This window comes from Schistosoma haematobium (genome assembly GCF_000699445.3).
Source record: "Schistosoma haematobium chromosome Unknown HiC_scaffold_273, whole genome shotgun sequence".
Taxonomy (NCBI): Eukaryota; Metazoa; Platyhelminthes; class Trematoda; order Strigeidida; family Schistosomatidae; genus Schistosoma; species Schistosoma haematobium.
Genome location: NW_026137069.1, coordinates 62,609 through 127,781, shown reverse-complemented (window position 1 = coordinate 127,781; position 65,173 = coordinate 62,609). Strand labels below are relative to the sequence as shown.

General features: G+C 40.0%; 1 protein-coding gene across 3 annotated transcripts; it reads right to left on the bottom strand.

The window, feature by feature from the left end:
• Window positions 1-19,084: 19,084 nt before the first annotated feature.
• MS3_00004729 (uncharacterized protein) lies at window positions 19,085-40,983 on the bottom strand (the record flags this gene model as incomplete). Of its 3 annotated transcripts, none has more annotated exons than XM_051212693.1 (7): window positions 40,880-40,983; window positions 40,678-40,846; window positions 40,568-40,643; window positions 38,340-38,929; window positions 35,281-35,559; window positions 20,747-20,927; window positions 19,085-19,168 (listed from the first exon to the last, which is right to left on the bottom strand). In XM_051212693.1, the coding sequence occupies exons 1-4, from the start codon at window positions 40,914-40,916 to the stop codon at window positions 38,804-38,806; spliced, it is 408 nt and encodes a 135-aa protein (XP_051064038.1). In that variant the 5' UTR covers window positions 40,917-40,983. The 3 variants fall into 3 exon arrangements, with proteins under 3 accessions (XP_051064038.1, XP_051064039.1, XP_051064037.1); XM_051212694.1 differs by lacking the exon at window positions 38,340-38,929 and adding an exon at window positions 22,290-22,602; XM_051212695.1 differs by lacking the exons at window positions 19,085-19,168; window positions 20,747-20,927; window positions 38,340-38,929 and adding an exon at window positions 33,418-34,548.
• Between the last annotated feature and the right edge of the window lie 24,190 nt (window positions 40,984-65,173).

The following is a 65,173-nucleotide window of genomic DNA, read 5'->3' as shown; positions in this document are numbered from 1 at the left end:
CAAAAAATAAGTGCCGAAGAAGTAAAATCAAAGTCAATAAAAACCGCCAAAAAGTAGATAGAATTATCATCTTGGTACTGAATAAGTTGCACATAATAAAGCGGTATATATAAAAATTATAAGTTTACAGTGGATGTATAAGTGGCCCAGTTCGGCAGAGGGGAGTTATCAGACGAGATCAAGATATGAAAATGTTTGGCGGTTATCTGTGTTCACTGTTTGATTCGCAATCTAATAATCTGTATGAAGAATTATGCTCATATTTCATCGCTTTCGCAACAACCTGTGTTCAATAGGATGTAGAACCACAAATACATCTTTCAAATGACCAACACTGAAATCGTTAGATTCAAGCAATAGCCTAGATCTTGAAAAAGGCTATTCTTCCAGACCATTTGATGTTTTGGTCCAGTTTCTATAATTTTTCTTTTCACAACTTCAAAGCGCTCTATTAAGTCTTTGGTTTTGGTGATCTGGAATTTATTTGGACTTTAAAAATGACGTATATATGACCACAGTTTTTTCTTTTGATTTATTTAAAATAGAAGCTTATTAGATCATAATACCGGACCGAAAATTATGTTTACTGAAAATGAACAAATCAGAAACAAAGATTAACTAACACTTCATATTTGGTGTTCACTTTCCGCTGAATTATTAATTTTCTAGCTGCACATACACAACAGTATTATTTAAGTAATACCAATACTTGCATATACCGACTTTTAACCTATTACAACTTATATGAGGTTTTTTTTCTTATCCTCAACGAATAGTTTAAACTATACACTTCAGTTATCTGGGAATATAATGATTCATCAAATGGTGTGTGTGAATTTTGGATCAAATTAAATGAGATGATTTTTTCTATAAAAACCTACGTAAAAAAGTCAAATTTCATAATCATCAGAAAATCTGTAGATACATTTGATCTCGTCAAAATCATTTTTACAAGAATCTGTTTAAAAACTTATTTGAAACCCAACATTTTCATACTTCATCAGTAGTTTGCTGTGTGTTTCCTTTCTGCCTACAACTTTGTTGTGCAGAATTTGTATTTGAAATGTAGCATTTTTATAAGGGGTTTTAACCACGACTTAGAACGCCTTGATTTGATTCGTAACTAATATCCTGTTAACGAAAATCGAAGATCACTGATTTCGCCATGATAAGCTGCTGTCAGGACGTCATGAATTTGGAAAGTCATTCGAATTTGCAATATAAAAAATATAGAACGATAATTATCCAGAGTTATGCGCTTAAAATGTATTATTCGTCTCAAAAGCTAAGTAGCACCACGGGGTAAGCAAGCTTTTAATAATAGCAACTTATACTTGTAATTCTCTACTCTGAATGTAGTTTTTTCAATTTCGTTTGAATGGAAAATGTCTCAAAGATTTAATCAGTCATCTTTCCCATAAACTGGATATGATCTTAAAGTGTAACTGCGAACAAATTTACTGACGAAAAAATCTTGGCTACATTTATCTGCCCAGTAATAGATGAAAATTGATTACATTCCTTTTGCTACTGGCAGATGTCTAAATCAATCTGACGAAACGATTGTGTGTGAGACACAAAATCACCAGCAAAGCTTTTTTCCATTTTATCAATATTAAGTTGTATTATAAGTAGTAGTATACTCAATTCCCAGGTCACAGATTATTTTAAAGTTAACAACAAACACCAGAAAGATAACAACACAGTAGTTTGTCACGTTTTTGGAACTGTTCAGCTAGTATATGATCTTTAGTTCCGAATGTTTTAATAGCATAAAGATTTCTTTCTTAAAGCTATTATCATTTGTTCTCCCAACAGAGAAAGACTTCAGAAAACTTAGAAGCACTGAAAATCTATATCCCCTCAACGAAAGCTATTTTTTTAAAATACTAAGTTGCCACTTAGCGGTTTGCATTCTTAGCTTTAGTAGACTTGGTACTCTGTGTTATATACATTTTGATAAGGTGCATATAATAAACACTTCATATGATAAATTACTGTTCTGATAAGTTATTCAGAAACACATATTTACAGACAAAAGTTCATTCACCTGAATTACTGAGTTGCTGGTGGTAATGCATTTTACATATGTTCCAGGTATTTCGTCTTGTATCGCTTTAGCTAGCTTCAGTATACCCATACCCGTTCCTCTATCGCCTTCAAAATAAGCGAGCCGAGTAAAGTAACAAACCCATCCCGTGCCAGATAATAACGGGCAACTTTTCTGTTGAGGTACATGACAACTTTGAAATCAGTAAAACCCACGTTAACAGAAGGTACATAACAAACATGTTCTGACCTAGAGCCAATAATCAATATATTTGTCACGAGTTTATGCAAAACGTTAGGTGTCTGTGCTCGCTTCTTGTTGTTTCAGTATAGTTCCAGGTATTGGATAATGTCCAGTGTGTAGTAGTTTAGCCACTTAACTGCAATAATTCTAGTTGGTTTGGTAGTTGTTTGTGGATTTGTATATCTTGAAATTCGATTGAGTGCGTTTTTCTCTGAGCTCTATGAACTCTGGATACTAGCAGCCATCACATTACCAGGTAGGAGGTTGATTGATCGCAATGCGAAAAGGGAAAGTGATGGTAAATGTGCTAATAGATTACGACAGTCCTAATTATAAATAAATAATTTGCTTAATATGTATTATGTGAGGAGATAGAATAGAAAGAATAAGAGGGGAACTGAGATAGTAATGACAGGTATAGAAACAACTTGTTGATATGAATCATAAACAGCAGTAGGTGAGCTGTGATACATGCATCAGCTGATCCGAGAGAGAAATCGCAATCTATGAGTGAGTACGTGTTTATCAAGTCTCCACCTAAGCCTATCCACTGAGGGTGCTGTGGTCACTTCAGCTAGGAGAGCATTCCAAATGGTTGCAACCCTTAATGAGAAAAGTGAGAGCATAATTAAGTGTTCGTTCTTTGACGTTCGGTCTTTTGAGTGGTATCTTGAGCAGAGTGGTGGTGATTTTCTATTAATGTGCTGGTGTTGGGGTAACTCGGAGTATTTAATATTTTGTATACCGATATCAATTTACTTCTTATTCTCCTACAGCTGGGTGAGGAAATTCTCAAATGCTTGAGTCTGTCTTCATAAGATTTATGCTTCCACACTATTACTCACTTGGTTGCTCAAACCTATACTTGGTGTAAGAGATTTACATCTATTTTGAAGGGAAAGAACGCAGTGGTATTGTGAACTTCAAGGTGGGGCATATCGTATGTTTTAGACAGTATTGAGAACAACTGTGTGGTGAATGTGCGTAGTTATCTATGCATTTCGTGGAGAGTTGCATTTGGCTTGGCCTCATCGATCTTGGCTTCAAGCTCCAGATCACTCTCTGAATAAGCAATTCGGAACGGACTCGATGAGTAGTGTAAGTGCGTTATGTCAAATGAGTAAAACCGTTTATGAAATGACGGTTTAACAGGTTAAGCTTTAACATATCATCTACTACACACTCCTCTGTTATTACAAGGTCCGTCAGAAGCCCAAGTGATTCGTTTTCCCTCTTACTGGGCCTCTATAGTATTCTAATTGTCGTATGAATTAGGAATTCCAGGATTAACGCAATTGAATTAAGAAGACACAGGCACAACGAATGTACTGTATTTAGAATTCGAAATCAAACATTCAACCAGTACAAAGGTATCATTGGTTCATTCAAACACCACATCCGCCACAGCTTAAATTGGAGTCTAGGTGTTTGTAATCAATCGTACGTCTTCTTCTCAAATTCATCCTGAGTCTGTCTGACATTGTATTGGATAAGGATTCTGTATTATCTAGAATATGCTCATTAGCATTAGAATTAACAATCGAAATTGGAACTGACTCACCTGGTTCCTGAAATTGTATTTGATCCACATGTCGACTGTGTGTACTTAAGTTATCGATGTCTAGAATTCGCACCATCGATTTTCCGACATTCTTCAGAACAATACCCGTAGATGGTCGAAGATCATTTCCTCGATAGTATGTAACTTCTGCAGACTCCAGACATCTCATATTCGACCGAAGAATTCTTCCTTTCAATAGCTTCGCTGGAGTCTCCTTCGTCACCGAATGTTTGGCATTTCTATATTGCAATAGAAAGGTATCTACTCCCTTCTCCAGCTCATTAAGTGTTGAGGGGCTATAGAATCAATAGCAGTCTTTAATGTCCTAACAAAATTCTCTGCCTGACTATTAGAACACGGATGGCTGGGAGCAGTAAATAGATGTTTGCACCCTATACCGTTCAACCAGGTAGTGACTGCATCTGCAGCAAAATGTGAGCCATTATCAGTCACCAACACCAAGGGAACACCTTCTCGACTAAACACCTTTCTTAATGCTTGTATTGTGAGATCAGAATTTGGTGAAGTTGTGAAAAAAACTTCAGGCCACTTTGAAAAAGAATCAATGACTACTAGTGCGTAGTATTTACCAAGAAATGGTCCACAATAGTCAGCATGAATCCTCTGACAGGCCTCAGACGATACTGGCCATGGCACCCACTTCGAAGGATGTTTTTTCAACTGATGACATTTCTCACAATTGTTTGCCGTACGACATATATCTGCATTTATCTCTGGCCACCAGCATGTGAGCCTTGCCAAGGACTTCATTTTCTCAACACCTAAATGACCACTATGAAGATCTTCAAGAACAGATTTACGCAATGAAGGAGGAATGACAACACGATCATTTAAACACAGAATACCATCAGGAGTAGTAGATAACTCATCCCGCTTTGAAAAATAGATAGGAAATCTCCGTTTCAAATTAGCATTCCAACCTTTCCTTATAGCACTGAGTATACATCCAAAATATCTCTAATGAGATCTGAACGTCTCACTGGTAAAGGTTGCACTAACAAACAATCCGAAGTATTAATAGGTTTATCTTGTAATGACTGTCGAGAAATGTAATCAACATGTTGAATCTGTTTGGCACTTCTTTGCTGAACCGTATAGTCATATGCACTCAAAGCAATACTCCATCGCTGAACCATAGCTGCTGAGGAACGTGCTAAGGATTTTTCGGGATGATAAATAAACTTTAAAGCTTCATGATCAGTAACAATAGTGAATTTCTTTCCGAATAAATATTTATGAAGTCTTTTAACAGCCCAAAACACAGCTAATGCTTCTCGCTGAGTCTGTGAATAACCTTGTTCAGTAACAGTAAGTTTGCGTGAAACACAAATAACTGGTCTACCTTCCTGTTCCAAAACTGCACCAATTCCCACAGGTGATGCATCAGTAATAAGCACAAAATGTACATTAGGGAGTACGTTCGAAGAACAGCATCACTTTGGAGAAACTTCAGCAGACTTCGTAAGCATGACTCTTGTTCCTCACTCCATTTGAATGAATTGGATGTTAAAATATTAAATAAACAATTTGCACGACAAGAAAAATTAGGAATAAAACGGGAATAGTATTGAAGAGTACCCACTAGTGAACGTAATTCTGTAAGATTTTTCGGAGACGGTGCATTAGTCAGTGGAGCTAGTCGTTTCATATCTGGTCTAAAACCATTACCATCAACTAGGTTTCCAAGGCATTCAAAACTAGATACACAAAATGAACACTTATTTGGATTCACTGTAATATTCTTTTCAATTAAACGACGCAATAAAGCAATAAGTCTCTGGTCATGAACTACCTTATTAGAGCCATGAACAATGAGATCATCTTGATAAACTTCAACACCTTCAAGATCACTAACTACTTTATTCATAACTTCCTGAAATATGGATGGAGAACAACTTAGACCAAATGGAAGGAAATTGTATTTGAACAGACCAAAAGGAGTGTTAATTGTCGTCAAAATTGATGAAGATTCATCTAAAGGAATTTGAAGATAAGCATCTTTTAGGTCAACTTTCGAGGACACTTTAGAACCATGAAGTCGATTTAGAATATCTTCAGCTTCTACCGTCGTGCACGTTCGCTTCAACAAACGGGAGTTCAGAGTTAATCTATAGTCACCGCAAATTCTAGGGGTCTTGCCGTCTGACTTCAGTGGCGTAACGATAGGAGTACCGCATACTGAAGACTGAATTGGTTCAATTATGCCTTTCACACACAAATCGTTTAATGTCTTATGTACTGCTTCTCGAAGACCATAAGGAATTATTCGTCTTTTAAGAAAGACGGGATCACCCTGTACTTGAAGTTTTATAGGCTTAATTTTCATACCTCCACTGCACTTAGCACACATAGCTATCAAATCTTTAAGTAAAGTATCAGAATTTTCTTTAGAAACTAAGAAGGACAACTCCACCTTAAGCCTTTTCAAATTCTTTAAACCCAATATTGACAGTCCTGTTTCGCTAACTAAAAATTCACAAGGTATATATGAAGAATTATCATCTCTGATTAGCAATTCACAACATCCTCGTATGGGCAGTCTGTGTCCAGTAATCCCCAGTATTGATACTTCAGTGGGTCGTGCAACAATGTTAGGATCTAAAGTTTTCAAGTTCTTGAACGAAATAATGGACTCTATACTGCCTGTGTCCACAATGAAGTCATGAAATGAACCAAGCGATGTATATAATCGCTTCTGAATATGAGCATTACCTTTCGAAATAGTAGACAAAGATAAATGATCACTAAAAACATCCGAATTATTGAAATTTAAATTACAAGACTTAGTACAGCTCGAAGCAAAATGGACAGTAGCTTTGCATACTGACTGAATGTGTCCTACCTTACCACATTTAAAACATTTAGCATTACGAAATACACATGAATTGCGAGCATGAAACTTTCCACATGATAAACATTTACCAAACTTCATCTCACCTTTGTGATTTGCTTTGTAATTCCTCGTTGAAACACCTTTCATATTTACACGAGAACAGGAATCACTGTTAAATGAACGCAAGTTTGATTGACCCTGAGATTGTAGTTCATCACGACGACTAAGCAAAGTATTAGAAATCTTCATCGACTGGATATCAAGTTCATTGACTGCTTCGTAGTTAATACATGCAGTTCTAGCATCTTGAAAGGAACAGTTTGGCATTCTTAACAGCTCTCTTTCCAAACTCGGTATGTTAATTCCTGCAATTAATCGATCTCTCAGTTGCACATGAAGTTGATCACCGAAATTACACTTGGCAGCTTGTTTCTGTAATTCAAGGATGAATTCCCGAACCTTTTGGTCATTTTGACGAACCATCTTATGAAACTTCGCCCTTTCACAGCATTCAAAACTGGTGCATTTTACATGACTTAACAATAGCTCTTTAAGAGTTGCATAAGGGAGTGAGATAGGTTTTTCTGGATATGCCAAAGTTTTGAATAAGCTGTACGCTTCTCTCCCAATGAATGTCAGAAAATGTGCCACAATTTTCTCACCTTTAACATCTTTCTTGGTCATGCTCCAAATTTCGAACCTTTCCAAATAATCCTCAATAGCTTCAGGAGTTGAATGAATATCCAACTTTTCCATTGCAGGTTCCATCACGACGCCAATATAGTATTCTAATTGTCGTATGAATTAGGAATTCCAGGATTAACGCAATTGAATTAAGAAGACACAGGCACAACGAATGTACTGTATTTAGAATTCGAAATCAAACATTCAACCAGTACAAAGGTATCATTGGTTCATTCAAACACCACAGCCTCCATATGTTTTTGTTGTCTAGAAAGATAAGTGCCGATGGGCTGGTCTTTACGAGACGGTGGCTATTAAATATTTATATATCTAGTAATTGACACGAAGAGAAAGTTAACAATGGAGAATGAATGCTGCATTCAACATGTCGGATGGCTTGACTTAACCTCGCATATATGGCCTTTCTGCATAACTTGTCTTTACTCACACTAAATATATTACTCTATCTTTAGCCTAAATGTGTTCTTTACAAAATCCAGACGTAATGGTAATTGTTGAGATACGATGAGTCAGTGCAGACAATAATCTGACTTTCGCAAAACATCTTATAGATTAGGCAGTCGCATTATGAAAAATCTACAGTTTTAGGATTGTGTTTATTGTCATAATAGTCCTAATGAGAAAGTAGACCATGATTCTACACCTCCATTATATTTGATTGTATTGAGAGTAAAGAGTTTGACCTGTAATATGTTGTATATATTCTGTCTCCCTTTTGGAGATTTCACAAGTTGAAATCATGAGCTAATTGAAGCTAGACCACCATGGAAAACCTGGAAGCACTGGACGGCCGTTTCGTCCTAGTATGGGACTCCTCAGCAGTGCGCATCCACGAACCCGCCCCCACGGGATTATAACCCAAGACCTACTGGCGCCGCGCGCAGCACTTAACCATTAGACCACTGAGCCGGCAAGTTAGACATTAACACCGTTGGATGCCGGCTCAGTGGTCTAGTGGTTAAGTGCCCGCGCGCGAAGCCAGTAGGTCCTGGGTTCGAATCCCGCGGGGGGCAGGTTCGTGGATGCGCACTGCTGAGGAATCCCATACTAGGACGAAACGGCCGTCCAGTGCTTCCAGGTTTTCCATGGTGGTCTAGCTTCAATTGGCTCATGACTTCAACTTGTGAAATTTCTAAAAATCTCCACAAATCCCTTTATGGAGATTGGAAGGAGTGACCTGGTCCAATTTTCATGGATGAGGTGTGAATCTAATGAGTGGCTGATCGGGTCACACACTTATGTGCTGATGGCTTCCGCATATAGTTTCAGGGTTATCGGCCGTATGCTGTCACATTCTGGTGGCTTTTCTGGAAGGAAGGATTTCAATACTAATCTAGAAGTTAGTTGCTTATCTCCCAGACTCTCAACTGGCGGCAGATTTGAAAGATGTTCAGAGCTTTCGATTTTCTGGCTTAGTAGGTTTACTAGGTTGTCACTAAAGACTTAATTCATCCTTAAACTAGTGAGATTTTAGCCTTGTGGCTATTTTAGAGTGCAGATCTCTTAGTTTGCGGATATTCGGCAGAGATATTTCGAGGTGGCTTTAATTTGGGTTGCTAACATGACCTGCAAACATCTTTCAACGTGACCTATGGAGTTGCAAATATTAGAGATGCGATCAGATTGTTTCAAAAAAATCTATTTACGTTAAGCTATACGTTTGGTCTGTGGGAAGTGTTCAATGTCTCTTTTACCCCTTAGGTCCATTGTTTCGGGTAATGTATTGAGTTTTATTCCTATCTACTAGTGATCATTCAATGTTTGGCTTCACCACTCCCATGACCACGAGGCGCACCTTCATTTTCGTCAATCCACAGTTCCTCATTTGTGACCGCTCTAAAGATAACTACACAAGGGTTGTCACTTCCAGTTAGTGCGTGGTCGTGGACATACTCTACCACAAGCTGGTTAATGTGTCAACTCGATTAATTCGGCAATGTATGGTGTTGTGGCTTTGAATTGGCTTTTAATGTATATTTCTAATTCACATCCCATTTTCTGTGACCTCTAGTACCGGCAAAGTGTCTTGTCTTTCAGATTCACCTTTCTAATAATGATGACCGGTGATTACCGATTGTTAGTGAGGACTAATATCGACATTTCTAACTGAATACACATGTTCATAATTTCTCTTAGTTCACCAATTCGCCTTATTACGTTGGTGTAGAAACACTTTATTTGTTATCTCATAAAGTGATACTGGGATAAATTAAGAAGAGTTTAATTTGAGATACAGACTGTATAACGACAATGCAGCAACAAATTTACTCTGTCAAAATTAATCGTGATTTATTGATTGATACTGCGTTCGCTTGACGGACCTGGAATATTTACCTTGTGCCTTATTATTACTTCTGTGTGCATATCCATGTTCTGAACGAAAATTAAGTAAATTGATGGGTGTCACAGTGAAATTAAAGGAAATGGTAAATATTTTGACGATCTGCAAATCGATCACAATAACCTAGACTTCTGCGTTACGATGCTTAATTTGGCTAATAGCGGTATAAGTAGGTTTCGAAGTACTTACATTAAAATCAGAAGTCGCACAAATTGAGGGTAAAAAGCTAGTTGTCTATATCTCTTAGGCACATTATGTGAACGAAATTTGGTAAAAACAAATGAATATAATCAACGTGACGACAAACCCGTTTGTTGCCTTTCGCCGTTTGTTCTCAATAACAGCTTGCCAATGTTCGAAAATATTTGAAAAACATGATCAACAATGCCAGTGTTAGTGACTGGTGTGGTTGTTGTTCATTCGTATTGTATTTTCATCTCGTATGGGACGTATCACAGACCAGGTAAGTCCCGTAACTTTGAGTGATAGTCATATCCATTATTTTAACAGTGTATGCATTGATAGTACGTTGCAAAAGTTGATTAATGTCAAGTCAAATTAGCATTTTTAACGTGATGGTATATTAACAAGACTGCATTTAAGGACATTGTCGGTTCAATGCTATCACAAAAACGAATGTTACTCATCGATTATTTCTTACAAAGGACCTTCCATCTCTTCAGAATGCCGGTGACTATATTTACTTTCTGCCTTTTAATAATCACAAGGAAATCTATCGTTAACGGCGCTGCTTATTAAAAAATTGAAGTTACAGAAGTGTTTCATTACTCCTCTGTTACTGGTATTGAGTGTTGTTTAGGATACCAACTTCGTAAACTGGTACACACAGAGAAGTCGATGTCTTCGGTGAGAATAAATTACCTGGATGGTTAGAGACGACTCCTTCATAATAAATGAAAACTCTGATTACTTAAAATATACGAATGACTCTAATATGCATTGTAGAGACAGTGAATAATCCTAAATGTCATTGGATTGGTTTAGTCAGATTATGGACTATATTCTTCAATTTCACAAAATTGTGACAACCATAAGCATTTCTCATCATATCTTTCCATTTCACATGACAACACAACCCACATTAAGTCCCTGGACACACTACATAAAATTTACAATTATTACAAAGACATAGAAGAAGTCAGTGTTTAGGTTTTTGTAGATTTTAGACATATAAGCATATTCACTTGTCAACCATTGAAATCAGAAATTAAAGTTCACGGTACATTAATTACTTCACTGCTATCAACTTCGTCATGACTTAATGGAGAGGATGCTACAGAAATAATTGTCTAGTTGATAAATAAAACAATAAAGGGGTGTTTTGTCGCACCTGTGGTTTGGAGTAGATCTAGCAATATTCCGACGTAAAGGACTTATAGCTCATGTAACTAAAGAACTTATATTGTCATAGACATAAGAGACAAGTCAGAAAAATGGCGGAAAAGCACCATCTCAAAACATGAGAAAAGTGGCACTGACAACATGCAAAATGACGGCAGGAAAATTTAAGTCTGAGTGCAAAATAATGTCCTGGCATGGAATTCAACTGACTAAGTAAATACAATAATCTGGACTACTTGGAATCTGATACAGTGAATGAGTATTTATAGTTCATGATGCTTGCATTTCTAATATGGTAACCAGTAATCTTACATCAATAATGACCGTAGACTCGTGCGACGCTGTAGCTATACATAGTCAGTACTTTGGCAAATAAGTCAGAAAAAGTACAAAAATGGATTGTATTTCCCATCAATTGGTATAAACTGGCTAACGAGCATGATGAACTTTTTCATCGTACAACAGAGTTTTCGCGGTCACAATAAAGATCTTTTAATTGAGATCATGAATCGTTAGACCACCATCGAAAACCTGAAATGTTTGGACGGCCGTTGCACGTGGTGCTTCTAGGTTTCCGATGGTGTTCTAACATTGATCGGTTCATGATATAATCCAAAAACTCAACAATCTACGCAACTCCATTCTGAATATATGAATGTACTACGTCACAAAGAGTGAAGAAAATATAGTGCTCCATCCATACAGCAAAGCCATATTTACAAGGTGACTCGTAGGTTTCGAAAAACTACAACGGGGATAAACCCCGTGAAATTCCGAAAGTCCGAGGTATGAGATATACACGTTGAATAGGGAAGTTATTCGTCCTTATTCTTATTTATCACAGAATAATAGGTAATCTGATTTTCGTGCGTAAATTAATTACAAATGATATTGAGCGTGATATATCCACTCATTTTCTTTTGCTAGGACAGTACAACTCAGAGAACATAATAAGTTGGTAAGAAAGCTAAGAGCAGGATGCGTGTGTAATACAGTTATTCACACTGAGTCATCAAATTTTGGAATTTTTTATCTTATGACATAATGTTCATCTCTTCATCCGAAAAATTCAAGAGAAGACTGGTTACTGTCAGAAGTTCACTAAAAAGAACTACCATATGAAGTAGGCCTCCTGTACCCAATACTCAAATCAAATCTAGAAAAAAATTAAATGTCTTTTTAGATTTGTAGCCTATGGTATTGGACGGAGCCTCTTTTAAAAGTGACATGACCTTGGAGTTAGTCTGTCGTACCTAACTTTCTATTTTTAGTGATGATAAATCCCGACTTCGTGCTTATATTAACGAGAGGCTTAGTCGCAGTGGAGAAAAAGAAAAACTTAAAGACCTTTTACGAACACGCCTGAGTGAATGTGGCTGGAGCGAGGAACTAAAAAGCCATTGCAGAGGTTAGCTATTCGAAGCTAAGTTAAATTTGCATCATCTAGTTAAGAAACTTTTTAGTGTGGTAATGATATTTATATACTTGTGTCGCACAGCTTCGGGAAGATTTGAGAGACTGAAAAATCTTTCTCAAATAATAATTTTTAATAGCGTGGTAGTATAAGTCAAGTATTGTCTCGCCCTCGCATCCTGAGTTCACGGAATGATTTAAGACATGTAGTAGCGTCCATTAGGTTCAGTTTAGCCATCGTACCGCAATAATGTGAATTTCCAAGGTGTATTTCTCGAAGGGTGTATCTTGAGGTGGATATATTTTGTATGTAACTGAGTTCGTATTCCCTAAGCAATTAAGTTGCTGGAGCTGAGTGATTTCTTCTCTCTAGACAATCTTCTGTTTTGCTACATTAAATCTGAGATAATAAATTTGTATGATGTATACACATCTCTTCCACGTGGGAGAGATAAGTTGTAGAAGTATAATTTAAATAGTTAGGAGCTAATGGTAATCTTAATTATCAAAGAGTGGACAGTATGTGACATAAAGAGATCAAGACTTCCCAATTATTGTTTTGTCTTGTATGTTTATCTGTCGCTCCATTCCGAGAGACCGCTGATGAGCTTTGGTCACATCAGATAACACAGTCTCATACGAAAATGTAGAACCATATTTTTGTCCACTTACTGGATAGCAATCCCTCGAGAGTTACATCATGGTTTGCTGTAGTCCTGAGATCAAGAATTCCTAGATTGCTCGGGATTTTCTGAGCAATTACGTGGTTACCCATGTCATTCAGTAACTTATGAGCTGTAATTCTAACTTGCGTTGTCAAGTTTTGGATGGTTAGTCCTTTAGTTCTGTAAATCTCTATTGTTGGATGTATTTGTATAAAATCTTGTGGGAGTGATATGGAAACTTTTCTCATTTACAGATATAAACGAATATCAGTTAGTTGATTGTAGATAATAGTAAGTGTATAAAGTGCCAAAATACGCGCTGCTAAGTTTCAAAAATATCAGTTTCGCAGTTCTCCTTTTCTCAGTGAAATGTGTATACATTATCTTCTTAGTTTTTAGAAATTTACGGGGTTTGGGATACATTGAATCATAAAGTAATAATTATATTCACCTTTCATTTCTTTATTTATTACAACATTTTTCAACCAAAATTTGATAGGTAATATCAGTAGAGCCTAAATAACATACCATCCCAAGAGCTTTGAACAATCCAAAGTATCCTTTATAAGTGTTAATAAAGAGAACTAATTGAAAAAGCAAAGTATTATAATTAGTAGTTGTATGTGTTAAAAAACCACACAAAATGAAATAGAACAAATGAGATGGATAAACGAAAAATATGGGATGACACTAACCACAAGATGCGCAGAAATATAGAAAATGAGTACAATTGAACTGCTTTCCCCAATACCGTACCATCGTTTAACGTATTTAGCCACATATTACGATTATTGCTTATTACCAAAATTAGGAAGTGTGCTTCTCCTTACGCGTCTCAGGCCATCAGTCAATGAATTCATGATTCGGTACTATGTCCTGTGATGGTGGAGATTCATAAATCAGGTAAACGGCTTTAGTGAGGGCTCGGTCTCTGGTGAGTAGTTTTACTGTGCTGTTGAATACCTCATTTCTACCTAAAGTTTTTGCTAATGATACTGTCCCGGTCTCTCATAGCCTTTCTAACTAATAAAGATATAGCCAGCACGATTCATCGGAGCAGATGGTGACTAGACATGTGTAACACACGTATCAGCAGCCTCAATCTGTGAATATTTCAGCCCCCTCAACCGACATGGCATTTTTGGAGAAAACTGTTATGGTCTATGGTTTGGTTCGGATGCTGCACAGTCTTAAACACTTAATCGGTCTAAATAAGCAGGAAAGTGAAACTATGAAAGTTGTATTGCCAAATACCGAATGAACACACATGGAGTCACAAGTGACTGCAGATAACTAGATCGACGCTGCCAGGGACTAGTTGGTGGAAAATCCACACACTTATTGTATCTCTTATACACCAACATCTAAGGTACTATGGGACCTTGGGTTACCATGTGACTTTTATAGGTCAGTATATCAAAGTTCCAGAGCAAGTTAGTGGAGTTTCAAACTCAAGATTTTAAAATTCCTCAACCACATCTGTGGAATGAATGATTGTTACCGATTCGTGAGATAAGTAGTAATGTGACTTTCACAACCCCAGCGGCCTAGTCATTAAAATCTGTTTTTATTCACGTATATTCAACTTGAGTAAATACTCTCTCCCTCTTCAAATTTCAGATGTTATTCGGGATCGCGGGATTGAAAATCTAACAATAGATGATTTGGTAGCTGAAATTACCCCAGTCGGTCGACGTATGGTGCCAGACACAGTAAAGCAAGAGCTACTGGATGAAATCCGCAGTTTTTGAGTAAAGAAACAGATATACTTTAACTATTAGGCAGATCGTATCTCGCAATCTTCGAGTTTCATTCCTAGTATTAAATCTACGGTTGTATTGTTATTCTGGATTTCTATTTTTCCACTAACCTACTGTCTTTATAAGTCTATCAGTTTGTACTTTTCAGAGTAATATTAGGATTAATACTATTTCAAAAAAAGTTAACAGGGTTATTGCATATATTCTTATTTTGTATAGTAATGATTCAGCGATCACAACAGCTAACTTCTACTCTGGTTTAGGCAACCAGCTCTCAAAGGAAAGTGCGCAAATTATGGTATCTACGTACGCTATTTCCCGAGGCATATTACAGATCTAGAAGGGAAGAAACTAGTTTTGTTCTTCTACCTCGGCTCATCATAGTGTTTTGCAATCACTGTTATTCAAACAATGGTTTGGTGAACTGTACTGGTGTAAAGTATGGAAGTTGATGATCCAGTAGTTTTTCCTGGTGCGATATACTTTTCGTTGTGGAGACAGTCGCTGAAGTACTGATACTGAAGTGTCTGCTGCCATAAGTGATGAGTGTGAATAGACTTATACTTACGCACGACAAGCATGAGGAGCAGAAAAATGTAAACAACCATACAGGAATCATGTCATCCTAATGTGTGTTATTAAAGAACTAGTTTGTTGAAGGGGTTTATAAGAATACACACAAGAGTTCCAATGGAGCAACATCAGTAAACCTAGGAGTGGAGTGGTTCCTGCTAAACTAAGCAGACCATTGAGTTTCAAAGTGCTGCTATAATGAAGTTCAATATCTGTGATTACACGAAAACCCTGAGGGGTTAACCAAACTGGTAGGTTTCAGATCGTTGTAGTCAACTTGTATTGGGAAGGTTCGGGGACATGCCCCCGTTTTTTGGTGTTTTGTAAATATTCTAGTTCATAAACTTGAGATTGTTGCGTCTCGTAAATTTCCTATAAACTTGCATCTGAAAACAGATGAAACGACGAGGTCTTATTCGAGATGACTGTGCTTCGTATACAGCTGAGCAAGTTGCACCTCATGGCTCAAAAAAACTGACATACGAATACCAAAAGTTTACGGATGCTTTCTGTCTTCATAATCTATGTTCCTCCGCTTTAAGGTAATGGACAGCGAACTGCTAAGTACTTTCTTTATGAACATCGAGATCTCCGTAGACTCCCAAAAATTGATTGAGAATATGATAATTAATGTCTGACCACAAACAACTTGCGGGGATTACTTACACCTGTTACTCCTAGTGGAGTAGCACTCTTCATCTAACCCTATCCCGGAAAATCCTTTCCAGTTGCTACTCATCCTTTTCATAGTCTGCTTCCAATTCTCGGTGCAGTATTTTCTTCGACCTTCATCTTTTCCGTTTCCCTTCAGCATTCCTTATATGCGCTTGCCTCATGATACAGTCCGATGGTTTCCGAAACGTATGTCCCATTCACTTCCAACATCTTTTCCTAATTTTCTCTTTATTTGGGAGCTGGTTTGCTCTCTCCAACAGTAGGCTGTGGCTGATGGTGTCCGGACAACAAGCATTCAGTATCTTGATGATGGTTGTAGTACTTCTCCACATTTCAGCTCCTAACAGTAGGACTGTCTTGACGTTTGTATTGAAGATCAAGACTTTGATACTGTTTGGCGGTTGTTTTGAGTTCCATGCATTCTTCAGTTGTAGGGATGTTGCTTTGCCAATCCTCGAATTTATATCTTCATCAAATCCTCCTTGTTTATCGATTATGCTTCCCATGTACGTGAAAGACTTCACATCCTCCAGAGTTTCGACATCAAGTGTGATTGAGTTGGTATTCTCCGTGTTGTATTTGAGGATCTTGCTTTTGTATGTTGAAGCCTACTGATGCAGAGGCTGCTGCTACACTAGTTGTCTTCATCTGAATTTGTTCGTGCGCATGGGATAGGAGGACTAGGTCATCTGCAAAGTTCAAATCGTCTAATTGATTCTGAGCTGTCCATTGTACTCCGTGCTTCCCGTCAGATGTGGAGGTCTTCATAATCCAGTCAACCAACAGAAGAAAGAGGAAGGGGAGAGTAGACAGCCTTGTCTGACTCCGGTCTTTACTTGGAGTGCATCTATCAGCTGTCATCCACGCACGAGTTTGCACTGTAGTCCGTCATATGAACTCCGGATTATGTTGACAATCTTCTTAGGAACTCTATAGTTTCCTCCTGTCCACACTATCAAACGCCTTCTCACAGTCAATGAATTTGATGTATATTGACAAGTTCCATCCAATTGACTGTTCGACGACGATCCGTAGTGTCGTGATTTGGTCTGTGCACGACCGGTCCTTACGGAATCCAGCCTGTTGATCACGAACTTGAGCGCCTACTGCGTGTTTCATCCGGTCCAGCAACATTGTCGAAAACTTCTTGTAATGACAGTACTGTGATGCCCCTTTAGTTCTCTTATTTGCTAAAGTCTCCTTCCTTTGATATGTTGGTAAGGTGTCCTTCTTTCCAGTCCATCGGCACTTGTTCTTCCTCTCCAATCTTCTCGAACAGAACATGGAATATGTGCCTTCTCACTTTTGATTTGTGTGGTGGCCGTCTTAATTTCTTCCGTCGTTGGTGGAGTGAAATCTATAGGAAGGTTTGTATCATCTTGCTAAAAAAACGCCAACCGGATTAAACGAATTGCGAGAACTTCGCAAGTATAATAGAAACACCCAGCGATGTCGGAGTTAGGTGAAGGTTACTAGGTGGTGATGGCAAACAGACTGATGGGGTTGCAAATATCCATTGAATAAAGATATTATAAGAGCATGAAGTCATTGACAATTAGAGTGAATTAAATCAAGAGGTGAAAACCTCGTCGGTATACGCAATAAAATTGTGAGCTTTTGGTAGTGTGATTGGAGACCAGCTGAAAACATTTTATGAAATGCCACGAATCTTGACTTCCAATAATTCATATTGTAAGAAATAATCCTTGGTTGTTCTATACGCAGGATTACAATGGTATTTCTCAAGGTTTTAATTTATTAGAACTCGACCGCTATTAAGAACTGACTAACATAGATTTTATTTAGTGTAGGCAAACTGATGTGAGTCCACAGTTCAGTGCCACTCATAAATTACTTTGGACCTGACCGTTTCCGGTGCGTCGCCAGGATGTTTGGGCTCGCATATAATGTTGATCTATGTTGACTGATACACTTGGTGTTCTATATTCAGTGGGTCGACTGGAGATCAAGACCAAAAGCATCAAACTTGAGGTCCGAGGGTGAAGTCATTTTGCTGATCGCAACGAGGTGTGGGAGCAGTAGTGTTCCTCACGGATAAATAACAACCCCAGTATTTATTTGAACACATAAATATTGGTACAAGGGAGCAACAGATGCGTATGCGCCACGACAACCCCAGTACTACTGCCTCACAAAGGAACTAGGAGGGGTTAACCCTGAAAGGAACATGCCTTATCTTCCCCCCGACAGATTACCAGTGCTCACAACAAGATCTGTCAACCACAGAGCTAATATATCGTGCATCTTTGAACTTAAGCAGCTAATCCCTGGACTTTGTGGTTATACTCAGGTTTACAAGAACTTCGCCACTGATCCATTTTCTTTTCTAAACCCATCAAAACGATATGGGTGAAGTGGGGAGTGTTAAACACCTGAATACCTGAAAGCAATTGAATTATTCTCATTCACAATGAAACACTTTCCTTGCTTCAAACTACTTAATACACTTTATTTGTCATTGTTAAATGGATGCAATTCAGTAACTGCAGCATAAGGTGAAGGAAGTTCAGGTGGTAACAAATGACGAATATTCCCATTAGCTTGAACATGCTTGTGTAAATAACTTAAAAGTTCTGTGATCCCGAAGAATTTCATGTTAAGATAGGTCTGCTGCAAACTACATCTTGATAACTAATAGCTGAAACGATTATATTAGTGTAAAAATCTATAAAACTGACTTAACCTAATGAAATCACTTATTTGGAATAAGGAGTTTCCTTTTTTTTTATACTATAATGAATAAAGTTATCAAATCATGTATTTTTTTAAAATCATCCTAATTGTTATTTCACTGAAGCAAAATGAAAGTAATTGAAACGTATTAAACGAGGAATGGAGAGTCAAGGCAACCATAACCTGCTACTATTCCACCTTCATTAGATTCCAGTGGTTTTGATCGAAGAAGGTGACCAGAAAACTCATTCAGGAAGATTTCATCTTTACACCTGTTTACAAGAAAAAGCATTGGGATAGTATTTAAATTACAATTCGTAAGAGAAATCAATGAACAGTTCAATTACAGGCTTTCTACTTGAACACAACTAGTATTCGATCATAGGTGTCTTCGAAGAATTGCTCGTATATCCTGAGACTACCGAGTAAGTAATGCAGTTGTTAGGAAACGGGTACTAGGTAAGGATGCCAAATCAATTGATAACGTAGCGAAACTTCATCAGTTGAGATGTCTGGAACATATGTTACCTACGCCCAACCACCGACTGCCCCGACGTGCGATGTTTTATGGTGTATGAGTAGGTTGGAAGGAAGCTAGGGGCGGCCAGACCAAAACACGATACAAATCCGTGAAGTCACTGACAAGTGCAATGAGCCATGTTGGTAAGTGTAGACTAACTGGTTGGGATCCGCGAGACGATAGCAACTGAGACATTGAATGACATGTCTCAAAATCATTTGCAATGGCGCAGGCGCATCCACTTTTTGTGTTCTCTCGAATTCTAATCTTCGGAGTTTTTTCATGTCTCTTTTTTCTCCTTCCAAATTTATTTCACTGGATAACACCCCTTGAATAACATCATCAAACCATAATCTTTCTAATTACTGCTTATACTTTTTCTACCTCTACCACTATAGAATGTGGATCGACAATTGTATCTCTGTGCTAATGTGGTAATGCAACCTGAACTGATGTACTTACATACGAATTTCTACGTTTTTGCTGACTGAATGTAATTTCGTCCGACTAAGTAAAGTAAACCACATTAGCAGTTACATAAAGACCTCAAAATAAATATGTTCTAAAATTAATTAAAGTGGATTGACATATCTACTTTCTAACATCTAGGTTCTAATAATTTAAATTGTATTTTCACAAAGAATTTCCTTTATTATTTAGTAGAGATTCTGTTTTTTACTTACACCTTATTGCGAAAAATTTGACAGATATAAGCAGTATAGGAAATGGCAAAAATGTGCATAGACTCATGTTGCTATATTATATAAGCACAGAGATTCGTGCTGGTGGGCGGCTTATGCTCCTCCACGAGGGGTGACAGGGAAAATGAATCCCCGAAATAAAAGATATAACACAAAATTTAAAATCTAGATCTGGGTAGAGGGAGAGTGAATGCATATTTACAAATGAGCTTGATTTTAGCATTATTATTTAACCTCATGCTAAATCCAAACAAGTAGTGTATACCTACCAACATACGTCTGGGCAGTAGCCCATGATTCATGGACTGATGTCATGTCATGGTTTGGCTGCCACATAAAATCCACCAATCATAACTTCGAAAATCAAAAATAAGTTGCGGGGTAATGCAATCATTCCCTGTTTTAATCCATCAACATTCCTTCAATCTAAAAGAATATAACTCATTTGAATCTCTATAATAGTATCATAAATGACAGTATTATAGTTTTACCAATTTTTAAAATGAAGTAAACGTGAATTAACGACCACTAAGTAAATTATTCATTGACAGAGTATTTTGCATTGGTTTTCAAAATCAAAATGACAAACTAGAAATAAAAGAAAGTACACTACTAGTTGTTAAACTTACGCAAGAATTGCACCAAAAATACCTAATTCAGTAACCATTTTCTTGACATTTAATTCTCCAGAAGCTGAAGTTGAATTCAATATAGAATTTTCAAAAATATATGGTTGTATACGCTCCATAAGTACATACAGTTTTCTTTCAGAATGATTCATAATTGACTTTAATTTCTGAACAAGTTCCTCTATGTATAATTAGTAAAGAGGATAACTGATTAAGAATTAGACCAATCTAAATCATAGTCAATAAGTTATTCTTCAAATGACATATCTATTAATCATTGATGATTAGAACTATTTTTGTAACAAACAATCTATTCCTATGATTTTACAACTCGTCCTTACTAAACCATAAGTAAATCTAGCTTTTAGCAAGATTTACATATTTGTCGTAAGTAATTAGCTAGTGTGTACATCTAAATTTGAGAACGGTACTGCTAATTTAATTGTTTTCGATAGGGTGCCGATAAAGACTTACAAGAGTGATTGTAAGAAACATAGTTTGGTCCTAGTGTTCGTAAAGCACGTCAATTATCATTAACTACAAATTGAAACTGGACATATTTTTATTTATATATTCTTTAAAGAAGGGCTCATATAGTAAAACTACCAAGTGAGTATTGCTGGTTATAGACATGATATTAGATAAATATGTTAGGTTAGATTGATAACGCTGTAAACCATGGTCGACCGGAATGATTGGGACAAGTGTTATTCTATGTCCTGTCATGGACTGTTAAATGAAATACGTGCAATTTGGAAAAAGCCAAGAGTGAGTATATCGGAACGCGCTAGCGGTTCATGAAGTCGTTAACCACTGGTTAGGAAGGTGCAGATTTTGGTGTAGAAACTTTTGGATATATCCACTTCAAAACACTTCCAATTTATTACGAAATAGCCGTTCTATCTTCACGTTCATCATTTATAACATCCTTGACGGTCCTAAAATGTCAAGATTTTCAACAACCTCATCCTTTCATTATTTTTATGCTAAGATCGTGTGTATGGATGATGTTTCCTGATTCACTTCATCACTAGCTATTCGGACAAAGAGTCAGTCGTCAAAAAGTTCAAGATGCCTTACACTTAGAACGTCTGGAATAAAAGTAAATGTTGACGGTTATCATTGACCTTGCGTCACTACAATCTACTAAAATGCTTTATCCAATCTAAATGAGTCGTTTCCTTCAGTGTTTTCACAAAGCTTCATCAAAAATCTAAGTATCTCAGTCCTTATATTTATCGGACAACCCATAACATATTCGCTCCAAAACAATTATATTCGAAACATCGTATCTGGACATGGATGCTCTCTAGAAAAACCCACTCACACTAAGCACTTTTGAAGTGATAATAGTAATAACCGAAAAACCCAGCATAACTCAACACATTTTATAGACCGAGCCCGTAAACGACATACTTATCGCATAAAGGTTAATAACGTGAAAAGTGATTATTCACCTTAAAAGATCGACTAACAAATCTAATCGGATTGAATAAAATTAAAATGGTAGTTATCGAGAAAGATTTAACAAGAAAACCAATACCTCCAAAATAATTATTCCCTCCACCTTCTCTCTGTGGTTTCAAAACATAATTATCTGGTCTTAATAGACAATCGTTAATTACATATTGAATCTCAGTGGAATCCGATATTCCCATTTCTTCATCTAATGTATATTGATGGGCGAATGTAGATAAAATATTTAAATAACTTGAACTATCCGGATTAAAAAATCTAGATAAATATTTCGGTTTTGATATGGCGGCCTGTATTATTTTTGTATTTGCAAGCATATATTGTATGCATGGGCATTTGATAGCTAACGACCGTTCAAGTTGATATTTCACATCCCATGTCTACGCACGAAGTGAATAAAACACACACAAAACGGAAATATATAAAGACCAAATAGCTGAAAGTAACATTAACTAGATTTATGAGAAAAATTAACATAGATATTTTATTGGATTATTGAGCAGCTAATCTGGAAAGAAGTGTTATATATTGCCTAGAAGACTTATACGAATCAGTGCAGAAAATAAACCACAAGGGGAATAGATGTGCAGATCAAGTTGTATGTTGCAGTAAGTAGGGATATAAAATACCATGCTAAAATCTCGACAAACCTATGAGAGAAACACATCTATAATGCACACTGGAAACCTGTCAACAGTAGCGTGATGGGAATCTGAGTTTTATGTCTTGCTACATTCTTTGACTTGACTAGTTTAATTGTGAAATTTTCATGGATCTACAGAACAACATAATTAGTACAGACTTCAGGTAGAACTGAACTATTCGAACTTCTCCCCACATAACCTACTGATAGCATGTTTGGTCGAACCTGGTTTATTAATTATTGTTGACCTTTATTCTGTCATTATCTGCATATTTATTTTGACAGGATTAAACACGATTAAACCGTCCAGGTCAGAGAATGAAACTAATAAAATAACCCACCTAAAATAAAAATCTTGTCTCTACCATCGCAAGTTTCTTCTCCTTATATAAATTCTGTTTATTTGATTAGTTAGATGTTTAAATTTCTAACGCGGACCGTTGTATTAATCGAGTCATTGATAAGGCTGTTCATTATGGAGAGTAAAATCTGAGAAAACTTGATAAGCACAAAATTACAGCTCTGTAATAATGTAGATATAACAAATTCAGTATTGTGAATTATTATATTACGACATAATTTCTTATCTGTAAATGTAATCATGGCAGATTTAGTACTTACATATTATGTATTCACTGGAATCTAAGATACGGATGTAAATCTACAGTTTAATGAAAAAGAGATCTGAACACGCTGGAAAGATTAGATGGGAATAAACAATATGTGAAACCGTATGTTGGCATGTTGAAAGTAAAAAACATTGTTTGAAGTCACTAAATGTTAACGAGATGAGTTAAGTACATCAGGGATTAATTAAATTTTTTTAAAACATTTGATAATATGTTAAAAGAAGTTAAGCACCTTTTAATTAATATCAACGAAATGTATGAATGGATTTTGATGAGAATATGAACTATACATTATTATGAAGTATAAAACAGATCCATTTTAATAATTCATATATAAAGGTTGCCAGTGAACTGTTAGTACGATTACAATTTATTTCAATATAGAATTAGACGACGAATGTTGCAGTCTTCTGTTTAATTGTTAAACAAAACACCATGAAAAATTTATTTTCATGATCTCAATCATTATCTGCAAGGTAATTCTTATTACTGTGCACGTCAGTAATTGACGAAAGAATTTAGTTTAGTTTTGCGATTGAACACTGTTAGATCCCGATAAGCATAATGAATGGTAATTTTGGGATCCATTTATGGACCAATAATAAACGTATATTTTTATCGTATAATTGTTAAATAACTAAACTAGGCATATTCATATTCTTATTATTATAAGCTTTATTTTGACCCATAAACTATTATTATACGTTTTACCATTCTTGAATTATGCCCTATCTATTAATCACTACCTCCCTCATTCACAGCCACTTTTGGCCAAATCTTGTACAAATGTCATTTCCTATTTTATGGTACGTTGTGGTCTGTTTGATTGGTATATAAACTCCGTATATCTGAAATAAATGATTCATATCGCAGAGGCTCGGATTGGTGTTCTGGACTTAGTGGCTGTGCTAGACAGTAAGCGGGACCAATAAGGACTCCAGACTGCTCACACGGGTTTACGCGCTATTGATCCGATCGATAAGTCACTGCTCTCTAATCGGCGGTCACAAGTTATAAGAAACACAAAAAATATTCCAGGGAATACACGTGACGAAGAATGTCAACATGCAATCCATTAAATATTAATCAAGGATTTTTATAACGGACTGAATTTGGATACTTTTGGGTAATATGTAACCATTTATTATCAAATTATTCGGTCTGCAGTATGAGATTTTTAGATAATACGCTATCTATTCTTTTTAAAAGTGTGGATGTGGTGAAATACAACTCGTTGACCAAAAGAGGTTTTTCCTCTAAGTAGCATTATTTTTCATGTTATAATCAACTTGATATTAGGAAAGCTCAGTGAAATGCTGGCCCTTAGTTAGCACCAAAATAGCATACTTAGCTAATCCCCTTTGAATGGATGTTTAATAAACCCACTTTATGCGAAGTAATTATTTGTTGCGTAACTTTCTTAGTTGAATTCGATGCCTTGACGATAGTCAGTCAGTAACAACGTAGAACTTCGTACGTACGTACATCAGTTCGAGTTGCCACACCACATCAGCACAGAGATGCAGTGGTCGATTCAAAACCCGTAGTGCTAGATGTAGTAAAATTATAAGCTGTGATCAGAAAAATTAGGATTTGAAGTATAATCCAGTGAAATGAATTTGAAAAGAGAAAAAGAAAGGGATATGAAGAATTCAGAAGATTAGAATTTGGGAGAACACAAAGAATGGATGCACCTGCACCATTGCAAACGATTTTGAGCCATGTCATTCAGGGTCTAACCATCGGTTGCTATCATCTCGCGGTCCCCAACCAGGTAGTCTACATCTACCAACATGACTCAGTCCACTTGTCAGTGACTTCATGGACTTGTGCCATGTTTTGATCTGGCCGCCCCTAGCCTTGACGATAAATTAAATGATTTATCCATATCGCAAATTATATTTTTAATACTAAACGTACAGCCACATGTAGATACAAAAACATGTGACATGAATGCTTCCCCAATGTGCATGTTTCAAACTTATAAGGACAAATACTAATTGTAGGATTTTTGATCATTCTGATTTTTCATGATCACATTTATTTATCCATCAAGTGTAAAAAAACATTTATCAAATATATTACGACGCTATGCAAAACGATCAGAAACAATTGTTAAACTCAGTAAAATACTGATATAAACGTTTAATAGCTTTCTTGACCATAAATGAAAACAGATAATTGATGGAATTAGAGAAAACTGTATTATCAAATAATTCATATCTACTGATAAACAAATTTCAACTGCTTCCTGTTACTTTTGGATAAAGTTGAAAATATTTAGATTATTACGAATACTGTCCAACAACTTAGTAACTTAGTCTTACAGTTCCCTGTGCTTAAAAGTATCAGTGATATTGGTATTTAAATGTTTGTATTCTTCTCAGAAACTATTGATTTTTTATGGTAAACATTATTTATTTAGTCCAGATTATTTGTAAAACACGTAAACTTAAGCAAAAACAATTTTTCTGGAAACCAATCAAACAAGTAGTTAGGACATTTTGTATTATAGACAAATACATGTCATAACAAGAAAAAAATCAGATTACAATACACTATTTTCCTGACCACTCGGTGATTTTGATACCTCGGTGTCCCACAACCATGAAATTTTGGCAGACTAAAGGCTGGATGTTATACTTATTGATCCTAGTCTCTCGAGTCTAGCTGAAGTCTAGGAAACCTTTAATTATTTAAATGTTAGACATTACTATGTTTGGACGCCATCAACAATACTATTCCTGAGTTGTTGTAGTTGTTTTCCCTGATAAACTGCACATACATCAGTATTAAATATACTTAACACAACTGTGAAGCACATGGGAGCAAAGGTATTGTAAAATAGATGCAATTGAGTAAACTGAAGTATATAATACTCAGACTGCCCCATCTGTCATCGTTGAATGTGCTATCGTGATGCAACACACAAAATACGTATCCAGAACTTAAGACTTTAATGTACGTCTTACTTAATACTGTGGTAGGAATTCTTTCTACAATAATGCTATAATATCAGTTACCTGACTTACAGTAACAAAAAACAACAAAATATATGCAAAAATTGGCTTTTTAACTGCAAGATGACTGCATAATATTTGCATTATTTGCAACCAACAGTTCATTTCTGTAACGCAGCATCAACATGATGGGTAAAATTTTTATGTTGCACATTTCAGGTTTAGTCCCATTAATCATGTTTTTATATACCAACATTTGTTGTCTTATTTCAGTAACAAATGTTTCGTTATGACGTGTCAACCAAACTCGGTTATCTAATCTAATGTAGTGAATATCATAACATTTTTATCAATTTGATCTTATCCTTAAAATTGGCATGACTCGTGTAACTTATTATTATTCGAGAATAAACTATATTATTATTATTATTATTATTATTATTATTATTATTATTATTATTATTATTATTATTATTATTATTATTATTATTATTATTATTATTATTATTATTATTATTATTATTATTATTATTATTATTATTATTATTATTATTATTATTATTATTATTATTATTATTATTATTATTATTATTATTATTATTATTATTATTATTATTATTATTATTATTATTATTATTATTATTATTATTATTATTATTATTATTATTATTATTATTATTATTATTATTATTATTATTATTATTATTATTATTATTATTATTATTATTATTATTATTATTATTATTATTATTATTATTATTATTATTATTATTATTATTATTATTATTATTATTATTATTATTATTATTATTATTATTATTATTATTATTATTATTATTATTATTATTATTATTATTATTATTATTATTATTATTATTATTATTATTATTATTATTATTATTATTATTATTATTATTATTATTATTATTATTATTATTATTATTATTATTATTATTATTATTATTATTATTATTATTATTATTATTATTATTATTATTATTATTATTATTATTATTATTATTATTATTATTATTATTATTATTATTATTATTATTATTATTATTATTATTATTATTATTATTATTATTATTATTATTATTATTATTATTATTATTATTATTATTATTATTATTATTATTATTATTATTATTATTATTATTATTATTATTATTATTATTATTATTATTATTATTATTATTATTATTATTATTATTATTATTATTATTATTATTATTATTATTATTATTATTATTATTATTATTATTATTATTATTATTATTATTATTATTATTATTATTATTATTATTATTATTATTATTATTATTATTATTATTATTATTATTATTATTATTATTATTATTATTATTATTATTAGACGGAAGCGTTATTGAACAATTCGACCTTAATGAACACTATTTTAAAAAATTTGTATCAGCCAACAGTTTTAAATAATAAAAATAATATTAGCTTGGAGAAAACGATTGTATGATGTAGAGGTAGTGGTAACTGGAAAAACATTCCATCCGTATTATTAGTCGTTCTATATTCAAAACCAGTATTATAAGAACTTTTTGGGTGCCACATTTAATAATACCTTGTTTTTCTACATAGCAGACATCGATGATCTTTCCAAGTGAAGATGATTCGGCCCTCTTCAGGGGCCCTTCGACAAGATGATTTATTAGTCTACAGTTTATGTTTTTGTTAAATAAACATAACATCACTGCAGACAAATGTTCTGCGCTTCATGTTAAATTGTTACTTACATAGGTTTTTTACTGAACGAGTCACATCTGTAGTCTGTATAACAGGTTCAGTTGGTTTGGTAAATAGTTTATATGGAATTCAGTTGTCAATAACTATTAAACCTAAGAATAATTTCAAATGAACATATAGTGAAATGCAATAGAACTGATTTGCAACTATATGCGAAAATATTTGACAAAATAAAGATGGTTAAAAGTTATTTAAAGCGTAAGCGACCATAGAACATGAAACATAAACGTCAATCAGAAACTAATACACTTGAAACCTGACCATCATGTCTAATTTCTGCTCATTATATCACCGCGAAGAATTTTACGGAATAACAACTTTAAATCAGTATTGAAAGATTAATAAAGAAATTGTATGTGATAAACAAGTGGTTAAAAGGAGATAAGATCAAAAGTGAAGAATAATTGATGGGAAAATATCACATAACTTAACACAAACATTATCAGAAGGATAAACATCACTCACTTCGTCATCAGGAAAGCATCTGGAGTATAGCCAGTTCTAAAATATACAACAGCTACCTCTTGATTGTCTCTAAAAATACAACAGACTTTGTTTAGCGACAAAAAAATATATTATTATAATAAGCAGCAGCTTATGAGACCCAATTATTGATATACTGAGATAGACAACGCCACATTCCGAATTTACATCACGGACTGACCTTAGACAGCCAATGAAAAATAGGAAGCACTAGACAGCTATTTCATCCTAGCATGTGACTCGTCAGCAGTACATACCTACGACTCCACTGGAAATTGAACCCGAGTACTTCAGATCTCGAAGCGAGTGCTTAACCCTTAGACCACTGAGCCGAGACCCAGTAGTATATATTTGACAATATTCATGGGTATAGCTTCCTAACGCAACTATCAAGTAGTCCCTAGTTTTGAATGGTTCACTGACGAAAATCAACCCTTGATGTTATTAACATAATATCGTGATTGTCTACGCATTTACCCCCTCTTAGCAGCACATATAAACAAGAAACACAGTAAGAATTATAAAGAAAAGGTAGCAGGACCGTAGATTATAGGATTTTCCAACTAAATGTCAGACACGATATAATTATGTTCACATAAACCAACCGTATTGGTGAATTTACATAGGGTAGAAAAACGTGCCTTATATTTCTCATGGGCTGCTATGATCAATTAGATGTCTAACATCAGAGATCGTACTACCAGAAAGTACAGTGAAGGAAACTTAGACACCTAAGAACATATATTCAAATGAATACCTTAAATACGCCCTTTAAACATGTTTTACACCAATTATGTTAGAAATTCTTTAAGCTCTCTTAACAGTATGGGGATATGTGCAGAATGAAGTATTTTCACTGTTGAATTCACAAGTCAATCTAAGCTAGACCATCACTGAAAACCTGGAAACACTGGACGACCGTTTCTTCCAGTTATGAGACTCCTCAGCATTGTGAACCTACCATCCCTCAGGAGGGATTCGAAACCACGACCTTCGGTCTCGCGCGCGAATGAAATGGCAGTCCACTGCTCCCAGGTTTTGAATTGAGTAGCGAGAAAACCAAAAGTAGGTCCCACCAACAACTGAGGTCACACTTAGGTAGTTCTAAAAACGAGGCTGACCCAGATGTTGCTTGGAAAGGCATACAAACAGCTGTGGAAACAGCAGTGACATCTATCAGTGATTTAAACCACAGGGTTACAAAGAACCAATGGATTTCCTCAAGGTCTATTGCACTGATAGATTCTCGCAAACTCGTCCCATCAGGTTCCGAACATGATGAAGAGCGACAACAAATCAGATCTAGGTTAAGAAAAAGTCTAAGAAACGACCGTGAGCAGTGGTGGGCAATGAAAGCAAAAGAGATGGAAAAGGCGGCGGCTGTAGGGAACACAAGACAGCTCTACCGACTAATAAAAGAAACTGGAATTAATAAGTGTAACTCAGACTATTTCGGAAAAAGACAACACTCTCATTTGCTCCCAGTCCACACGTTTAGAACGATGGGCGGAACATTTTAGGGAACAGTTCAGCTGGCCTTCAGTTACTCTACAACTACCCTCCATTCCCAGACAGTGTGAATGGGACATTGATATAGGTCCCCCAACTCTAGCTGAAGTCTAAAAGGCTATAGTTAACCTGAAACGAGGGAGGGCAGCTGGTCCAGATAGATTGGCTCCAGAAGTCTTTAAGGATGGTGGTTCAATTTTAGCGATTAGGTTGACTAATATTTTAGCTAAAATCTGGGAGTTGGACGTTATTCCATCTGACTGGTCACAATCACTCATCGTCCCAATATATAAGTGAGGGTCGAAATCATCCTGTAACAACCATAGAGAGATTAGTTTAACTAATATAGCATCTAAAATATTATCTTCGATGATTATCCGACGCCTAACTAAGACTTGTGAACTGCAAACACGAGAGCATTAAGCTGGCTTTTGACCATGTCGTGGCTGCATCGACCACATATTCACCATTCGTCAGGTTCTAGGACATAAGCATACTTATTGGCGTCCGACAATGGTGGTCTTTCTTGACTTAAAAGCAGCATTTGACTCGGTAGACCGAGAGGTTCTGTGGCAGTGTGTCATTGGAAGGCGTACCTCAGAAGTACATAAACCTTGTAAAGGCTCTCTACTCGAACACTACTAGTCGCGTCAGAGCTTATGGCGAACTGTCATCTGCTTTTGCAACCTCAAGTGGTGTCTGTCAAGGCTGTCCACTTTCTTCATTTTTGTTTAACTTCATCATAGACCTACTGATGGAAATAACATTTCATACACATAGTTCCCTTTACCATTTTGAAAAGAGCAAGAACAAATACTCTAGCAGAATAGAATGAATTCATTTTATTTCGTAGGTTCTCGTCAGCTGCTTACAACTTGTGATATTTAAAAAATCATAATTACTTAATAGGTTTAAATTGCTTGCATTGCTTACTAAATTATCGGGTATTGATCTCCTACCAGGAGGTCCACTTATCGACTTAGAATACGCAGATGACATAGTCCTGTTTGGTGAAGATACTGACAAAATGCAGAGTCTTCTGGTAGCACTGAGCAACAATGCCAGAATGTTTGGGATGCGCTTCTCTCCCTCGAAATGCAAGTTGTTGCTTCAGGACTGGTCTGCGTCAACACCTGAACTAAGGATAGGGAGTGAAGTAGTCGAACGCGTCGACAACTTCACTTATCTTGGAAGTCTGATCAGCCCTAATGGGTTGATGTCTGACGAAATCTCAGCACGGATTCGAAAAGCTCGTTTGGCTTTTGCCAACTTGCGTCACCTTTGGCGAAGGCGAGATATCCGTCTATCAATAGAAGGACGGGTATACTGCGCGGCAGTCCTTTCTGTTTTACTTTACGGTAGCGAAACATGGTCATTAAGAGTAGAAGACACTCGTAAGCTATTAGTATTTGACCACAGATGCCTCAGAAATATTGCTGGCATCTGCTGGGATCACCGGGTAAGTAATAGTGAGGTTAAACGCAGGGTATTAGTGAATGATGGTAAATCAGTTGATGAGGTTGTGAATCTTCATCGATTGAGATGGTTGGGCCACGTGTTAAGTATGCGCGAACACCGACTACCACGACGTGCAATGCTAACCGGTGTGGGGGATGGCTGGAAGAAAATTAGGGGCAGCCAAAACAAAATGTGGCATCAGTGCTTGAAGACACTAACTTTGAGTCTGAGCCATGTTGGTAGATGTACGTGTATACACTCTGTCTTCCCTTAAACTATGAGATAACAATTATTTCATATTTTTCTTTCTACTAATTAATTCTTTCTTCCTGCACTATATCCTTATATGCAATCTTTTTTATATATTACCACCATTGACTTAACCACTCCTATAAATCCGGTGTTCATCTTGCTGTGCTAATGCGGTATGGCAACTTGGACCGATGCATATATATGCCTGGTCCTACGTTGTAACTGACTGACTGGCTATAAGCGAGACGTTTCGCGAATCCGCAAGCGGCTTTACTCGCCATTTTGTGGCGTCATGAAGCTGCAACGAATGCTCATCTATACTTTTCGGTGGAATGGTAGCTAGCCTAGAAACTAGCTCTGTTCGATACTTACTTGCAACAGAAGTTGCAACCAGCTTGCTGACATCAATCCCTTGGTGACGGTCACTTCGTTGGCCACTGAAAAGTAAGGTAAGGTTGGCGCAGACCAGGGCATGATCAGAGTCTAGATAGGTACTCCAAAAGGAGCGGAAGTCTTGTACACAACCACGCCAGTGGTAGCGGATCACGATGTGATCAATATGAGTCCAGGCTTCAGATGCAGAGGGAGGACGCCAGGTGGCACATCGGCGATGACTGTGCCGAAAGTTAGTGCCAGCCAGAAACAGGTTGTGGTCTGTGCACAGTTGCAATAGACGGTCCCCGTTATCTGTCTTGAGACCAACAAGTCCCCATCGGCCACCTAAACGACTCTCTTCTGTGCCTAGACGCCCGACCTGAGCATTCAAGTCTCTGGCTAGTACTACAATATCTGTCGAACGCACTTTCTGGAGAAGAACAGTTAACTGGTGGTAAAATTCATCCTTGATTGCATCCGGGCTGCAATCTGTCGGGGAATAGGCAAAGATGACGAAAAGACATCGTTTCTCACACCGATTTCTCCTCAATTTGATGGAACTTTCTAATCTAACAGCACATAACCGACTGTTAATAGAATCCAATCGATTAGTGCTGCCTTAGCTCTAGCGCTTAGTGCGACACCAACGCCAGCAAGACCAGAAGAAGATGCCTAACGGTCCCCGGATAAACGCACGTAAAACAAGCTTTTGAAGCGACAGCGAATTTGTAGTACTTCACCAGTCTTTAATACGGGTCTCGGATAGACAACAAACGTCAATGTTAAGACTTTCCAAAGACATAGCAAGCCCTATCTGTTGTTCGACCTGCATAAGTGTGCGGAAGTTGAAGGCAGCCAGTTTGAATGGTGCACGCGGTTTCAGAAAAACTGTTTCAGTATTCGTATTTGGTGGTGCATTCAATTTTCAACCAGTCAGTGACTCGAGAACGTTTAGATAGAAGTGAGATTCCACCATAGGCGAGCTCCTGTATAAGTCGAAAAATGAGGATGCATAAAGTGAGAATAAATAGAGTGAATAAATGACGTAGTGAATAATAATAATAATAATAATAATAATAATAATAATAATAATAATGTGAATCGTTTGACTGTTAATCGAAGCAAGTATAGTATTTTCCTTAAGTATCGTCACTTCATTCTGTTTGTGTATGGGCTGTGATACTGCCCGGATGCCCAGACCGAAGCAGGTGGTTTTCTTAGGGAGCCACACCCCGAGCCTTTGACCTAAAGGTCTGACCCATAAGGCAGTGAAGCATCGTGAGGAGATGCAGTTCCATGGTAGCCGGTGACCAACGATTGGTTCATACGCCATTTGTTCCCTCAGGATGCTGGAGCCTATATGCGCCATTGGTTTGAAATCCGGTTAAAGCGGCGGGCATTCGCTTTTGTCCTCTCATTTTCGTAAACAACACCCCTGGTGAGAGAAGGCAGTGAGTAGGACTTCCTTGGCAGAGGCTGTATACGCGTGGCCACGTGAGAGCATTTCGAGAGGGAGGGAGGGTCCACCCAATCCTCGGCCATACCAGGGCATTTGGGAGCCCTAGATTTTACTGCTAGCCACCATCTACCTCTGCTTATAATACTCGTGACTTAAAGCGATATCGATGAAAACTGATCAGGATGCAAATATGACAATTAGAGACTGATCAGTTGCAGTCCTAAACATCAGCAAATTCAAACAACCAACACCCAAGTGAACTAAAACATACGTTGTTTATAGTAAGTGATAGGAAAATTTAATGTATCAAAGCACCGAAATGCTAATCGCTTAGTCATTTAACTCTTTAATTTTAGCAATTTAAAATAATATATTTACTACAGTGTTGTTAGATCTTATTTAACCTCAATAATTACTGAAACTGTACACTCGTTATTGATAACTAATTGACTTAATAAAAAAGATAGCCCAAAAGATTAAATGAGTTAGGCAGGTAGGTAATAATTTTACAACTTACACAAATAAACGGGAATTCACATCCAATTTTAGACCAGTTTTTAGATAATCAAATGAATGATATAACACATTCACTTTAGGATTTTTCAGTAGAAGACAACCAAACAATGCTCGTTGATCATAAATATTTTTTCATTCTTACCAACAACTACAAGAATAGATATGTTTGACGTGATTAAATTTCTTCTAGAGCAATCTTCGACATACATACGACAAGCAGATAATAAAGCTTCGCTAAATCTATCAGCAGAAAAGCAATCAGGTACCTAAATGTAAGATTGATGACATGAATGAAATTTTCAATACATTAAATTCATATCATTTGTATGATAGCGCCATAGTCCGAAACCATATAAATACATTCTAAGTCCTAAGGCGCTTAAATATATACAAAAAGAAATAACCATTTGATAAAGTGTATATTCCGGATTGTTTAAGTCAATGTATAGATCAGTTCAATAAAATTATTGTTCAGTATTATAAGCCATTAAAAAACTATAATCTCAGGTAAATGATATCCGTCAGATAATATACATGTAAACAATGATTTCGGGTTTCATATAATTTTAACTTTGGATACCACTTGTTGCTACTATGTAATGTAGTCTTCTGGAAATAAACTACAATCCTAATTTTTAAATTGCCCAAATAAGTCAATAAGATCAATCATTACATAGAATGATTTTTTTGCATATGAAACAAATATTAGGATTTGCTGAACTAGACGAAAATCTAACCGTAAAAAAAAGTGATACCGGATGAACTCAAGAGATTATTGAACAAGTCTGACTTTTGAAAGCACCCCCAACATAAAGACACAGACCAGTCCGTCAAAAGGCAGTAGAATTGCAAAAACATGAACAGCTTTTGGAAAAAGTATATGATTCACGAAAAATCTAAAATAAACATCCATTTTATTATGCAAGGAATTATACTCTCAAAAATGACTGAGATCATATATAATAACAATGAGGTGAATAAAATTATTCTCAACTTACACGATTATTTAAATCGCTTGAAATTCCATGCAAAGATAAGGAAATACGATGTTGTGGAACAATACGCTGAGCAAGACCACAAAAGCTACATGCAATCATATTGAATTCAACTTGTCGAATCAACAAGCTATCCCAAGCTTCATCTTGAGTCTCAATATCAGATTGAGCGGCTACTACTGTACTTTGTAACCGGTTCGCAAGAAAAGTCCGTTTAGTATCGCATAAATCTCCTTGTACATGAAGCATATAATCGGATCGGTTCAATCCTAACACTATATCCTGAGAAAAGGGATAAAAACAAAGTTCGAGGGTAACTTCTTTGGGTTTACAAACGAGGTAAAGACTAGGTACAAACGTCTCTGTTGACAAAATTTGGAATGTAATTTTCAGACCTAGTAAGTCATGTTTAAATCGAAGTTTTACTGCCATAAAACACACATTTGGCAGTAATAATAAAGCTAATGAATAGATATGGAGAAAAGTCAGCTTTCAACTCATGTGAGTCTTTTTGCCCCATAATGTCGATTGTTCACTATGGGTCAAAAAGTACTGGCTATGAACATCCTACAGGGATAGTCGATCGAATCATGCAAAGGAAAGGAAATCTCATTAATGAGGCAGTAGTCGGCTCAGAAGTTTGGTTACACCATGATGACCACCTGAAAGCAACTTCGACAACCGATGTGAAATACCTCATATTATTCTATTACACACTTTTGAAATCAAGCCCCGGAAACGGCCAACCCAGTCTCTGCGCGAACGAAGAGTGATACTATTTTTGACTGCCTAGAAGGTAGACAGCTCAAAAGCAAGGAACGCGGATGCGAGCGGACCACAACGCTATGTCCCACTAATCTGCTCAAAGAGAGATTTCAACAGGACACATATTGTATTAATATATGTTCCGTGCAGGATAATGTTGAAGCATACTGATTTATTCATTTTTAGCCGATTGGGGCTAAAAGATGAATAAAAACTCAAGAATATTCTTGTGTATAAATTATAAATTTACTAAGTTCTCACGCTGTGATCGCAACCTCCATTCAACTTTAAACCCGGAATCCGCTCTTTGAAATATCACAATAAGTCTTACCTTATTCTATAACGAATTTGTAATGAGCATTTTACAAAACCACATCTGAACTGTCTACAGCTGTGACACTTCAGAATCGAAGTGACGAAAACGCTGCTTATCACTGACAGCGCTATTATTTCGTCCATTTTCTACAATGCTATCCTTTTTTGACAAATTAATCATTTTTAAGAAATCATTAACATTCTCACGTGCGTCGAATGAGTTGGAACGAACCAGATGTAGCAGGTAAACGTTGGTATGCATTTTTATTTCGTCTAAACTAAAAAGCTTTCTGAATAAACATGCGTAAACTATGCATTAATTGCTTTTTTAGATCATGGAATGGAGATAACTTTTTCTCCAAGTTAAAGTGTTGACGTTTAACCGTCACCCCCATGTAAACATTGACAACTTTATGTAAAACATGTTTAGAAATTGTTTTCACATAAACCACTGTTTGAGTGAGAAGATAACTTGATTGTCTTAAGATATTAAAGACGAACTTTATAAGTGCACAAGCGGTAGTAAACTAGTCCGTTAGGTTTTGCAAAAAGTTGACTATTTGACATGTTAATATTGGAGGGAAGTAGACAATTCGCTGTTAATTTTAGGGAAAAGCAAACAATTTGTAAAAGATAAGGGTGTTTTATGTTGTGGAGTTGCAACTTGGAAAATGTATACAACTATCATCAAAAAGGTAAAGGTATTTATAGAGATATCTAACCAAAATTTACTGGCCAGAGACAGAGATAGTCGAATATAATAGATCAAACCAACTTTCAGCTTAAGAGGAAATTGTTGCACTGATGCCTTGTCAATTACATAAAGCCCTAATCAATAAATAAATGATTATTTTGATTAGTAGAAAACAGAATTTGAGTAAACTCAATTTAGACAATATTTTTATCAGACTTGCAAATGAAAGTTGAAAACCATTTAAATCTGACTAATTATTACATATTTACCGAGATAGTGCTTTATAAGTTAACCAATAATCATTCTGCAAACAAAAAAAACGCTTTTAGATTCGGGGCTAATGCTACTAAAGTATGCTGAATAAGGTAGAAACGATAGACATTTAATTCAATACACTCTTATTAGGGCTATAGAGAGAAGTGATCGATATCAAAATTGTAAACTGAGATCAGTCTGATAAGCAGGCAACTATGAGATTGTGTGAAATATCATCAAAACTGATAGGCAAGCCGAATGAAAAAAATATTAGATAAGGTAATGATAGTAAACTAAAATTGAGTGGAGAAACACGGTATTTGTACTAATTGATGACTCCTTTATAGTTTATTCCGCTGCCAATTCGAAGTCCAAACAGAATGCGTTCATTTATACTCATCGAGTTCCATCTGTCTTAAATGGCACTATTCTGACAGTTCCTGCTTAGCAAATCATTTTGACTACTTATAATTATCAGTGTATTTATCTCAGGATAGTAGGGATTATGGATACCCGGACTATTCACATTAACATACAGGATGCTCGTTGGTTGCAATGTGAAAAATAAGTGATAATTCGGATACTCAGTCAGTCAGTAACAACGTAGAACTTCGTACGTATGTACATCAGTTCGAGTTGCCATACCACATTAGCACAGAGATCTAGTTGTCGATTCAAATCCCGTAGTGGTAGAGGTAGTAAGAGTATAAGCAGTAATCAGAAACATTAGGGTCAGGAGAAAAATTGATTGGCAGTGCACATATTATGAGAATACAGAAGTGTAGGAATAATAGAGGAAGTGGAGATGATAATAAGCGAAATAGAAACAAGTTAATGATGAGATAATGACAACAGTATGCAAGTTACGAGACACGCATCCGACACAAATGTTTCAAGAGGGGATGGTAATCCATGGATGAGTACGTGTTTGCCAAGTCTTCTCTTGAGGCCATTCACTGAGGGGCTGTGGTCACTTCGGTTGGGAGAACACTACCAATAGGGGCAACTCTTAATGAAAAAAGAAAGAGCGTACCTGGGTTTTCGTTCTTTGATCTGCAATCTTTCGATGGTTGCCTCGAGGAACGTGGTGTTGTTTATGTAGGATGTACGTGGTGGGGTAAATTCCAAGGATATTGTCGGTATCAAGCACGGATCACTGTCGAGTAATCGACTGAATGGGACTCATCGATACACGTTAACTTCCTCAACTATGAGAAAGCATTTGACAGTATGGACAGGAGGACCTTGTGGAATCTTCAACGACACTATAAAGTACCTGAGAATGTCACCGTCATACGGAATTCTTACGACGGACTACACTGAAAAGTGGTGTATAGAAGACAGCTCGCAGGTGCATTCCAAGTGAAGACCGGTGTCAGACAAGGCTGCTTACACTCCCCTTTTCTCTTCTTTCTGAAGCTTGGCTGGCTTATGAAGACCTCCACATCTTACAGGAAGCATGGTATACAGTAAACACCTTTGATGCAACTAGACGATTTAGAATTCGTACATATCTTGACTCTTCTTTCTCATACACAGCAACAAATTCAGATGAAAATATACAGTACAACAGCAGCCTCTGCAGCAGAATACCTCAACATACATGAAGCCAAGTCCAGTATCCTAAAATTAAACACAACGAACATCAACAAATCACACTTGTTAGCGCAACTCTGGAAGAAATGGTAGCTTTTACGTACCTAGACAATGCGACTGATAGACAAGGGAGATCTGATGTGGATGTAAAGACAAAGATGGACAAAGTAAAAGATTGCCTATATAATTGAAGAAAATCTGGAATTTAAAACAAATGTCATCCAACATCAAAATCAGAATTCTCAGTATGAATATCAAAACAGTTCTACTGTATGGTGCTGAAAATTGGAGAACAGTTACGACCAACATCAGAAAAGCACATGTATTTATAAAAACTTGTCTACTCAAGATACTTCGGATCTATTGTCCGGACACCATCAGAAATGAACTAGTGTGGTGGGGAACAAAACAGCTTCCAGTTGCAGAACAAGTCAGGAAAAAATGCTGTATGTGGATAGAGCACACATAGCGGAAACTATCAAGCTGCATTACAAGGTAAGCCCTTACTTGGAAACCTCAAAGCAAATGGACAAAACTTACTTACACCTGTTACCCCCATGGAGGAGCGTAGGAAACCCACAAGCACTCTATACCCAGTTCTGTCCTGTGCAATCCTTTCCAGTTGCTATTCATCCTATTTATGTCTGTTTCAAACTACTGACGGTGTGTTCTTAGGTCTTCCTCTTATCCCTTTTCCTACAGGATTCCAAGTTAGCGTTTGCCTCATGTTGCAGTTTGATGATTTCTTCAATGTGTCCCATCAACTTCCAGTGTCTTTTTCTAATTTACTCCTCAGATGGAAGCTGGTTTGTCCTCTCTCTCTCATGGTAGGATGTTGCTGATGGTATCGGACCAACGGACATTCAGTATATTATGTAGTCAACTGTACATAAATATTTGTACCTTTTCGATGATTTTTGTGGTTCTCCAAGCTTCAGTTCCGTGCAGTAGAACTGTCGTGACGTTTGTGCCGAAGATTCTCACTTTGATATTGGTTGACAGTTGTTCTGAATTCCATGTGTTATTCAATTGTAGGGATGCGGCCCTTGATTTGCCAATCCTCGGCTTTACCTGTTCATTCGATCCTCCTTGTTCATCGGACAAGAGATGGACCAAAAAATGAGTTGGAAATAGAAGGAATAAGTCAAAAGAAATAATAGCAGTTCGTGACCGAAAAGGAAAAGAAAGGACAAGGTTGGTTGGAAAATAATGGTAAGTAGCCTATGTTCCATGAGGTCTAACAGGCACAAGTTACAAATCAAATCAAGCAATTAGAAAGGTCTTTTTCCAAGACACTTCACTTAAATGAAGAACAGCAGCAATTTTACCTTGGGCTAAGGAAGAGGCGAAGATTTGATGGATTGTCGGCTACATTCATACCGATTTGAGCATTTTCCACAGAATTTCTCTAAGGTTCCTCTTTATTCCCCCATATTTGGTGTTCGGAGTGCGGAACGTCTTGAGTAAATGTTAAAGCGAAAACGAGCAAATAATACTAAGATTTTTTATCGTTTAAGCATGTATCGTGCAGTGCACGCTACCTGAGAAGTCTACCGAGTAATATTTCAGAAAAAGTCTAAACAGCTATAAAACTCTAAGTAGGGATCGGCAGACTTTCGGGATACATGAAATCTGTGTAATCGGTTTCAAACAAAATTTCTTTACCTGAGTAATTTCGTTAGTTCGAATTCGTGAATATATACCCCATAATGAGCGAAGATAAGGGTCAACAGCAAGAACGCTGAAAATTCGGAAATTTGATAAAAGAGACTCACGGCTTCAACACATCATACAGAAATTCATGATTCATTGCAACCCTGTGATATAACAAGTTAAAATCACATTGGATTGATTGAGCACGACATAGTAATACTTTTGGTACGGGAGATGGTAAAAGTGTACATGATAAAAGAGATGGGTTTCCGTCGACCACCTTAAGAATTCCTATAGACCGTCAAGCTATTTACGTAAGTATACCATTTGAGACTGCAAATTCAGATGCCACCTTGTGCATGTCTAACGACCTTAAGAATGAAATTCGCCGTCTAGGTCAAGTCACAGCTCAAATGGTTCAAATGGTTGTGAACGGAATAGAAGAAGCTTTCAGATATACAATGTTCCGCCGCTGAACTGGTATACGGCACGACATTGCGTCTGCCCGGAGAATTCTTCACACCACGGAGCAGACCTAATTTCGGTAAATCAGACAACGTCCATCGACTGTCTGCATTTATGCGAACGCTGTCTCCGGTGTCAACTCGAATACAACATCGACAGGTCGCTCTCGAGAGAGAGTTATCTACCTGTTCACATGTTTTTGTACGAGTAGATTCGGTACGCAAACCTTGGCAACAACCTTACGAAGGCCCTTTTCACGTGATCACTCGTCACGAAAAGATCTTCAAGGTTGATCGACATGGCCGCGTCGAGATCGTCAGCGTTGATCGTCTCAAACCAGCACACGTCGATGACAGTGCCCTATCTGGTAACCTGAGATTCAATGCTAGATCTATTAAACCTAGCGGGATCCTTAAATCTTCTTCAGGTCCCACGCTAGATACATCTGAGACCTCATTCTCACATCCCGGTCAACAGCACGCGTCATCTGCACCGTCTACGGACGAGACGATAGTCTCACGTCCAGATCAGCAGAACACGCCGCCTCTGACCTCGGATGAGATTGCAGGCTCACGCGATACGAACGAGACTGCCGTCTCACGTTCCGGTCGCCGAGTACGGTTGCCCGTACGCTTCCGAGAATAGTCGCACAGTCAACAACCGATACGGTGTAGGATTATTCCTATACTACACGCATGCTACACTCTTCTCTTTTTGATTTTCTTCTTGTTTCCTGAGCCCACGCCTTCGACCATCTCCGTTTGGTTCCGTCGACTTCAGTCAACTTTGGCGAAAGCTGGCCTGATCACCCACGCTCTTGTCAACGTACTCAGTCGATATCTTCGTTTCGAATGTTTGGCACACGCTTGGTCTCGAACTTCGTCGTTATGGTCGCTTCTGGTTCATCGGATCAACGTGGTTTCATCCTACGTCTGCAGCGTTTCTGGTGCGCACCCCTACGAACGCAATCTTCAGATTCTGGATACAAACCACTCTGGTGTAGCATGCCAACTCAAGCAATAACTACAGCACATCGCTCCTGGTACCGTTCTCCAAAAACGACTTTCGTTGGCAACTTGACGGTCAACGATCGCTTTCCTGTTCGCCAATCTTTCCGTCCTACAATCGCTCGTCAGCCGATCAGTCCCACGATTTAAACCGCTATTTATCGAAAGTGTAAACCCTTTCTAGCGGGGGCTCCTGTAGTGACTCACATTTATCACGAGAACACGACTGGTTTAATAAAAACAATTATTATTATAACCAACTGTACCAGTGTTTGTTTTAATGTGCTTTTGTTTGACTGTGCTAATGACAGCTATTTTGTGCTTCCATTATTATACTTACACTTCGATTGTAACTTCGCGCGAATTCGGTTACCTTCTGTAACCAAGGTTGTATCCTGGCACGATCTCGGTATCCTTTCGATGCCACGAGATCGCCAGCAAATATAACTCGACTTGGTCCATTAATTGCCTTCTGATATTTGGCTTCTCGGGGATTTTATGGAGTCATTTGGAACGAGCTTCTTACGCCTTCTGATCTATTTGGCACGTGTTTTTGGTAGCGGTGTTCATAGTTAATCTCAACTCGACGCCACGCTACAATTGGTGATCCCAAAGTTTGGGACACGCGACAACTGTTGACCCGTATTTTTGGAACCTGCCTCTGGTCAAATCTTCCAAAGAAGCCAATTCGGTGAGTCTATGATTTATCTATCCACGTCTGTCGTATATTTTCATATTTAATATATAATATACTCGACATGACGGATAACGATAAGAATAGTATTAATATAATAGACTCACATGTATGTGTACCGAATCCTTGTTACTTTTTATTCGCGTGACGATGAATTCCACGCTTTATTCGAGAAATTTTCCCCTATTAACTATTCTCCTCGCTGACCCGGCTGCTTGGTACGGAATGCATACGCATAAGCATATCCGTCTACCACCCAGCACCAAAGGTTAAGTTGAACGGTTTCACTGCCAACTTAAAAGTGCTCTACGAGCACACGAGAACGACAACTGGTACGAAACCTTATCGCTTGTCCTCTTAGGTATTCGAACGAGCTTCAAGGCAGATATACAATGTTCCGCCGCTGAACTGGTATACGGCACGACATTGCGTCTGCCCGGAGAATTCTTCACACCACGGAGCAGACCTAATTTCGGTAAATCAGACAACGTCCATCGACTGTCTGCATTTATGCGAACGCTGTCTCCGGTGTCAACTCGAATACAACATCGACAGGTCGCTCTCGAGAGAGTTATCTACCTGTTCACATGTTTTTGTACGAGTAGATTCGGTACGCAAACCTTGGCAACAACCTTACGAAGGCCCTTTTCACGTGATCACTCGTCACGAAAAGATCTTCAAGGTTGATCGACATGGCCGCGTCGAGATCGTCAGCGTTGATCGTCTCAAACCAGCACACGTCGATGACAGTGCCCTATCTGGTAACCTGAGATTCAATGCTAGATCTATTAAACCTAGCGGGATCCTTAAATCTTCTTCAGGTCCCACGCTAGATACATCTGAGACCTCATTCTCACGTCCCGGTCAACAGCACGCGTCATCTGCACCGTCTACGGACGAGACGATAGTCTCACGTCCAGATCAGCAGAACACGCCGCCTCTGACCTCGGATGAGATTGCAGGCTCACGCGATACGAACGAGACTGCCGTCTCACGTTCCGGTCGCCGAGTACGGTTGCCCGTACGCTTCCGAGAATAGTCGCACAGTCAACAACCGATACGGTGTAGGATTATTCCTATACTACACGCATGCTACACTCTTCTCTTTTTTGATTTTCTTTTTGTTTCCTGAGCCCACGCCTTCGACCATCTCCGTTTGGTTCCGTCGACTTCAGTCAACTTTGGCGAAAGCTGGCCTGATCACCCACGCTCTTGTCAACGTACTCAGTCGATATCTTCGTTTCGAATGTTTGGCACACGCTTGGTCTCGAACTTCGTCGTTATGGTCGCTTCTGGTTCATCGGATCAACGTGGTTTCATCCTACGTCTGCAGCGTTTCTGGTGCGCACCCCTACGAACGCAATCTTCAGATTCTGGATACAAACCACTCTGGTGTAGCATGCCAACTCAAGCAATAACTACAGCACATCGCTCCTGGTACCGTTCTCCAAAAACGACTTTCGTTGGCAACTTGACGGTCAACGATCGCTTTCCTGTTCGCCAATCTTTCCGTCCTACAATCGCTCGTCAGCCGATCAGTCCCACGATTTAAACCGCTATTTATCGAAAGTGTAAACCCTTTCTAGCGGGGGCTCCTGTAGTGACTCACATTTATCACGAGAACACGACTGGTTTAATAAAAACAATTATTATTATAACCAACTGTACCAGTGTTTGTTTTAATGTGCTTTTGTTTGACTGTGCTAATGACAGCTATTTTGTGCTTCCATTATTATACTTACACTTCGATTGTAACTTCGCGCGAATTCGGTTACCTTCTGTAACCAAGGTTGTATCCTGGCACGATCTCGGTATCCTTTCGATGCCACGAGATCGCCAGCAAATATAACTCGACTTGGTCCATTAATTGCCTTCTGATATTTGGCTTCTCGGGGATTTTATGGAGTCATTTGGAACGAGCTTCTTACGCCTTCTGATCTATTTGGCACGTGTTTTTTGGTAGCGGTGTTCATAGTTAATCTCAACTCGACGCCACGCTACAATTGGTGATCCCAAAGTTTGGGACACGCGACAACTGTTGACCCGTATTTTGGAACCTGCCTCTGGTCAAATCTTCCAAAGAAGCCAATTCGGTGAGTCTATGATTTATCTATCCACGTCTGTCGTATATTTTCATATTTAATATATAATATACTCGACATGACGGATAACGATAAGAATAGTATTAATATAATAGACTCACATGTATGTGTACCGAATCCTTGTTACTTTTTTATTCGCGTGACGATGAATTCCACGCTTTATTCGAGAAATTTTCCCCTATTAACTATTCTCCTCGCTGACCCGGCTGCTTGGTACGGAATGCATACGCATAAGCATATCCGTCTACCACCCAGCACCAAAGGGTTAAGTTGAACGGTTTCACTGCCAACTTAAAAGTGCTCTACGAGCACACGAGAACGACAACTGGTACGAAACCTTATCGCTTGTCCTCTTAGGTATTCGAACGAGCTTCAAGGCAGATATACAATGTTCCGCCGCTGAACTGGTATACGGCACGACATTGCGTCTGCCCGGAGAATTCTTCACACCACGGAGCAGACCTAATTTCGGTAAATCAGACAACGTCCATCGACTGTCTGCATTTATGCGAACGCTGTCTCCGGTGTCAACTCGAATACAACATCGACAGGTCGCTCTCGAGAGAGAGTTATCTACCTGTTCACATGTTTTTGTACGAGTAGATTCGATACGCAAACCTTGGCAACAACCTTACGAAGGCCCTTTTCACGTGATCACTCGTCACGAAAAGATCTTCAAGGTTGATCGACATGGCCGCGTCGAGATCGTCAGCGTTGATCGTCTCAAACCAGCACACGTCGATGACAGTGCCCTATCTGGTAACCTGAGATTCAATGCTAGATCTATTAAACCTAGCGGGATCCTTAAATCTTCTTCAGGTCCCACGCTAGATACATCTGAGACCTCATTCTCACGTCCCGGTCAACAGCACGCGTCATCTGCACCGTCTACGGACGAGACGATAGTCTCACGTCCAGATCAGCAGAACACGCCGCCTCTGACCTCGGATGAGATTGCAGGCTCACGCGATACGAACGAGACTGCCGTCTCACGTTCCGGTCGCCGAGTACGGTTGCCCGTACGCTTCCGAGAATAGTCGCACAGTCAACAACCGATACGGTGTAGGATTATTCCTATACTACACGCATGCTACACTCTTCTCTTTTTTTGATTTTCTTTTTGTTTCCTGAGCCCACGCCTTCGACCATCTCCGTTTGGTTCCGTCGACTTCAGTCAACTTTGGCGAAAGCTGGCCTGATCACCCACGCTCTTGTCAACGTACTCAGTCGATATCTTCGTTTCGAATGTTTGGCACACGCTTGGTCTCGAACTTCGTCGTTATGGTCGCTTCTGGTTCATCGGATCAACGTGGTTTCATCCTACGTCTGCAGCGTTTCTGGTGCGCACCCCTACGAACGCAATCTTCAGATTCTGGATACAAACCACTCTGGTGTAGCATGCCAACTCAAGCAATAACTACAGCACATCGCTCCTGGTACCGTTCTCCAAAAACGACTTTCGTTGGCAACTTGACGGTCAACGATCGCTTTCCTGTTCGCCAATCTTTCCGTCCTACAATCGCTCGTCAGCCGATCAGTCCCACGATTTAAACCGCTATTTATCGAAAGTGTAAACCCTTTCTAGCGGGGGCTCCTGTAGTGACTCACATTTATCACGAGAACACGACTGGTTTAATAAAAACAATTATTATTATAACCAACTGTACCAGTGTTTGTTTTAATGTGCTTTTGTTTGACTGTGCTAATGACAGCTATTTTGTGCTTCCATTATTATACTTACACTTCGATTGTAACTTCGCGCGAATTCGGTTACCTTCTGTAACCAAGGTTGTATCCTGGCACGATCTCGGTATCCTTTCGATGCCACGAGATCGCCAGCAAATATAACTCGACTTGGTCCATTAATTGCCTTCTGATATTTGGCTTCTCGGGGATTTTATGGAGTCATTTGGAACGAGCTTCTTACGCCTTCTGATCTATTTGGCACGTGTTTTTTGGTAGCGGTGTTCATAGTTAATCTCAACTCGACGCCACGCTACAATTGGTGATCCCAAAGTTTGGGACACGCGACAACTGTTGACCCGTATTTTGGAACCTGCCTCTGGTCAAATCTTCCAAAGAAGCCAATTCGGTGAGTCTATGATTTATCTATCCACGTCTGTCGTATATTTTCATATTTAATATATAATATACTCGACATGACGGATAACGATAAGAATAGTATTAATATAATAGACTCACATGTATGTGTACCGAATCCTTGTTACTTTTTTATTCGCGTGACGATGAATTCCACGCTTTATTCGAGAAATTTTCCCTATTAACTATTCTCCTCGCTGACCCGGCTGCTTGGTACGGAATGCATACGCATAAGCATATCCGTCTACCACCCAGCACCAAAGGGTTAAGTTGAACGGTTTCACTGCCAACTTAAAAGTGCTCTACGAGCACACGAGAACGACAACTGGTACGAAACCTTATCGCTTGTCCTCTTAGGTATTCGAACGAGCTTCAAGGCAGATATACAATGTTCCGCCGCTGAACTGGTATACGGCACGACATTGCGTCTGCCCGGAGAATTCTTCACACCACGGAGCAGACCTAATTTCGGTAAATCAGACAACGTCCATCGACTGTCTGCATTTATGCGAACGCTGTCTCCGGTGTCAACTCGAATACAACATCGACAGGTCGCTCTCGAGAGAGAGTTATCTACCTGTTCACATGTTTTTGTACGAGTAGATTCGGTACGCAAACCTTGGCAACAACCTTACGAAGGCCCTTTTCACGTGATCACTCGTCACGAAAAGATCTTCAAGGTTGATCGACATGGCCGCGTCGAGATCGTCAGCGTTGATCGTCTCAAACCAGCACACGTCGATGACAGTGCCCTATCTGGTAACCTGAGATTCAATGCTAGATCTATTAAACCTAGCGGGATCCTTAAATCTTCTTCAGGTCCCACGCTAGATACATCTGAGACCTCATTCTCACGTCCCGGTCAACAGCACGCGTCATCTGCACCGTCTACGGACGAGACGATAGTCTCACGTCCAGATCAGCAGAACACGCCGCCTCTGACCTCGGATGAGATTGCAGGCTCACGCGATACGAACGAGACTGCCGTCTCACGTTCCGGTCGCCGAGTACGGTTGCCCGTACGCTTCCGAGAATAGTCGCACAGTCAACAACCGATACGGTGTAGGATTATTCCTATACTACACGCATGCTACACTCTTCTCTTTTTTGATTTTCTTTTTGTTTCCTGAGCCCACGCCTTCGACCATCTCCGTTTGGTTCCGTCGACTTCAGTCAACTTTGGCGAAAGCTGGCCTGATCACCCACGCTCTTGTCAACGTACTCAGTCGATATCTTCGTTTCGAATGTTTGGCACACGCTTGGTCTCGAACTTCGTCGTTATGGTCGCTTCTGGTTCATCGGATCAACGTGGTTTCATCCTACGTCTGCAGCGTTTCTGGTGCGCACCCCTACGAACGCAATCTTCAGATTCTGGATACAAACCACTCTGGTGTAGCATGCCAACTCAAGCAATAACTACAGCACATCGCTCCTGGTACCGTTCTCCAAAAACGACTTTCGTTGGCAACTTGACGGTCAACGATCGCTTTCCTGTTCGCCAATCTTTCCGTCCTACAATCGCTCGTCAGCCGATCAGTCCCACGATTTAAACCGCTATTTATCGAAAGTGTAAACCCTTTCTAGCGGGGGCTCCTGTAGTGACTCACATTTATCACGAGAACACGACTGGTTTAATAAAAACAATTATTATTATAACCAACTGTACCAGTGTTTGTTTTAATGTGCTTTTGTTTGACTGTGCTAATGACAGCTATTTTGTGCTTCCATTATTATACTTACACTTCGATTGTAACTTCGCGCGAATTCGGTTACCTTCTGTAACCAAGGTTGTATCCTGGCACGATCTCGGTATCCTTTCGATGCCACGAGATCGCCAGCAAATATAACTCGACTTGGTCCATTAATTGCCTTCTGATATTTGGCTTCTCGGGGATTTTATGGAGTCATTTGGAACGAGCTTCTTACGCCTTCTGATCTATTTGGCACGTGTTTTTTGGTAGCGGTGTTCATAGTTAATCTCAACTCGACGCCACGCTACAATTGGTGATCCCAAAGTTTGGGACACGCGACAACTGTTGACCCGTATTTTGGAACCTGCCTCTGGTCAAATCTTCCAAAGAAGCCAATTCGGTGAGTCTATGATTTATCTATCCACGTCTGTCGTATATTTTCATATTTAATATATAATATACTCGACATGACGGATAACGATAAGAATAGTATTAATATAATAGACTCACATGTATGTGTACCGAATCCTTGTTACTTTTTTATTCGCGTGACGATGAATTCCACGCTTTATTCGAGAAATTTTCCCCTATTAACTATTCTCCTCGCTGACCCGGCTGCTTGGTACGGAATGCATACGCATAAGCATATCCGTCTACCACCCAGCACCAAAGGGTTAAGTTGAACGGTTTCACTGCCAACTTAAAAGTGCTCTACGAGCACACGAGAACGACAACTGGTACGAAACCTTATCGCTTGTCCTCTTAGGTATTCGAACGAGCTTCAAGGCAGATATACAATGTTCCGCCGCTGAACTGGTATACGGCACGACATTGCGTCTGCCCGGAGAATTCTTCACACCACGGAGCAGACCTAATTTCGGTAAATCAGACAACGTCCATCGACTGTCTGCATTTATGCGAACGCTGTCTCCGGTGTCAACTCGAATACAACATCGACAGGTCGCTCTCGAGAGAGAGTTATCTACCTGTTCACATGTTTTTGTACGAGTAGATTCGGTACGCAAACCTTGGCAACAACCTTACGAAGGCCCTTTTCACGTGATCACTCGTCACGAAAAGATCTTCAAGGTTGATCGACATGGCCGCGTCGAGATCGTCAGCGTTGATCGTCTCAAACCAGCACACGTCGATGACAGTGCCCTATCTGGTAACCTGAGATTCAATGCTAGATCTATTAAACCTAGCGGGATCCTTAAATCTTCTTCAGGTCCCACGCTAGATACATCTGAGACCTCATTCTCACGTCCCGGTCAACAGCACGCGTCATCTGCACCGTCTACGGACGAGACGATAGTCTCACGTCCAGATCAGCAGAACACGCCGCCTCTGACCTCGGATGAGATTGCAGGCTCACGCGATACGAACGAGACTGCCGTCTCACGTTCCGGTCGCCGAGTACGGTTGCCCGTACGCTTCCGAGAATAGTCGCACAGTCAACAACCGATACGGTGTAGGATTATTCCTATACTACACGCATGCTACACTCTTCTCTTTTTTGATTTTCTTCTTGTTTCCTGAGCCCACGCCTTCGACCATCTCCGTTTGGTTCCGTCGACTTCAGTCAACTTTGGCGAAAGCTGGCCTGATCACCCACGCTCTTGTCAACGTACTCAGTCGATATCTTCGTTTCGAATGTTTGGCACACGCTTGGTCTCGAACTTCGTCGTTATGGTCGCTTCTGGTTCATCGGATCAACGTGGTTTCATCCTACGTCTGCAGCGTTTCTGGTGCGCACCCCTACGAACGCAATCTTCAGATTCTGGATACAAACCACTCTGGTGTAGCATGCCAACTCAAGCAATAACTACAGCACATCGCTCCTGGTACCGTTCTCCAAAAACGACTTTCGTTGGCAACTTGACGGTCAACGATCGCTTTCCTGTTCGCCAATCTTTCCGTCCTACAATCGCTCGTCAGCCGATCAGTCCCACGATTTAAACCGCTATTTATCGAAAGTGTAAACCCTTTCTAGCGGGGGCTCCTGTAGTGACTCACATTTATCACGAGAACACGACTGGTTTAATAAAAACAATTATTATTATAACCAACTGTACCAGTGTTTGTTTTAATGTGCTTTTGTTTGACTGTGCTAATGACAGCTATTTTGTGCTTCCATTATTATACTTACACTTCGATTGTAACTTCGCGCGAATTCGGTTACCTTCTGTAACCAAGGTTGTATCCTGGCACGATCTCGGTATCCTTTCGATGCCACGAGATCGCCAGCAAATATAACTCGACTTGGTCCATTAATTGCCTTCTGATATTTGGCTTCTCGGGGATTTTATGGAGTCATTTGGAACGAGCTTCTTACGCCTTCTGATCTATTTGGCACGTGTTTTTGGTAGCGGTGTTCATAGTTAATCTCAACTCGACGCCACGCTACAATTGGTGATCCCAAAGTTTGGGACACGCGACAACTGTTGACCCGTATTTTGGAACCTGCCTCTGGTCAAATCTTCCAAAGAAGCCAATTCGGTGAGTCTATGATTTATCTATCCACGTCTGTCGTATATTTTCATATTTAATATATAATATACTCGACATGACGGATAACGATAAGAATAGTATTAATATAATAGACTCACATGTATGTGTACCGAATCCTTGTTACTTTTTTATTCGCGTGACGATGAATTCCACGCTTTATTCGAGAAATTTTCCCCTATTAACTATTCTCCTCGCTGACCCGGCTGCTTGGTACGGAATGCATACGCATAAGCATATCCGTCTACCACCCAGCACCAAAGGGTTAAGTTGAACGGTTTCACTGCCAACTTAAAAGTGCTCTACGAGCACACGAGAACGACAACTGGTACGAAACCTTATCGCTTGTCCTCTTAGGTATTCGAACGAGCTTCAAGGCAGATATACAATGTTCCGCCGCTGAACTGGTATACGGCACGACATTGCGTCTGCCCGGAGAATTCTTCACACCACGGAGCAGACCTAATTTCGGTAAATCAGACAACGTCCATCGACTGTCTGCATTTATGCGAACGCTGTCTCCGGTGTCAACTCGAATACAACATCGACAGGTCGCTCTCGAGAGAGAGTTATCTACCTGTTCACATGTTTTTGTACGAGTAGATTCGGTACGCAAACCTTGGCAACAACCTTACGAAGGCCCTTTTCACGTGATCACTCGTCACGAAAAGATCTTCAAGGTTGATCGACATGGCCGCGTCGAGATCGTCAGCGTTGATCGTCTCAAACCAGCACACGTCGATGACAGTGCCCTATCTGGTAACCTGAGATTCAATGCTAGATCTATTAAACCTAGCGGGATCCTTAAATCTTCTTCAGGTCCCACGCTAGATACATCTGAGACCTCATTCTCACGTCCCGGTCAACAGCACGCGTCATCTGCACCGTCTACGGACGAGACGATAGTCTCACGTCCAGATCAGCAGAACACGCCGCCTCTGACCTCGGATGAGATTGCAGGCTCACGCGATACGAACGAGACTGCCGTCTCACGTTCCGGTCGCCGAGTACGGTTGCCCGTACGCTTCCGAGAATAGTCGCACAGTCAACAACCGATACGGTGTAGGATTATTCCTATACTACACGCATGCTACACTCTTCTCTTTTTTGATTTTCTTTTTGTTTCCTGAGCCCACGCCTTCGACCATCTCCGTTTGGTTCCGTCGACTTCAGTCAACTTTGGCGAAAGCTGGCCTGATCACCCACGCTCTTGTCAACGTACTCAGTCGATATCTTCGTTTCGAATGTTTGGCACACGCTTGGTCTCGAACTTCGTCGTTATGGTCGCTTCTGGTTCATCGGATCAACGTGGTTTCATCCTACGTCTGCAGCGTTTCTGGTGCGCACCCCTACGAACGCAATCTTCAGATTCTGGATACAAACCACTCTGGTGTAGCATGCCAACTCAAGCAATAACTACAGCACATCGCTCCTGGTACCGTTCTCCAAAAACGACTTTCGTTGGCAACTTGACGGTCAACGATCGCTTTCCTGTTCGCCAATCTTTCCGTCCTACAATCGCTCGTCAGCCGATCAGTCCCACGATTTAAACCGCTATTTATCGAAAGTGTAAACCCTTTCTAGCGGGGGCTCCTGTAGTGACTCACATTTATCACGAGAACACGACTGGTTTAATAAAAACAATTATTATTATAACCAACTGTACCAGTGTTTGTTTTAATGTGCTTTTGTTTGACTGTGCTAATGACAGCTATTTTGTGCTTCCATTATTATACTTACACTTCGATTGTAACTTCGCGCGAATTCGGTTACCTTCTGTAACCAAGGTTGTATCCTGGCACGATCTCGGTATCCTTTCGATGCCACGAGATCGCCAGCAAATATAACTCGACTTGGTCCATTAATTGCCTTCTGATATTTGGCTTCTCGGGGATTTTATGGAGTCATTTGGAACGAGCTTCTTACGCCTTCTGATCTATTTGGCACGTGTTTTTGGTAGCGGTGTTCATAGTTAATCTCAACTCGACGCCACGCTACAATTGGTGATCCCAAAGTTTGGGACACGCGACAACTGTTGACCCGTATTTTGGAACCTGCCTCTGGTCAAATCTTCCAAAGAAGCCAATTCGGTGAGTCTATGATTTATCTATCCACGTCTGTCGTATATTTTCATATTTAATATATAATATACTCGACATGACGGATAACGATAAGAATAGTATTAATATAATAGACTCACATGTATGTGTACCGAATCCTTGTTACTTTTTTATTCGCGTGACGATGAATTCCACGCTTTATTCGAGAAATTTTCCCTATTAACTATTCTCCTCGCTGACCCGGCTGCTTGGTACGGAATGCATACGCATAAGCATATCCGTCTACCACCCAGCACCAAAGGGTTAAGTTGAACGGTTTCACTGCCAACTTAAAAGTGCTCTACGAGCACACGAGAACGACAACTGGTACGAAACCTTATCGCTTGTCCTCTTAGGTATTCGAACGAGCTTCAAGGCAGATATACAATGTTCCGCCGCTGAACTGGTATACGGCACGACATTGCGTCTGCCCGGAGAATTCTTCACACCACGGAGCAGACCTAATTTCGGTAAATCAGACAACGTCCATCGACTGTCTGCATTTATGCGAACGCTGTCTCCGGTGTCAACTCGAATACAACATCGACAGGTCGCTCTCGAGAGAGAGTTATCTACCTGTTCACATGTTTTTGTACGAGTAGATTCGGTACGCAAACCTTGGCAACAACCTTACGAAGGCCCTTTTCACGTGATCACTCGTCACGAAAAGATCTTCAAGGTTGATCGACATGGCCGCGTCGAGATCGTCAGCGTTGATCGTCTCAAACCAGCACACGTCGATGACAGTGCCCTATCTGGTAACCTGAGATTCAATGCTAGATCTATTAAACCTAGCGGGATCCTTAAATCTTCTTCAGGTCCCACGCTAGATACATCTGAGACCTCATTCTCACGTCCCGGTCAACAGCACGCGTCATCTGCACCGTCTACGGACGAGACGATAGTCTCACGTCCAGATCAGCAGAACACGCCGCCTCTGACCTCGGATGAGATTGCAGGCTCACGCGATACGAACGAGACTGCCGTCTCACGTTCCGGTCGCCGAGTACGGTTGCCCGTACGCTTCCGAGAATAGTCGCACAGTCAACAACCGATACGGTGTAGGATTATTCCTATACTACACGCATGCTACACTCTTCTCTTTTTGATTTTCTTTTTGTTTCCTGAGCCCACGCCTTCGACCATCTCCGTTTGGTTCCGTCGACTTCAGTCAACTTTGGCGAAAGCTGGCCTGATCACCCACGCTCTTGTCAACGTACTCAGTCGATATCTTCGTTTCGAATGTTTGGCACACGCTTGGTCTCGAACTTCGTCGTTATGGTCGCTTCTGGTTCATCGGATCAACGTGGTTTCATCCTACGTCTGCAGCGTTTCTGGTGCGCACCCCTACGAACGCAATCTTCAGATTCTGGATACAAACCACTCTGGTGTAGCATGCCAACTCAAGCAATAACTACAGCACATCGCTCCTGGTACCGTTCTCCAAAAACGACTTTCGTTGGCAACTTGACGGTCAACGATCGCTTTCCTGTTCGCCAATCTTTCCGTCCTACAATCGCTCGTCAGCCGATCAGTCCCACGATTTAAACCGCTATTTATCGAAAGTGTAAACCCTTTCTAGCGGGGGCTCCTGTAGTGACTCACATTTATCACGAGAACACGACTGGTTTAATAAAAACAATTATTATTATAACCAACTGTACCAGTGTTTGTTTTAATGTGCTTTTGTTTGACTGTGCTAATGACAGCTATTTTGTGCTTCCATTATTATACTTACACTTCGATTGTAACTTCGCGCGAATTCGGTTACCTTCTGTAACCAAGGTTGTATCCTGGCACGATCTCGGTATCCTTTCGATGCCACGAGATCGCCAGCAAATATAACTCGACTTGGTCCATTAATTGCCTTCTGATATTTGGCTTCTCGGGGATTTTATGGAGTCATTTGGAACGAGCTTCTTACGCCTTCTGATCTATTTGGCACGTGTTTTTGGTAGCGGTGTTCATAGTTAATCTCAACTCGACGCCACGCTACAATTGGTGATCCCAAAGTTTGGGACACGCGACAACTGTTGACCCGTATTTTGGAACCTGCCTCTGGTCAAATCTTCCAAAGAAGCCAATTCGGTGAGTCTATGATTTATCTATCCACGTCTGTCGTATATTTTCATATTTAATATATAATATACTCGACATGACGGATAACGATAAGAATAGTATTAATATAATAGACTCACATGTATGTGTACCGAATCCTTGTTACTTTTTTATTCGCGTGACGATGAATTCCACGCTTTATTCGAGAAATTTTCCCCTATTAACTATTCTCCTCGCTGACCCGGCTGCTTGGTACGGAATGCATACGCATAAGCATATCCGTCTACCACCCAGCACCAAAGGGTTAAGTTGAACGGTTTCACTGCCAACTTAAAAGTGCTCTACGAGCACACGAGAACGACAACTGGTACGAAACCTTATCGCTTGTCCTCTTAGGTATTCGAACGAGCTTCAAGGCAGATATACAATGTTCCGCCGCTGAACTGGTATACGGCACGACATTGCGTCTGCCCGGAGAATTCTTCACACCACGGAGCAGACCTAATTTCGGTAAATCAGACAACGTCCATCGACTGTCTGCATTTATGCGAACGCTGTCTCCGGTGTCAACTCGAATACAACATCGACAGGTCGCTCTCGAGAGAGAGTTATCTACCTGTTCACATGTTTTTGTACGAGTAGATTCGATACGCAAACCTTGGCAACAACCTTACGAAGGCCCTTTTCACGTGATCACTCGTCACGAAAAGATCTTCAAGGTTGATCGACATGGCCGCGTCGAGATCGTCAGCGTTGATCGTCTCAAACCAGCACACGTCGATGACAGTGCCCTATCTGGTAACCTGAGATTCAATGCTAGATCTATTAAACCTAGCGGGATCCTTAAATCTTCTTCAGGTCCCACGCTAGATACATCTGAGACCTCATTCTCACGTCCCGGTCAACAGCACGCGTCATCTGCACCGTCTACGGACGAGACGATAGTCTCACGTCCAGATCAGCAGAACACGCCGCCTCTGACCTCGGATGAGATTGCAGGCTCACGCGATACGAACGAGACTGCCGTCTCACGTTCCGGTCGCCGAGTACGGTTGCCCGTACGCTTCCGAGAATAGTCGCACAGTCAACAACCGATACGGTGTAGGATTATTCCTATACTACACGCATGCTACACTCTTCTCTTTTTTGATTTTCTTTTTGTTTCCTGAGCCCACGCCTTCGACCATCTCCGTTTGGTTCCGTCGACTTCAGTCAACTTTGGCGAAAGCTGGCCTGATCACCCACGCTCTTGTCAACGTACTCAGTCGATATCTTCGTTTCGAATGTTTGGCACACGCTTGGTCTCGAACTTCGTCGTTATGGTCGCTTCTGGTTCATCGGATCAACGTGGTTTCATCCTACGTCTGCAGCGTTTCTGGTGCGCACCCCTACGAACGCAATCTTCAGATTCTGGATACAAACCACTCTGGTGTAGCATGCCAACTCAAGCAATAACTACAGCACATCGCTCCTGGTACCGTTCTCCAAAAACGACTTTCGTTGGCAACTTGACGGTCAACGATCGCTTTCCTGTTCGCCAATCTTTCCGTCCTACAATCGCTCGTCAGCCGATCAGTCCCACGATTTAAACCGCTATTTATCGAAAGTGTAAACCCTTTCTAGCGGGGGGCTCCTGTAGTGACTCACATTTATCACGAGAACACGACTGGTTTAATAAAAACAATTATTATTATAACCAACTGTACCAGTGTTTGTTTTAATGTGCTTTTGTTTGACTGTGCTAATGACAGCTATTTTGTGCTTCCATTATTATACTTACACTTCGATTGTAACTTCGCGCGAATTCGGTTACCTTCTGTAACCAAGGTTGTATCCTGGCACGATCTCGGTATCCTTTCGATGCCACGAGATCGCCAGCAAATATAACTCGACTTGGTCCATTAATTGCCTTCTGATATTTGGCTTCTCGGGGATTTTATGGAGTCATTTGGAACGAGCTTCTTACGCCTTCTGATCTATTTGGCACGTGTTTTTTGGTAGCGGTGTTCATAGTTAATCTCAACTCGACGCCACGCTACAATTGGTGATCCCAAAGTTTGGGACACGCGACAACTGTTGACCCGTATTTTGGAACCTGCCTCTGGTCAAATCTTCCAAAGAAGCCAATTCGGTGAGTCTATGATTTATCTATCCACGTCTGTCGTATATTTTCATATTTAATATATAATATACTCGACATGACGGATAACGATAAGAATAGTATTAATATAATAGACTCACATGTATGTGTACCGAATCCTTGTTACTTTTTTATTCGCGTGACGATGAATTCCACGCTTTATTCGAGAAATTTTCCCCTATTAACTATTCTCCTCGCTGACCCGGCTGCTTGGTACGGAATGCATACGCATAAGCATATCCGTCTACCACCCAGCACCAAAGGGTTAAGTTGAACGGTTTCACTGCCAACTTAAAAGTGCTCTACGAGCACACGAGAACGACAACTGGTACGAAACCTTATCGCTTGTCCTCTTAGGTATTCGAACGAGCTTCAAGGCAGATATACAATGTTCCGCCGCTGAACTGGTATACGGCACGACATTGCGTCTGCCCGGAGAATTCTTCACACCACGGAGCAGACCTAATTTCGGTAAATCAGACAACGTCCATCGACTGTCTGCATTTATGCGAACGCTGTCTCCGGTGTCAACTCGAATACAACATCGACAGGTCGCTCTCGAGAGAGAGTTATCTACCTGTTCACATGTTTTTGTACGAGTAGATTCGATACGCAAACCTTGGCAACAACCTTACGAAGGCCCTTTTCACGTGATCACTCGTCACGAAAAGATCTTCAAGGTTGATCGACATGGCCGCGTCGAGATCGTCAGCGTTGATCGTCTCAAACCAGCACACGTCGATGACAGTGCCCTATCTGGTAACCTGAGATTCAATGCTAGATCTATTAAACCTAGCGGGATCCTTAAATCTTCTTCAGGTCCCACGCTAGATACATCTGAGACCTCATTCTCACGTCCCGGTCAACAGCACGCGTCATCTGCACCGTCTACGGACGAGACGATAGTCTCACGTCCAGATCAGCAGAACACGCCGCCTCTGACCTCGGATGAGATTGCAGGCTCACGCGATACGAACGAGACTGCCGTCTCACGTTCCGGTCGCCGAGTACGGTTGCCCGTACGCTTCCGAGAATAGTCGCACAGTCAACAACCGATACGGTGTAGGATTATTCCTATACTACACGCATGCTACACTCTTCTCTTTTTTGATTTTCTTCTTGTTTCCTGAGCCCACGCCTTCGACCATCTCCGTTTGGTTCCGTCGACTTCAGTCAACTTTGGCGAAAGCTGGCCTGATCACCCACGCTCTTGTCAACGTACTCAGTCGATATCTTCGTTTCGAATGTTTGGCACACGCTTGGTCTCGAACTTCGTCGTTATGGTCGCTTCTGGTTCATCGGATCAACGTGGTTTCATCCTACGTCTGCAGCGTTTCTGGTGCGCACCCCTACGAACGCAATCTTCAGATTCTGGATACAAACCACTCTGGTGTAGCATGCCAACTCAAGCAATAACTACAGCACATCGCTCCTGGTACCGTTCTCCAAAACGACTTTCGTTGGCAACTTGACGGTCAACGATCGCTTTCCTGTTCGCCAATCTTTCCGTCCTACAATCGCTCGTCAGCCGATCAGTCCCACGATTTAAACCGCTATTTATCGAAAGTGTAAACCCTTTCTAGCGGGGGCTCCTGTAGTGACTCACATTTATCACGAGAACACGACTGGTTTAATAAAAACAATTATTATTATAACCAACTGTACCAGTGTTTGTTTTAATGTGCTTTTGTTTGACTGTGCTAATGACAGCTATTTTGTGCTTCCATTATTATACTTACACTTCGATTGTAACTTCGCGCGAATTCGGTTACCTTCTGTAACCAAGGTTGTATCCTGGCACGATCTCGGTATCCTTTCGATGCCACGAGATCGCCAGCAAATATAACTCGACTTGGTCCATTAATTGCCTTCTGATATTTGGCTTCTCGGGGATTTTATGGAGTCATTTGGAACGAGCTTCTTACGCCTTCTGATCTATTTGGCACGTGTTTTTTGGTAGCGGTGTTCATAGTTAATCTCAACTCGACGCCACGCTACAATTGGTGATCCCAAAGTTTGGGACACGCGACAACTGTTGACCCGTATTTTGGAACCTGCCTCTGGTCAAATCTTCCAAAGAAGCCAATTCGGTGAGTCTATGATTTATCTATCCACGTCTGTCGTATATTTTCATATTTAATATATAATATACTCGACATGACGGATAACGATAAGAATAGTATTAATATAATAGACTCACATGTATGTGTACCGAATCCTTGTTACTTTTTTATTCGCGTGACGATGAATTCCACGCTTTATTCGAGAAATTTTCCCTATTAACTATTCTCCTCGCTGACCCGGCTGCTTGGTACGGAATGCATACGCATAAGCATATCCGTCTACCACCCAGCACCAAAGGGTTAAGTTGAACGGTTTCACTGCCAACTTAAAAGTGCTCTACGAGCACACGAGAACGACAACTGGTACGAAACCTTATCGCTTGTCCTCTTAGGTATTCGAACGAGCTTCAAGGCAGATATACAATGTTCCGCCGCTGAACTGGTATACGGCACGACATTGCGTCTGCCCGGAGAATTCTTCACACCACGGAGCAGACCTAATTTCGGTAAATCAGACAACGTCCATCGACTGTCTGCATTTATGCGAACGCTGTCTCCGGTGTCAACTCGAATACAACATCGACAGGTCGCTCTCGAGAGAGAGTTATCTACCTGTTCACATGTTTTTGTACGAGTAGATTCGATACGCAAACCTTGGCAACAACCTTACGAAGGCCCTTTTCACGTGATCACTCGTCACGAAAAGATCTTCAAGGTTGATCGACATGGCCGCGTCGAGATCGTCAGCGTTGATCGTCTCAAACCAGCACACGTCGATGACAGTGCCCTATCTGGTAACCTGAGATTCAATGCTAGATCTATTAAACCTAGCGGGATCCTTAAATCTTCTTCAGGTCCCACGCTAGATACATCTGAGACCTCATTCTCACGTCCCGGTCAACAGCACGCGTCATCTGCACCGTCTACGGACGAGACGATAGTCTCACGTCCAGATCAGCAGAACACGCCGCCTCTGACCTCGGATGAGATTGCAGGCTCACGCGATACGAACGAGACTGCCGTCTCACGTTCCGGTCGCCGAGTACGGTTGCCCGTACGCTTCCGAGAATAGTCGCACAGTCAACAACCGATACGGTGTAGGATTATTCCTATACTACACGCATGCTACACTCTTCTCTTTTTTGATTTTCTTTTGTTTCCTGAGCCCACGCCTTCGACCATCTCCGTTTGGTTCCGTCGACTTCAGTCAACTTTGGCGAAAGCTGGCCTGATCACCCACGCTCTTGTCAACGTACTCAGTCGATATCTTCGTTTCGAATGTTTGGCACACGCTTGGTCTCGAACTTCGTCGTTATGGTCGCTTCTGGTTCATCGGATCAACGTGGTTTCATCCTACGTCTGCAGCGTTTCTGGTGCGCACCCCTACGAACGCAATCTTCAGATTCTGGATACAAACCACTCTGGTGTAGCATGCCAACTCAAGCAATAACTACAGCACATCGCTCCTGGTACCGTTCTCCAAAAACGACTTTCGTTGGCAACTTGACGGTCAACGATCGCTTTCCTGTTCGCCAATCTTTCCGTCCTACAATCGCTCGTCAGCCGATCAGTCCCACGATTTAAACCGCTATTTATCGAAAGTGTAAACCCTTTCTAGCGGGGGCTCCTGTAGTGACTCACATTTATCACGAGAACACGACTGGTTTAATAAAAACAATTATTATTATAACCAACTGTACCAGTGTTTGTTTTAATGTGCTTTTGTTTGACTGTGCTAATGACAGCTATTTTGTGCTTCCATTATTATACTTACACTTCGATTGTAACTTCGCGCGAATTCGGTTACCTTCTGTAACCAAGGTTGTATCCTGGCACGATCTCGGTATCCTTTCGATGCCACGAGATCGCCAGCAAATATAACTCGACTTGGTCCATTAATTGCCTTCTGATATTTGGCTTCTCGGGGATTTTATGGAGTCATTTGGAACGAGCTTCTTACGCCTTCTGATCTATTTGGCACGTGTTTTTTGGTAGCGGTGTTCATAGTTAATCTCAACTCGACGCCACGCTACAATTGGTGATCCCAAAGTTTGGGACACGCGACAACTGTTGACCCGTATTTTGGAACCTGCCTCTGGTCAAATCTTCCAAAGAAGCCAATTCGGTGAGTCTATGATTTATCTATCCACGTCTGTCGTATATTTTCATATTTAATATATAATATACTCGACATGACGGATAACGATAAGAATAGTATTAATATAATAGACTCACATGTATGTGTACCGAATCCTTGTTACTTTTTTATTCGCGTGACGATGAATTCCACGCTTTATTCGAGAAATTTTCCCCTATTAACTATTCTCCTCGCTGACCCGGCTGCTTGGTACGGAATGCATACGCATAAGCATATCCGTCTACCACCCAGCACCAAAGGGTTAAGTTGAACGGTTTCACTGCCAACTTAAAAGTGCTCTACGAGCACACGAGAACGACAACTGGTACGAAACCTTATCGCTTGTCCTCTTAGGTATTCGAACGAGCTTCAAGGCAGATATACAATGTTCCGCCGCTGAACTGGTATACGGCACGACATTGCGTCTGCCCGGAGAATTCTTCACACCACGGAGCAGACCTAATTTCGGTAAATCAGACAACGTCCATCGACTGTCTGCATTTATGCGAACGCTGTCTCCGGTGTCAACTCGAATACAACATCGACAGGTCGCTCTCGAGAGAGTTATCTACCTGTTCACATGTTTTTGTACGAGTAGATTCGATACGCAAACCTTGGCAACAACCTTACGAAGGCCCTTTTCACGTGATCACTCGTCACGAAAAGATCTTCAAGGTTGATCGACATGGCCGCGTCGAGATCGTCAGCGTTGATCGTCTCAAACCAGCACACGTCGATGACAGTGCCCTATCTGGTAACCTGAGATTCAATGCTAGATCTATTAAACCTAGCGGGATCCTTAAATCTTCTTCAGGTCCCACGCTAGATACATCTGAGACCTCATTCTCACGTCCCGGTCAACAGCACGCGTCATCTGCACCGTCTACGGACGAGACGATAGTCTCACGTCCAGATCAGCAGAACACGCCGCCTCTGACCTCGGATGAGATTGCAGGCTCACGCGATACGAACGAGACTGCCGTCTCACGTTCCGGTCGCCGAGTACGGTTGCCCGTACGCTTCCGAGAATAGTCGCACAGTCAACAACCGATACGGTGTAGGATTATTCCTATACTACACGCATGCTACACTCTTCTCTTTTTGATTTTCTTTTTGTTTCCTGAGCCCACGCCTTCGACCATCTCCGTTTGGTTCCGTCGACTTCAGTCAACTTTGGCGAAAGCTGGCCTGATCACCCACGCTCTTGTCAACGTACTCAGTCGATATCTTCGTTTCGAATGTTTGGCACACGCTTGGTCTCGAACTTCGTCGTTATGGTCGCTTCTGGTTCATCGGATCAACGTGGTTTCATCCTACGTCTGCAGCGTTTCTGGTGCGCACCCCTACGAACGCAATCTTCAGATTCTGGATACAAACCACTCTGGTGTAGCATGCCAACTCAAGCAATAACTACAGCACATCGCTCCTGGTACCGTTCTCCAAAAACGACTTTCGTTGGCAACTTGACGGTCAACGATCGCTTTCCTGTTCGCCAATCTTTCCGTCCTACAATCGCTCGTCAGCCGATCAGTCCCACGATTTAAACCGCTATTTATCGAAAGTGTAAACCCTTTCTAGCGGGGGCTCCTGTAGTGACTCACATTTATCACGAGAACACGACTGGTTTAATAAAAACAATTATTATTATAACCAACTGTACCAGTGTTTGTTTTAATGTGCTTTTGTTTGACTGTGCTAATGACAGCTATTTTGTGCTTCCATTATTATACTTACACTTCGATTGTAACTTCGCGCGAATTCGGTTACCTTCTGTAACCAAGGTTGTATCCTGGCACGATCTCGGTATCCTTTCGATGCCACGAGATCGCCAGCAAATATAACTCGACTTGGTCCATTAATTGCCTTCTGATATTTGGCTTCTCGGGGATTTTATGGAGTCATTTGGAACGAGCTTCTTACGCCTTCTGATCTATTTGGCACGTGTTTTTGGTAGCGGTGTTCATAGTTAATCTCAACTCGACGCCACGCTACAATTGGTGATCCCAAAGTTTGGGACACGCGACAACTGTTGACCCGTATTTTGGAACCTGCCTCTGGTCAAATCTTCCAAAGAAGCCAATTCGGTGAGTCTATGATTTATCTATCCACGTCTGTCGTATATTTTCATATTTAATATATAATATACTCGACATGACGGATAACGATAAGAATAGTATTAATATAATAGACTCACATGTATGTGTACCGAATCCTTGTTACTTTTTTATTCGCGTGACGATGAATTCCACGCTTTATTCGAGAAATTTTCCCCTATTAACTATTCTCCTCGCTGACCCGGCTGCTTGGTACGGAATGCATACGCATAAGCATATCCGTCTACCACCCAGCACCAAAGGGTTAAGTTGAACGGTTTCACTGCCAACTTAAAAGTGCTCTACGAGCACACGAGAACGACAACTGGTACGAAACCTTATCGCTTGTCCTCTTAGGTATTCGAACGAGCTTCAAGGCAGATATACAATGTTCCGCCGCTGAACTGGTATACGGCACGACATTGCGTCTGCCCGGAGAATTCTTCACACCACGGAGCAGACCTAATTTCGGTAAATCAGACAACGTCCATCGACTGTCTGCATTTATGCGAACGCTGTCTCCGGTGTCAACTCGAATACAACATCGACAGGTCGCTCTCGAGAGAGTTATCTACCTGTTCACATGTTTTTGTACGAGTAGATTCGATACGCAAACCTTGGCAACAACCTTACGAAGGCCCTTTTCACGTGATCACTCGTCACGAAAAGATCTTCAAGGTTGATCGACATGGCCGCGTCGAGATCGTCAGCGTTGATCGTCTCAAACCAGCACACGTCGATGACAGTGCCCTATCTGGTAACCTGAGATTCAATGCTAGATCTATTAAACCTAGCGGGATCCTTAAATCTTCTTCAGGTCCCACGCTAGATACATCTGAGACCTCATTCTCACGTCCCGGTCAACAGCACGCGTCATCTGCACCGTCTACGGACGAGACGATAGTCTCACGTCCAGATCAGCAGAACACGCCGCCTCTGACCTCGGATGAGATTGCAGGCTCACGCGATACGAACGAGACTGCCGTCTCACGTTCCGGTCGCCGAGTACGGTTGCCCGTACGCTTCCGAGAATAGTCGCACAGTCAACAACCGATACGGTGTAGGATTATTCCTATACTACACGCATGCTACACTCTTCTCTTTTTTGATTTTCTTTTGTTTCCTGAGCCCACGCCTTCGACCATCTCCGTTTGGTTCCGTCGACTTCAGTCAACTTTGGCGAAAGCTGGCCTGATCACCCACGCTCTTGTCAACGTACTCAGTCGATATCTTCGTTTCGAATGTTTGGCACACGCTTGGTCTCGAACTTCGTCGTTATGGTCGCTTCTGGTTCATCGGATCAACGTGGTTTCATCCTACGTCTGCAGCGTTTCTGGTGCGCACCCCTACGAACGCAATCTTCAGATTCTGGATACAAACCACTCTGGTGTAGCATGCCAACTCAAGCAATAACTACAGCACATCGCTCCTGGTACCGTTCTCCAAAAACGACTTTCGTTG